We start from the raw sequence: 72,089 nt of genomic DNA on the forward strand, positions 1-72,089 counted from the left end.
GCATTTAGCATAACCTCCCTCTAAAGCCTAGAAAGTATTTCATTAAATACTAGCAAATAAAGCTCAGAAATGTATAAACACACACACACACACACACACACACACACAAAAAAAAACAACAAAAAAACCCAGTAGTATTCAAAGGCCAAGTAAGCTTTGTGTCAGAAACGTGAATACATGCAGACTGTGAAAATACTGTTACTTCAAAGCTGAAAATGGTTCTGTTCTAAGACAGGGAAGGAAACCACATTTGGGAAGGGTGATCTTTTCGATGGGGACACTGGTGTGGGCCATTTGGTTGCACAAATGTTGATCAGTTAGTTCCATGCCCATCCCATCTTGCCTTGGGAAAGCATTATCCTAAATGCAAAGATTTTAGCATTGTTCTGTCTGGTAATGTAGATTGTTTATTAGGGTTAAAAGACATGGAATACTCAATAAGGGAGCATTAAGACCCTTGATTAAGTAAGACCAAGAAATGGAAAAAATTCCAGTAGTTATAAATCATTTAAAAAAATACTCAATTCTGCCAGTCATTAAAAAAATCTGTATGTTGAGGGGCACCTGGGTGGCTCAGTGGGTTGAGTATCCAACTCTTGAACCCAGCTCAAGTCTTCTCTCAGGATTTTGAGTTCAAGCTCTGCATTGGGCTCTGTGCTGGGCATGGATCCCACTTAAAAAAAAAAAAACAAGGGGCGCCTGGGTGGCTCAGTGGGTTAAAGCCTCTGCCTTTGGCTCAAGTCGTGATCCCAGGGTCCTGGGATCGAGCCCCACATTGGGTTCTCTGCTCCGTGGGGAGCCTGCTTCCTCCTCTCTCTCTCTGCCTGCCATTCTGCCTACTTGTGATCTCTGTCGGTCAAATAAATAAAATCTTAAAAACAAAACAAAACAAAACGAAAAAAACCTCCGTTTAAACAATGAGGTACAGTATTTTCATCTGTCAATTTTGGAAAGATCTTGAAACTGGCCATTCTGGGTTCGAGCAAGGATACCGAAGAACGAGCAAACAGTTCTGTACGTTCTCTCGAACCCTGAACAAGTGTCAGAAGACTAGAGGGAAATTGTACATCTAACGGTGGTTTCAATATTCCCTTTGTTTTTTTTTAAAAATTCAGATATAGTTAACAGACCATAAAATTTGCCTTTTCAAGTATACAATTCAGGGTTTTTTGTATTTGTGCAACCATCACTGCTGTTTTATGGCAAAACATTTTCATCGTTTCAAATTCCTTTTAGACTCTTCCTCCCTGGGATTTACTCTCCAGTTAAACGTACTCTTCCCTCACAGACTCAGAGTGAAACAGGTCTGCAAATGCCTCCAGCTTTAGAGGAGCCTGGCCTGGACGGTGTATGGGACCACTTAGTCTATCTCCCATCTAGGTCTCCAGCCCGAGCCACTCCTTCCCTTTCCTTGGTTGGGCCTTTCCCAGCCACTGGAGTGGTAACATCTAAGAGGCCGAGTCAGGTTGTGAGCTAAGGCTGGGGGGTGGGCAAAAAGGGCCCATGGGTCTCTTCTCCAGGTTGGGCCAGTGCTTCTCAGGTCTGCCTGCTCAGAACAAGGACAGCTCAGGCCTCACCCCAGAATAATAACCAGAATCTCTGTGGGCGGGGCCCAGGCATCTGGTTTTTTGTTTTTTTAAAGTTCTCCAGGTGGTTTTAATGTGCAATCAATGTACAAAAGCCCCATGTTATGCCAAAGCATGACTGTAGCACAGGTAAAGAGGAAGATTTCAAAATTATCACTCGACAGAATTCTCCCAATAATTCTGATGTGAATGGTGGAAGGTGTTATTTGTGAAAATACCAAAAGAAGGAAAGACAGTAAACAACAATACATTATTGTTAATGTTTTGATTGTATTCAAATTTTTATTTTGAACAAAAAACTTAATACAATGATTTTAAATAATAAAACGTGGTATATTCTAGACACTTGTTGGTTTTTTTTTTAAACAGTTTATTAAATTTGGACTCCTACAGTTCTGTTGTGATGCTTTCTTCAACATTTATAGTATTTCTTACCGTATTATCGCCACTCTAAACTTGCTAAACAAAGAATCACTCTAAGTGAAGCTTCCTCTAAGTGAAGCCTGAAGCTTCACTTTATCACATTAACACACATACAGAACAGTCATTTTTTATATTTACAAAACACAAGAAGTCTGTCCAGCCATTTGGATTTGTTGTTACATTGCCCGTACTGAGATTAGCAAACAGCTAAGTAATAAGCAAGATTTCACTTAAGCAGTGCAAAAGATGGCCTCAACCAAACTTCATTAAACAAACCAACAAATTACAAACATATTCAGCAAAATTCAACTTGTGTAATAGAGATAAAAAACAAACAAAAAAAAACAAAACAAAACACAAAGTGGTTCACAACTAGACTGGTTTTCACTGTGCAACTTTCCTCAGGGAACAATACTACCCATTTCACAGAGAAAGGAGTATGCATCACAGCCTTTGTCATGAAGAAAATGCCCTCCAAACAAATTCGTCATAAGGCGCATAAAAAGAAAAAAACAATTTTTTTTAAATGAAGCAGTTTGGCCCAGAGAAAAGCTTATACATAATGTGTATACATAGTATATACACATTAATAGATACATTACAATGGAAACCATGTATGTTAGTCATTAGACAAATGAACTGGCTCAGTGTAGTGAAAATGTGTCCATTTTCTAGAAATACGTAATTATTGCTGATAGGCTACACATTATGCTCTGACACGGAAACTACAGAAACTTAGAATTTAAAGTGGCCGTATTGCCAGCGTCAGCCCTGCAGCAGGCGTTCATGAGGACAACATGCCATCCAATCCTAAGAAAAAGCAAAAATTCCACTACAGAAAAAAGGAAAAAAAAAGGCTTATGCACTGTCCCTTACAATTTTGCCTATTTAAAAAAAACAACAACAAAAAAAAACAAACCAAAAACTAGTCCAGTTCACCACAAGTTAAGCACAACCTGACAAGCAAGTTTAGCGGCAGGATGGGGAGAGGAGAGTAAAAGACAGCATGCATTGACAACTAGCGCTGATCTAGTCTATTCTGTCATACAAACTGGAATACAAAAATCCAATTTAATTAAGACTAGACTAACTGTAAGAGTTTAAAAAAAAAAACACACACACAGTAGACTTAGTTTGATACTGATTAATTTTAAGAGTAAAACTCATCCCGTCCCCACTTAATACTCTACTGCAATTTATTTGATGGCTAGAATATTCACTTACTTAAAAAAGATATTAAATACCTGTATCATGAAATTACAATCTTTTTAACAATAAGACATACTGTGTAAGAAAATAGCTCATGTGTGAAATGTGTCTGAAATGCATTTTTCCTCACAACTATCAAAACATCCACTCACACTAAAACAAAACCACCCCAGCCCTCCCCACCCCACCCCCCAGAAAAAAAAAAAAGTTCGGGAAAGATGGGGTGGGGCCGGGTGAGGAGCAGGGAAGGAAAGGTTTACCAGCACAGTGATTAACAATGGTTCAAGACAGAACCAACAAGAGTTGGTCAAAAGGATGCCTTCAATACATGGCTACAATTAAAAACCAAACTCAGCCACTTTTGGTTCATTGCAGTGAGACCAAAAAAATATCTCTCACAGATTCATATAAATACTAGACTCCAGCTCTTTTATTATTATTATTTTTTAAAGTCTTCCCATTTGTTTTTGCAAGGCCTAGCTACCTTATTACAATTTCTATTTGCTCTGCAACAACTACAAGAGGTAGGCATAGAGCATGAAAAAGTTTCTTAGTTAGTACCTCACTGTGGGCTGTTCACTGCACACCTTCCACTTTAGACGCGTAAAGGGATTGCTTTCCGGTCTTTCCTAAACCCCAAAGCAAAGCCGCTGCCGTCCTGTAAATGTTCTACCAGAGTGTACTCACAAATAAGAAACTTTCTCTACTGAAGGATACTGTCATAGTGTTTGTTGCAGAGCATTCATCTAGTCATATATATATATTTATTTATTTTTAAAAAATAAACAAACGACAAAAACCAAACCCAGGTTCCTAGAACCAGTTCTCTTGATTCACTACTTCCACAAAATAAAGTGTACCATTTGGCCAAGACTACAGATGTGGTTTTTTTTTTTTCTTCACAGATGCAATTGCCATGCAAAATAAATTAAAGAACAGATATCAAACATACATGTGATAAAACTACGGAAGGTAGATCTTTAAAAGCATTTATATAAACATAATTTATAATACTTCTCTTTTTTCCTTTATGTACAGTCACAAAGCTGTCGTTAGACATCGAGAATCTCCTCCGCTGTGCCCCCACAGCGCAATCTGTAGCGACCAGTTCTCCAGCTTATGGTAGGGTCCCATAATGCCGACAAAAAAATGTATATTGTCATGGATTCACGGATGAACCAGGCTACTGCATAATCAAGTTTTGAGAAACACAGTGTGCCACCCTGGGGATTGGAAAAAAAGAAAACACACAGAACTGACTGACCAACTGTCGAACTAGACACAGTTAAAAAAATGAAAATTCTTCAATTTCATTCTTAATATAGAGACTATATAAAATCAAGCCTGCTTCTTGATATAATTTAACTGCCAAGCTATATCCATTAAAAAGTGTTAACGATGAGTAGAAAAGGCATTAAAATCACGGCTAGACTGACATAGTTTAGTTTGAATACTCGATTTTGGGGAGAGACTTAATGAGAGTCATTTTATTAACATGATTTTGGGGGGAGGCTTAAAAAAAGTCATAGTGTAACTACCAACAGAAGGTGGAAAATTATGTTAAGTTCTGCATCCACATTCTACTAAGAAAAGTAATGTTTAAACCTGATTATTAACCTCTGGTAGGAAGCCAAAGAATGGCTCAGAAAGACTGCTTCAACCCTTTCTAAATGAAAATAGTTTTAGTTCTCCAAATGACTGCCAACCTTTTCATGCCTATCCACATACCTGGACACCCCTGAGTTGGATGTAGTCAAATATAAACCATGCCAGGCAATGACACATGAAAAATACCATAATATCCCATCTGAATACATGGTGGGCCGCCCATCCGATAATTAAACTGGCAACAAAGCATTCTGAAATTGGCTCACAAATTATTGTAGCAGGAAGCATGTTAATTCGCAATTTGGTCCACCTAAAAATTTAAAAAAAAAAAAAAAGGTTTTCCTTAAACAACAACAGCCTGGTTACAAGACTAATGAATTTTCCCCCCAAATGATCAGTTCTTTATCCTGTTATATAAAGGCCCTCCTCTTTAAAGAGTATTTAATGAAACTCTTTTCTGTTTGTATTTAGTATTATCAGAGAAAAAAGCCTATAAATTTATTTGTATGGCCTACACTCTAACGAATAAAAAAGTCAAAATACAGGGGTGCCTGGGTGGCTCAGAGGGTTAAGCCTCTGCCTTCAGCTCAGGTCACGATCTCGGGGTCCTGGAATCAAGACCCACATCGGGCTCTCTGCTGGGTGGGGAGCCTGCTTCCCCCCCACCCCTGTCTGCCTGCTTGTGATCTCTCTCTCTCTGTCAAATAAATAATAGAAAGTTAGAAAATAGAAATCAGCACATTAAAGAATCAAATTCTCAACATCTCTTTAATTCTTTATTTAAAATTCAATTTAGTTAACATGTACTGTATTACTGGTTTCAGAGGTAGAATTTAGTGATTCATCAGTTGCATATAATACCTGGTGCTCAGTACATCATGTGCCCCCGTTAAAGCCCATCACCCAGCTACCCCACCCCCACCCACCTCAACAGCTCTTCACGGAATGCTTTCAGGGTTACACAGCAAAGAAAATATATTTAGACAATACATTTAATAAAGATGCTAAACTCTCTTTTCTAGAACTAAGCAAAATTTGACTTTTAGATATTTTAAATACCGAGTTAGACCATGTAAAAATCACACCCTCCTCCACCCTTTTCTTTTAGCCAAAAAAGAAGAAAACCAGCTGATTTACCTGATCATTCTGGACTGAAACTGGGAAATGGAGTAAGAGCCGGAGTTCTGCATTGCAACCTGAGTGGACATCGCAAACCTCCAGCCTCTGAAAATTAAGGCAATTATAAAATGTACTAAGACGATGAACACATGCAGGCATGACTGACTATGCATTTACTGGTCACTATAAAGTGAAAGCAACTGCTGGTGTTCGGCCGGAGCCTAGTTCTTAGGATTAGCACCTGCTGGGGGGTATCATCCTTACGATGTTTTAGCAATTACACAGGTTCCGTGACGGCACTATCTACTGCTGGAAGAACTACCACCCCTCAGTCCACAGTTTGAGAAACTTAAAACACAGAAATTCTGGAAGTGGTAGGTGACGTGGGTTCTGTATTTCATAGCTTAGTCCCGGATCACTACTAAACAAAACCAAAACCAAAAGCCACCAACGCAATTGTGGGCTGGGGGTATGTGTGACACGTGGGCATCGACAAGGTTCTTCGGTAAGAAATGCAACAGAAAGCATTCTGCAGCTCGTGGGAAATACTAAGGAACTATGAGCCATGTTGAATAACATCATTTAAGAATTTTAAAAGCACACCTCAATTTTTAAAGTCTTATCTTTACTAAATTATCACACAAGGCAATGAACCCCTTTAAAAGCAAATGAGTATCTTGTAACAGAGAAATGTTGTAAGTCATTCTGTGAATTGTTAGGTGGCTTCTTAGCAAAGCACCACATAATCTACCGAGAAATGCCAAAATGTAAAATCATATTCTTTCAGTTTTCACCTGCTGGCTTATGACCGCACTAGTACTTTCAATTCATCTAAAACACATAGAAATTCACATCTATAATAATGTAAATTTATAATCACAGAGAAGCTTCCTTTTAATGTCAAGCCACATTAAAGAATGTGAAAGAATGAGAACACTTATTTTCCTCAGTTATTTCTTTCATAACGTATCTATGAATAATGGGAATTACTTCCTAAAAATATTTACCTATTCTGTACTCACTAGCAAGAAATGAAACAGGCCCTTAACCCACAGGTTTAACAAATACAATAAACCAACGTAAGTCAGATACTAAAAATACTATAGCCTGATGTAATTCAGTTTGCTTACCGGTCAGCTATGGCCTTGGCCATAAAGTAATCTTCAGCAATGTACTGGGCAAAAGCTATAAGCCCTCCTGCTTGATCTAACACATCCTTTCTCATTAAACAAGACATTCCCGTCACACATTTGAAGCCAGTTACATTGGCAGAGATATACGATCTTGGATGAGAAGTCCCAAAATATACCTGCCAAAACAAAAGCAAAAACATGTATGTATAATCAGAATGTTATGTTAAAAGTATGGTAGTTGGGACGCCTGGGTGGCTCAATTGGTTAAGCCACTGCCTTCGGCTTGGGTCATGATCCCAAGGTGTCGGGATTGAGTCCTGCATCGGGCTCCTTGCCAAGGAGCCTGTTTCTCTTGCTGCCTCTACCTGCCTCTCTGCCTGCTTGTGTGTACTCTCTCTCTCTATCTCTGGCAAATAAATAAAATCTTTAAAAAAAAAAAAAAAGTATGGTAGTTATAAACTTTTTTTTTTCCCTAACGATCTTCCTTTAAGTATGACTATCTTATTATTCTTATATAAACTACTGGAATAAAAGTTATTACAAAATAATATTTACATGTAGCAGACAATAGTAATTTCTTACTTGATGGACTATTCCTTTTGTTTGTTTGTTTTAGAGAGACCGAGCAAGAGAGCGAGCATGTGAGCAGGGGGCAGTGGCAGAGGGAGAGAGTATCTCAAGCGCACTTCGCACGGAGCAGGGAGCCCAATGGGAGGCTTGATCCCACCACCCTGAGATCATGACCTGAGCTGAAACCAAGAGTCAGACGCTCAACCGACTATGCCACCCAGGTGCCCCTTAGACTGACTATTCTTACTAGCACCATTACGAAGAAAAATATACTTCTGGGGAAAAAAAATTGTATTCTATTCTCAAATAAACACTGTGTTCTGTAAAGCTGCAAGATTCAAAGATTTATCCAAATAAAACTTAAATGGGATAAAAAGTTAAGTCAGAAGTATCACTCATTGACATGTCAAATGTTAACAAATATCTTATACAGATGTTAGTGTAACTACACACACACACCCCTACACATACAGGTGTATGTACGTGACTGTATGTCACGTGTACTCACACGTGCATACACACATACAAACACCACCTATAAATATATCGACCTACAGGACAATCCTATTTTAATCCCTTTCATAGCTAGCTTCTTTCTGCCCGAGTCACCGAGCTTTTTCCCAATTCCCCCAGTGTTACTTTTCAATGAATTTTCCATAAACAGGGTGGATACTAAAATTCTTTCTCCCATTTTACTCCCCCTTTCCCTAGATATGCTTTGAAGTCATGAACTACGCAAGTTGCTAAACCAGTGGTAGAATAAAATGATCATCACCCTGATTATGAGGCACAAAACCCTATTATTTACATCTGAGATATGCTGCCTTTTCCAGTTAGCTTGAAAGGAGAAGGGTGATTTCTCTCAATGGCAGCAGCTACGCACACAGTATGGAACAAGGGAATTATCAGGGGTAATGAAGAAGATGATTCTCGCTACCTACCCTATGTCCAGACTACAAGGAACCTCTGGTGTTTGTGGGACTGAACTGAACCAAGTAAGACAGACCAGAAGCCCACATCTTAATTCCTTAAACAGTATGTGGGGATTTAAGAATGAGGTGGAAAACAGGAACTATGTCAATGGCTCCCAGGATTTCTTTACAGACTGGAAAAATCCTTCCACTTCCCTTCACTCTGAGTAAGGCAAAAGGGCCCTTTAAGGATTAAATTTAAGGGGCGCCTGGGTGGCTCAGTGGGTTAAGCCGCTGCCTTCGGCTCAGGTCATGATCTCAGGGTCCTGGGATCGAGTCCCGCATCGGGCTCTCTGCTCAGCAGGGAGCCTGCTTCCCTCTCTCTCTCTCTGCCTGCCTCTCCATCTACTTGTGATCTCTGTCAAATAAATAAGTAAAATCTTTAAAAAAAAAAAAAAAGGATTAAATTTAACCTAAGGGACTAAACGTGATCTGGGAGAGGATTACCATGGCCACACACATCAACTTGGGATATTTCTAAAGCAAAAATACTATGTGGCATATAAGAATAGAAAGTATTTTATTTTGAAGTACCTACTCAGAGTTTCTCTCACTAAACAAAAATTCTGGTATTTAAAGACTTAACAATTTCTTACGACAGAACAAATATATTCATGGGCAATATTAAGAGCTCCTGACTCCAATTGCCAGAGGTTAAATTCCACTCACAATGTACTTTTACCCCCTCAGATCTGTGGTAATCACAAGATTCCAATATAAAATAATGTAAGTGCAGATATGCTTAAAACCAAGTTGATATGTTTAGAAGACTACAACAGTATATCCTTCCCTGATGACATTAAGGCAAGCTTTTCTTCCTAATGTGTAACAACCCAGGAATGGTTAAATGAGGCACAGAACATACGTATGATAGACTGTGATACAGTAAATAAAAAACACTTTTATAAGAAGTTACTAACGATATGGAGCAAAGCTAATGATGTGACAAAAGTCAGATACACACTGTTTTTAGAGTACTATCTCAAACTGTTTTTAAAAATGCACATGGGGAGGGGCGCCTGGGTGGCTCAGTGGGTTAAGCCGCTGCCTTCGGCTCAGGTCATGATCTCAGGGTCCTGGGATCCAGTCCCACATCGGACTCTCTGCTCAGCAGGGAGCCTGCTTCCCACCCCTCCCCGCCTGCCTCTCTGCCTACTTGTGATCTCTCTCTGTCAAATAAATAAATAAAATCTTTACAAAAAAAAAAAAAATGCACATGGGGGAAAAAAACAGAAACTTCTCTAACTGGTAGGGTTATGGGTTATTTTTATTTTTTGTTTCTTATATTTGTCCACAATCTATAGTTTCTATTTGTTATAGGGTAAAGAGGGGAAAAAACGGAAAATGCGAAGTAAGCTTTTCATGTAACTTTTATAAATCTTTTTTTTTTTTTTTAAGATTTTATTTATTTATTTATCAGAGAGAGAGGGAGAGAGAGCGAGCACAGGCGGACAGAATGGCAGGCAGAGGTAGAGGGAGAGCAGGCTCCCTGCCGAGCAAGGAGCCCGATGCGGGCGGGACTCGATCCCAGGACGCTGGGATCATGACCTGAGCTGAAGGGAGCTGCCCAACCAACTGAGCCACCCAGGCGTCCCTAGAAATCTCTTTAAAAGAAAATCAAATAAGGGTGTCTGGGTAGCTCAGTAGGTTAAGCACCTGTCTTTGGTTCAGATCATGACCTCAGGGTCCTGGGATCCAGGGCCACACCCATGTCAGGCTTTCTACATCAGCAGGGAGTCTGCTTCTCCCTCTTTCTCTCCTTCTGTGCCAACACCGCCCCTATCCCCTCACCCCCAAGTTCCAGCATGCTCTCTCTTCTCTCAAAAAAAAAAAAAAAAAAATAGGACATCAAATGGATTTTATAATGATTTGTACAAATAGTTTTCCCTTTTTTGTATATTTAAAATACTTTGGGGACGCCTTGGGTGGCTCAGTCGTTAAGCATCTGCCTTCAGCTCAGGTCATGATTCCAGGGTCCTGGGATCTAGTCCCACATCCGGTTCCCTGCTCAGCGGGGAGTCTGCTTCTCCCTCTGCCTGCTGTTTCCCCTGCCTGTGCTCTCTCTCTCTGACAACTCAATAAATAAAATCTTTAAAAACGAAAATATTCTGTGATATTTTAAAAAAGATTCTTTTCCTATTGGATTTCTGAAAGAACCACATGCCATGTGCTTTTATGTAAGTCAGTAGTCTAGAACCTGACTCTAGAACTGAGAGAGAGCCGTAAGGAGAAAGAATCTACTGTGTTCCGCTGGTGATGGGACCACAAGGATGCTTCCCGTGCACATCCACTCACTGCCAGAGGGCAGTAACTTCAGCTGTGATTCCAGGTGCCCGAAGAGGTCTTCACTAATAAAACAACTGCTCTCGGGGACGCCTTGGGTGGCTCAGTCGTTAAGCCTCTGCCTTCCGCTCAGGTCATGATCTCGGGGTCCTGGGATCAAGCCCCACATCAGGCTCTCTGCTCAGCAGGGAGCCTGCTTCCTCCTTTCTCTCTCTCTCTCTCTGCCTATTTGTGAATAAATAAAAATAAAATAAAATCTTTAAGAAAGAAAGAAAGAAAGAAAACTACTACTCCCATCTTGAGGATGCCAGCAGGTTAAAACAGACTTAATTACAGCTAACTTCGGGAAGCTCATCCCAACTCTCACACTTAAACTAGACTCAGGTTTCTGGTAGATGAGGGATGTGACAGTAAGAATATGACACATGACCACGATACTTACCTGTTCTAATGTGGCGGCAAAGCCCTGTCTGTCTGCCACATAAGGCAGACCATGAACCAGGCCTACTTTCTCCGTCATTTGGTTCACCATGTCAGTGAGTGTGTCTGGAATTACTATAAGACAAAAAGGTGACAAGGGAAAGAAAAAAGAAATTCCTTTTAGTAAAGCGTCCTCTAACATGAAATTTATTTGTGAGATATGACTAAAGTCTTTTTTTATATCTGGATATAATAGAACTATTGTCCATCACTTTCCTAATTGGAATACAAAATCTCAAAAAAGGCATTAATACATGATAACCTAATTTACATGATACATTTTCAGTCTAATATATACCTAACATGTCTCAGAAACAGGCTATACCCTGAAAACGTTACTCCCCCTATTTAAGAACCTCCAAACTGGACTAGAGATAATGTGTCCTAACAGAAAAGGAACAGGAGCAAAGGTCAAAGGACCTCAGTCCTTACGCTGGTTCCTGCATTCTCTAACCACAGGAAATGAGCCTCCACTTTTCCTAGACGGTACGAGATGTCCTATCTTGTCAAATTGCGAGCGGGAACTGAACGAGACGATACTCCACAGAGATGCATACATATGTTATGAAAACGTAATATACAATAAAAATAATTTAGGATAGCAAACACGAAGAATGAACACCATCTCTGGCCACAAACTGAGTGATCTGTAACGGTCCTGATGAATCAGGCAAGACACACTTCTATTAATTTTCAAATCTGCTTTTTAAAACTAATAAAAAGAAATTAAATCATGGTCCCCTCTTCAAACAGCAAACGTTTCCTGTCTTTTTAAATGACTTTACTTCCCTCAAGTCTTCACCAACGAAATCTACTCTATGAAAGTGTATCTGGACCTTCAATACACATCTTCTAGAGCCTTGGTTCTCCACGGCTGCCCTGCAGCGAACGTTAGCCATGCTCAGAGCCAGTGTCTGGCGCTCCCAGCATTCAGTGTGTGGAGGCCAGGGCCGCTGGCTCTCCATCCCACACGGCAGCCTCCACGGCGGAATTACCCGGCCCCGAATGCCAAGGTTGAGAAACTGGTGCTAAACGTTTAAAAATGCTAAGATGCAAATTATAATTTCAGTATGTAAACACCTTCCTACTAAAATAAGCCATGTACATATTCTGGTAATATATTCACCTATTAATTTTTGTCCCTTTGTGTGAGAGAGTATATTATTGGTGCCAAACATATTAAAGTAGAAGATAAGGGTAGCATGAATAAGGCAAAATTTACAACTATGAAAAATCTTGTAAAAGGGACTATAAAATGGATCATTAACTTTTTTTTTAAATAGCTGGAATTTTCTCTCCAAAGCAAAGATATTTTTATACATCTAACAGTCTAGGTTAACATTAAAAAGTTCCTAATCTTAGTAAGTATAACTTGACATTTTACCATGAATTAGATGAAATAAATTACTTCATGAGGCTGATAAATATATTTTCAGATTGCTTTTGGCATTTTATCATCAAAGAATAGTTTTATGAAATAAGTAAAAAGAGGCTCACCTCTTATTCCGCTATCACAAATCCATATCAGATCATACTTTGCAACTTCATATCCTGGCATTAAATTATTAATTTTAGGATTAATGCCAACTTTTTTGCCACCTAGAAATGTAAAGTGCAACAGTGAAAGATTCATGAAACACTGAGAGTATTTTCTAGAATACAAATACAGGGTAGAGAGAAGTGAAAAGTACTTTCACATAATAATTTAAACAAACATACTTTTAACATTATGCTGTACGTTCCTTATTCTTCACAATATGTTTAGAAATTGTTCATTCTCAAAGGGAATTAATTTCTTTGAAAATGTATTAGGTTCAGTTTTTTGATTCTTAAATTAACGCATCAGTAGTAGGAATCAATGTTTAATAGCAAATATCTCTCTACAAGTCTTCAGAATAAGCCTACAGGCTTTTGAAAAAATCCTTTATACAAAATATATATGTATATTCTTTTTGTCATATCATAAAAGCAAATTCTATCCTTCACTCTCAATTACAGTGAATAAGATATAGAAAAGCCCACAGGTTGGAAATATTAAAGAAACAACAGTAAGAAAAACCAGACTCTCGTATCTGACTGAGAAAAACGTAACACAGGGTAATGGTGGCGGGGGTGGGGGTAGGGGGTGAGGGAATAGGGTTTTTGTTGTTGTATTGTTAATTCCAGAAATGGAAAAAACTCTTTGTTTTTAGAACTTAAGCTTTCTCAAAAGGATATAAACACATCCTACTGCTACTTCAACATGCATAAAGCAAACATGCTAGTAACTTCACTCTAGTTGAATGCAAAGATTACTGATACTTAATACTATTAAAGCAAAAGGGTTGTTGCAGAATTAATTTTTACCTACCAATAAACAATCTAGCATCAACATTTGGATATTTTCCAAGAAGCTTCTTACATACATCAATGGCTGGATCATCATGATCTTGTACACAAAGGAGGACTTCATACTAGTCAAAGAACACATTTTATGTAAATTAATCTCTTACAAAAATAAGCACATTATTAGGATTTACTGACTGAAAAAAAGGCATGAGGAAAAACAAGCAATGGTACACACAGAGTTCAGAAGTTAAGAGAGTACTCATAATGGATGCAAACACTTAAGACGTCAAGTGCTGCTTTAACAGAGAGCAGCTTCTCCCTGAACAGGGGCCTATTTGCAAGCAGAAGAGATAAGGAAAGGCCCAGCAGCCCTGACAGCTGAAGTCTTGCCATTCCCAGATAGGCAGGACCTCGTAATTAAACTGCATCTCGAGCTTCTCCGCGGCCTCCATCACTGCAGCTTTACCAAATACTCACAGGGTGCCCAGGAGTGTAAAAGCAACATGGAAAGCAAACAAAATAAACACCCACTCTGTTCTCTAGAAGCTCGGTCTCTGAATTTATTATTTCGTGAAGGTGCTATAAATTACATATCAACTCCCATTTTGATTTAAAGGGTTTCCCCAAACTCTTCACATGAAAAGGACAAAGGGAGATTCGATTTTGGCTGTATAGTAAGTTCTGAAATAAAATAGAATTTGACTGAAAATCAATCATCCTGGGGCGTCTGGGTGGCTCGGTGGGTTAAAGCCTCTGCCTTCGGCTCCAGTCATGACCCCCAGAGTCCTGGGATGGAGCCCTGCATCAGGCTCTCTGCTCAGCGGGCAGTCTGCTTCCCCTTGCCCTGTCTCTGCCTGCCTCTCTGCCTACTTGTGATCAGTCCGTCAAATACATAAATAAAATCTTTAAAAAAAAAAAAAAAAAAAAGGGAAAGAAAATCTGTCATCCTGAAAAGTATGGTTAGCCTTCTAACAATGGAAAAGAAATACCCAGGGTTCTATTCCACTCAGTAGGTTAGGGAGTCATTTCTTTGCACTTGACTGGCTATGTCTGTTACCCTGGGGGTCTTTATTTAGAGTAGAGTATACTGGGCCCCACTCTAACTTTTGAATTAGAACTCGGGGATGATTCTGACACGTAGCCAGGTTTATCAAATCTTGAGTATTTAACCTTTAACCTACCATTTAGTAAACTACTAAGTTTTTAAAAAAGTATTTGCTTAGGGCACCTGGGTGGCTCAGTGGGTTAAAGCCTCTGCCTTCAGCTCAGGTCATAATGCCAGGGATTATGTGGATGGAGCTCCGCATCAGGCTCTCTGATCATCGGGGAGCCTACTTCCCCCTCTCTCTCTGCCTGTCTCTCTGCCTACTTGTGATCTGTCAAATAAATAAATAAAATCTTTTAAAAAAAATAAATAAATTTTTAAAAAAGTATTTGCTTTCACATACAAAGATGCTACTATAATATTTTATGGGCTAAGTATTCTAAGCAGTAATTTTTTTTTTCAAGAGTGCTGCTAAATTCATGCTGAGTCTGTGACAAATTTCCTACCAATCCTCTTTGTAATATGGGGTGGGCATTTTTAAGCAGAGGAGGGAGGTTAATTATGTCCATGAAAAAAAAATAATAATCTATGTGTCCTAAAAAATAAAAAGAGCTAAGAACATAACTTTTTAAGTGTCTAACATACAGGGACTAGCTCAGGTAAATGGGAAACCCAGCAAAAACTGGCAATATAGAAATTAGTGACTGAGTATGAAAATGGCCAGGACTAAAGTCAAAGAAGGTAACACGATTTTTTAAGTGAAAGAAAGAAAATGTTTTCTCAATAATTAAGTAGAGGGGAAAACAATTTATACTTCCCTCATACTTTCTACCTACTATTATTATACATTCTATCAACTACCTACCTATTGTCCAATGATGACGGACCAAAACTGCCACTGAGGAGGTACTGAAAACAACTTTACAACTACCCAGTCTCCAGGGACCAGATAAAAATCTGAGGATGGGAAGGACACCACTCTGGCCACACCCTTGAACTTCCCAAAGGGTTGACGCTTAAGTCCTATAAAGCATCAGTCATCCTCCCAGCCTGACTCTCAAAACAATGTCTGGCTGCAACAGCCAAAAGGCATTGACCTTAACAATGAAGATCAGAAAGATTAAGTGAACTTCCAAAGGGTAAACGTAACTATTGGCTTTCGTACTAGAGCAAGCTGTTCAGCCAGGCTCGCGGTAACGAATTCCTTGTTTTTCCAAACACCGCATGGTTTCTTTAATGCTTTTATAATTTATGCTGTTTTGCAGGTACGAGCTAATGCAGTGAAAGGAAATGTTCATTAAGTGATATAATTCCATAAAATATAATAAAAAAAGTCAGTCTTAGCTTTTTTTTCCCCTAGCAAAAGAAAACTTTGAAGAATATTAGTTCTAGAAATGATTTCAAAGGAGGCAGAGTTGACCTTTCTTCAAATGCAAGATTTAAAGTTTTTATTTTAGGGGCACCTGGGTGGCTCAGTCAGTTAGGTGTCAGCTCAGGTCATGACCTCAGGGTCCTGAGAGCCGGAGTTCTACACGGGGCTCCGTGCTCAGCGGGGAGTCCACTTGAGATTCTCTCTCTCTCCCTCTGTCCCTACATGCACTCTCTAAAATAAATATCTTTAAAAAATTGAAGTTTTTATTTTTACTGATTATACCTCTTAAAATGAAAATCAAAAACCACCTGATTAGCCAGAGTGCAAATAAAACTCAATTCACATTATCTAAGAAATGTTCAGATTCTTACTAAACATGTAACTTTTGCTTGTTTCTGATACTGAAAATCATACCAAATAAGAGGTAAGCATTTCAAATATTTTCTAAATTATTTGATTTTAACCTGGAGTTCATTTTTCAGCTATGATAATCACCTGTGCCTTCAGTCTGATCGAACATTTATTTGCTAGGAATCTCTGTAATTGAATAGTTAAGTCACTCCAACTACCCTGCAACTGGCCAGACCGAACATACCAAATTGGCTAAAGGCTTTTTTAAAGGATACAAAAAATTTCTTCTGAAATTATTTTTAAAAGACTGTCTATTTAATTTAGATAGAGAGAAGGGTGCATGAGATGGGGGGGAGGAACACAGGGAAAGGGACAAAGTAGACTCTGCATGAAGAGCCTGACGTGGGCTCGATCTCATGACCCCAAGATCATGACCTGAGTTGAAATTAAGAGGCAGAGGCTTAGCTGACTGAGCCACCCAGGCACCCCTGGATATTTCTGTATTATCTAAAGGATCGGGCAGAAGTATATATGTTCAAAAACATAAGTTTTATTAAAATATTATACTTTAGGGGTGCCTGGGTGGCTCAGTGGGTTAAGCCTCTGCCTTCGGCTCAGGTCATGATCTCAGGGTCCTGGGACTGAGCTCCACATTGGGCTCTCTGCTCAGTGGGAAGCCTGCCTCCCCCCCTCTCTCTGCCTGCCTCTCTACCTACTTGTGATCTCTCTCTGTCAAAATAAATAAATAAAAAATCTTAAAAATATTACTCTTTAAAAATATCTCAAGAAAACACTTACTTTATGGATTTGAAAGGGCTGTAAGATATAGTGAATTCCATTATAAATCAGTATAGTATAAATACATAAAGTCTAGTAATAAACCTCAGAGTAGTTTAAATGAGAAGGTTAGTGTTCGACAACCCTTTACTAAGGTTACTATACATATAACTAAGTGGCTAATTTTCTGTTTTCCTTTTCAAACAGTGCAACAAATAAAAGGCTGAGGACAAGAGAGGTGTAGTGTAGGAAATCCACAAATAGGGATTCAGTCCTTTGATATTTAAGAATTGAGTATCTGAAAACAGCAATAATCATGAATGCTATTTTTCAGCTTTTACGAATAAATTCATGAATAAATTATGCATGAATATATTACGATGCATATATAGTATTAGATTTAGGTATATAAATAACATTAGAAAAACCCCACTGATTCAGCCCTGTAGACATTAGGAATATAAACTGTGTACTACAGCAAACAAGATAAAACATCCTCTTAAAATAAAAAACCGTTTTAATGACATTAATTATATTGCGTATCAAGTAGGAATATCTTGAATTGTTCTACAAATAACTACACATCTTTTTTTTTCCCAAGATTTTATTTATTTATTTGACAGAGAGCACAAGTAGGCAGAGAGGCAGGCAGAGAGAGAGGAGGAAGCAGGCTCCCTGCTGAGCAGAGAGCCTGATGCGAGGCTCGATTCCAGGACCCTGAGACCATGACCTGAGCTGAAGGCAGAGGCTTAACCCACTGACTCACCCAGGTGCCCCACTACACATCATTTTTACAGAAAAATTTTATGATGCTATTTGGATGAAAGGAGAATATGAATTTTCCGACATAACATATTTAGAACCCCAAATGCCTAAACCTTTTCTGGCATGGAGTGATTAATACACTTATTAAGTTAATGCATTCATCCTTAGGATAACTTCTGAGTGAAAGACAGATGCCAGGAAGGAGATGTTTTGTAAGAACACAGCTCTGAATTCAAAGTCTAGAGAGGTAACGTTATATACGTCTTTATTTTCAAGAAATTGTCTATATAGTTTTCCAAATTTACTTGGCAAATTCCTATCTTGCAGATTTACTAGTTTCACCACGTATGTTGTGCTTGGTCTTCTGAAAATGGATTTGCTTTTCTGTCTTCTCTAATTCTTTGTTTAGAAGACCATTCAGTAAGAAATAATTCCTGTTAAGGATAACTACACCACCGGCAATAAAGAGTCCAAACATGGCACCAGACTTGTGACATTTTAAACCAATTCTGTATTTGCAAAAAAAAGGGGGAAAAAACCCACCACTATTACCATAGCCTCATTCTTGTAATAACTCTGATCATTTAATTTAAAAACTCTTCATAGGGCCAGAATTTACTAACATAAAGCTGACTGCTACTTCTTCCCTCTGTGGCTAAATCTCCCACCAAAATGCAGTCTATACTGAGCCAAGCAAAGTGCTCAGTTTTGCAGAAAATCAATTATATGACCTTTTCATTCTTTTTTTTTTTTTACCCCCCAAGGAATAAATATCCAAAAAAGTGGACTGGGGCTCCTGAGTGACAGATGGTTAAGTGTCCCAACTCTTGGTTTTGGCTCAGGTCATTCCCTCAGGTCATGGGGCCCCAAGTCAGGCTTCGCACTCAGTGCAGAGTCTGCTTAAGGTCCCTGCCCCCACCCCATTGATGCGTTCTCTCTCTTAAATAAATAAAATCTTAAAACAAAACAACCCGAAATAGTGGACTGACAAGATATGCCAAGTACAGAAATGTTTCAGGGCAATTAGTACAGTAACGATTCTCACCAAAATTTAAGCCCAGAAATTCAGGGCAAGTACCAGTAGTAAATCTTCTTACACGTACCCCAAATTAAATAAAAGTTATGAACTTCAACATGTTCTACATCTTTTTCTAGAGTGGTCTATCATGTTCTGAATCAAATTAGCAGGAAAATCGTATGTCCGCACTGAAACCAGACATACTTCTGTAAAACAAAGTTCGCCCTCGACAAAAAGCCAATAGTAAAGTATACTGGGCCTGGCAGTCACACAAACATTCGTTTCAGGACTACATGCCTCCTGGGTGACACAGCCACTTGCCTGTTCACACTCAGATTTGTGGGATTTCAGTGGTTTAACTTCAGTTTCCTGTGGAACATTTGCCACTGGGCTTGGTCTTTTTAAAAAGCCAATAAAAATGCCATGAGGTCCAAGTTTTCCTTTAGATTACAGGTCCTTAGCACTTTCCCTCCACCTTCTTTATTTTCTATTTACACAGCTAACAAACAGTACTTTTATAATTAGTAAAGTTCTGGAAAAAAGAATAAAAACGATCTCTTATATATGTGGTTCCTCATTTTATAGGACATATCAAAACCATTTTCTCCACGATCAATTTAAATACCTCAATGACAAAGATGGAAAAAGAAGCAAAAACTAGAGCTCTTGAGATAATATCAAATTGTAAAAAAAAAAAAAAACAAAAAACTTCATTCAGAAGAAGAAATCAACTATTGACTTATCCCAAATATTCAGGATTAATGGATACTATATTCCTGGGTTATTCTTAGACACTCTTTCTACAACTAAAGCCCACACTAACTTCCATGACCAATTCAATTCCATGACTATCATCTCCCAAGGATCCAAAATAAAAGGTCCATAATAAAATTCTCAATAAGAGTTGTATTAAGGCTACATCACATCTGTGTCTTCTCTATTCTTTTTCATTGATGCTACTGAGAAAAGTACAAGCTAAAAGGGAAGAAATGAGTGTGAAAACCTGTCACCATGAGAAATGTGGTGTGTATATTATTTTCCTTCTCACAATTTCAGATGTCCTAAAGAAATGCGGGGAAGAGCCTCCAAATGGCAAAAACTACGGACAAACTGAGACACTGAGGGTCAAAACAGACACAAGCAAATAGGGACCAAGGAGGAAAATTCACATGGACCGAAAAATCAAGCAACTACCTGCTTGAAATGTAAAGACACATTCAAAATCAGTGTTTCAAGCAATTTTAAAAGCTGCAATAAAGCTAGATACATAATCTCTTGATTTAGTAAGTTGTCTAAGAAACTACAGGTTGAATATTAGAGGGAAGAAATTAAAAAGAGGAGGCGCCTGGGTGGCTCAGTGGGTTAAGCCTCTGCCTTTGGCTCAGGTCATGATCTCAGGGTCCTGGGATGGAGCCCGGGCTCTCTGCTCAGCAGGGAGCCTGCTTCCCCGCCTCTCTCTGTCTCTGTCTGCCTCTCTGCCTACTTGTGACCTCTATCTGCCAAATAAATAAATAAAATCTTTTTTTTTTTTTTTTAAAGATGCCTCTCTAAGCATTTACCAGAAGAGAAAAGTCCCCCCCCCCCCAACTCAACCATACCTAATGAGTACAAGGTTGTACTTACTTTGGGGTAATCCAATTCGAAGAAGGTCTCCAAGTTGTTTATTAGGTTAGGATCTACTCCTTTCAGTGGCTTTAGAAGAGAGACGCCTGGGAGCTTGCTGTATGGCTGTTTGTCTGTTGCCTTCTTGTTGAGGTGTAATCGGCTAAAAAGCAAAGGATGTATACATCATTTCTGGAGAACACATTAGTGCTAAATCAGCCTAATGTGTTAAGCTATCAAGCAATTACTAAATTCGGGCGCCTGGGTCGCTCAGTGGGTTAAGCTGCTGCCTTCGGCTCAGGTCATGGTCTCAGGGTCCTGGGATCGAGTCCTACATTGGGCTCTGCTCAGCGGGGAGTCTGCTTCTCCCCCTCATCCAAACCCCGTGTCTCTGTGCCATCCTCTCTGCCTACTTGTGATCTCTGTCAAATAAATAAAATCTTTTTAAAAAAAAAAAAAAGGAAGAAGAAGAAATTATTAAATTCTCAGTTCTAAAAAGCTATCTGAAAATGAAGGAAAGTAACCAGATAAATGTCCAGTTTAGGAAAACCGGAACTAAGCAGAATGAATGTTCATATGAAGCCTGGAGCTTAAGACTGTGGTTTATGCTTCGAGAACAATGCCCAGCAGAGAGTACGCAGCCAATAAATAAATACATGGTGAAGAAATGAATTAGTTAGCCCACATATTAAGTGCCCTTCCTCCCAGCCTGCCATCTATGTGGACCAAGAACTGCAACAGTCGTGGTGATGGCTGGGCGGGGGGGGGGGGATCCCCATCTTCCCCAGAAAGAGGGAGAAATGTAACCAGAAAAACCTGAGAAATACTTGTAAGAAGCAGTCCACACAACACACAACTGAAAGAAGCAAGACGCTGCCAGCATGGCAAGCTGGGGTAACTAGCAGACCTCCTGATATTCACAAGATCAGAACGGCAGGAGTGGAACAGAGTGAATTTCAAAATTAAGGGGGAAAAAATCTCTACGATGAGCAAAATGTCTATTAATGACATTGGAAGATACACCAGTGCCACCAAAACACAAGTCAGTTGGCCAAGGTTCGCCGAGCTGGTCCATCCCAGGGTGTGACAGCACAGGGCTCCTAAGGAGGGAAGTCAAGCCATTTAATGAGAGAATGTGCCCTGGTTAATGTTCGTGGCGTGAAAACAAAGAGAAGAGATGCCTTTCGGCAGAGTGGTAATGTTTCTAAAGGAAGTCACTGAAGTCTTTCCTCTTTCTTATAAGCAAGTCTCCAAGCACTCAACAGTAATTAGAGGTTAGAACAATCACGGGACCATGCGCGAGATATTTTAAGACACACGTTCTTCCACATTTTAACATCTCTGAAATCGAAGGCATCTTAACAATTGGTGGCAGCCAGATGGCAGTCCTAAATTAGTAGCATGAAAACCAACCAACGAAACCTTCTAGAAGATCAAGAAAACGCCAGCATCAATGCATCTCTGATTTGATGAAATACACTATTAATCCATGAATGACTTCTGAAAGTACACCACTGACGTCAGGCAGAGCAGTGAGCCATGTGTTCATGCTCAGCTAATTGAAGGGCAGGGATGTGCCACAGAGAACATCTGATGTTTCAGATAAGGCCACAGGACATTTCACAGAAAGAAAACGGGTTACCTACAACGGAAAACATTTAAAACAGTAAGAGATTTTTTTAAAGAACAAGATGGTATCCGTATCAATCTATAGCCCCCCAAAGCTGGAAAATAATGGGGCGCCATTTCCAGTAGTGCTCCACAGTGCAGTTAGTGCACAAGTTGTTTTACTGGTCTGCCATGAGAAGAAATGGAAAGAAAGCGTTTAGAAACATTTACAGCAATCTGACATTTACATGCTACCCAAGCATGTGATCAGTATTTATTTTTATTGTAGTTTACCAAAGTATCAGTCCGTGCCAGACTGGAAACATTTTAAAGAGCTGATCCTCTGCCATAGATAGTTTGGAAAATACTCATCTAGCAAGTTCATCGAGAGGCTGGACAGAGGTAAAAACCACGATCTAAAATTTATATAACCACTGGGGCACCTGGGTGGCTCTGTTGGTTAAGCGTCCGAATCTTGATTTCAGCTCAGAAGTCATGATCTCAGGGTCATGGGATTGAGCCTGTGCTGAATATGGAGCCTGCTTAGGATTCTCTCTCTCCCTCCCTCAACCCCACACACATGCATGCACTCTCTTTCTCTCTCTAAAAAGATAAAATAAGGGGTGCCTAAGCAGCTCAGTTGGCTAAGCATCCAACTCTTGATTTTGGCTCAAGTCATGATCTCAGGTTGTAAGACTGAGTGTGAGATGGAGCCTGCTTCAGATTCTCTCTCTTCTTGTTCCCCAATGCTGCCACTCTCACATGCGTTCTCTCTCTAAAAAAAAAAAACAATAAAATAGGGGCACCTGGGTGGCTCAGTGGTTTAAGCCTCTGCCTTCAGCTCAGATCATGATCCCAGGGTCCTGGGATCAAGCCCCACGTGGGGCTCTCTGCTCAGCAGGGGGCCTGCTTCCCTCCTCCCCCTGCTTCTCTGCCTACTTGTGATCTCTCTCTATCAAATAAATAAATAAAAATCTTTTTAAAATAAATAAATAAATAAATAAAAATAAAATAAATTTTAAAAACAATAAAATAAACAAAAATTTATATAACCACAAAAATGACTATTCCATACCTAACAAAATGGCAGACTGGAGATATTTGGAGAAACCTATCCAATACAGAACATATAGACTGCTGGAGAAAAAAAAGTTTATATATTTAATTGACTGACAGTAATATTCACATGGTTCAAATCACTGAAGATATTATGACAGTCACATGAAAGAAGTCTCCCTGTCACCCCTGCCCCCCAGGCTCAGCATTATTAGTTTCTTACTCATCTTTCCAGAAACTTAAAAAAAAAAAAAATTGCATATACAAGCCAACACACACATACAAATTCTTACATAATATTTATAATGTTTAACATAGATACATTAAAAACATGTTTTAAAATACGTAACAGAACTGTTAGGAAAATAAAGGAACCTCCCAGGTTGGAAATGAGGAGAAATCTCTGAGTGAGGGAGAGCTGGCTGTTTGGCCCAGGGCCATCTGTTGGTCCGTGATGATTCAGAGATGAAGACAAGAATGAGGGAACTCTGTTCTGTCCACCTTATGGAAATATGGAATCTCTGAAAGGCAAAGTAGAAAAATGCTGGCCCACAGTAGGAAGATGGGGATGCTGCCTTCTTGGATTCACTCCTGAATAAAGTGGAATAAAAGGAAAAAGTCTTCCAAGAGAACACCCACCCACATGGGTTTGGAACCCATAAGGCAAACTACCTGCGCTGCTTGAACAAAACCCAAGAGAAATAAAAATTATAATCACTGACACTAGAAACTCAATAGACAGATAGGACAGAAGAATGCACAGACAGTTCAAAAGAGAACTGGAGAACTGGAATCTAGATTCAAAGAAATTATTCAGGATGGGCCACATCCTGAAGGCACAAAGAGAATGGGACACAAAGACACTGAAATCATGGAACAGTTTGAGACATGGAGGATAAAATAAAAAGGCCTGAAATCCCAGGAACTTTTCATCTCTTCCCACTACATGATCATTACGCGCTATTAAATTCATCAAAACTTGCATGGGTTCATGACCAACACAGAGAAACCCAGCCTACTAACCCACTGAATTTGGCAAGTCTTCAGATTAAAAACAACAAGGATAACTTAAACAGTGTTAAACAGTCTAGAATTGATTCCATTTCCCCTTTCCCTTCTTCTTTACTAAGACATTTTACTTTAAATGCTAATATAGATATACCTTCTATCCTTTGGAGATCTTTTCATATCAAGAATGCAATGTTTTATCAGACACATTCTGACTCACCCAACAGCAATGAAGCTGTCTCCAGGTTTATGATGAAGAGAACTGGTTAATACTGTATCTGAAATTTCTACTCAAAATAACGATAACCCAGACTGTATCATGGGACCTTTAAAAAAAATTCCCATTTGTGTTTCTCCCATATCTATCTCTCCTCTCCCACCCCCCAGTATTTCATACCCCAAGGAGTCATCTCATGGCATATACTCTAGGATACAGGACTCCTACTTTGGAGAATACTATTTCGATTTACGTAACACAACTGAGAAAGCCCCTTGTTACACACTAGTTGAAATATTTATCAGAAACAGTAAACTATCCATTAAGTCACACACAAAGTCACTCAGCACTGTGCTTACCACACAGGGGTGTTCCACGACTACTTAGCAATTCCCCCTCCTGAACAATCACTTCTGAACCCCAAATGTACACCAGCCATTATCCTGTGCACTGGTGAGAACGGCGAGGAACAGGGGAATTCTGACTGTCCGGGGGCTGCAGTCGCATGGGGGAGTCGCACGTGTACAGAAGCTCTTCCCCATATAAAACTGTTATAGTCAATCAAGCTATGTTCTAAAGCAAGAAATATATTAACTTGGCTTGCCACCTGGAGAACTAATGCTGGTGGGTGCCTTGCCCATAGCCAGTGTTTTGTAAACCAATCAGTATTTTTCAAAATATGATCAACAGCTTGTCTGACCAGAGTCTCAACAAGTGGCCCGAGTGGTGGAGTCCTCCAAGTGGGGTGGCTCTGACAGGATCTACAAGGGCTACTGGTTTCAAACCAGTGTTAACTTTGGTATCCCAGGGCAGGAGTTCTGGATCACTCAGAACTGAACTTGAGCCCAACGCATCCACACGCCGGCCATGGCTTTATCACGGGTGCCCATTACCACCACTGGCCTAAAGCAGGTGACGTGCTTTCTGTCAGGATCCTTCAGGTTCTACACTGGGAATCCAGTTCTTCCTCCCCATCATGCATTTGGCTTGTGGGCCTGTCCTTCTTTTAGAAGGTGGAGGACAGTATTTTTTATTGATGGGTAACACATATACAGCAAAGACCACATGTAAGTATACAGCACAATGAATCTCCTCAGAGTGAAACACACACGTAACCAGTGTATCCAGATCAAGAAGCAGAATTATTACCAGAACCCCAGAAGCCCTTGGCATGTCCCCAACTACCTACCCTCCTCCTCAAGGGTAACCACTATCCTGACTTCCAACACACTAATTCTATCAGCATTAAAATTTTATCTAAAGGGAATCCCACAGGATGTACTCATTTGTGTCTGGTTTCTTTGACTTCAATGTTTGTGAGACTCATCTTTGCTGTTACATTTAGTTATAGTTGATTCACTTTCTAAAAAACATTTATTTATTTTCAAGAGGGAGCGTGGGCACCGGGAGAGGGATAAAGAACCTCAAGCCGACTTAGCAGAGCATGGGGCCTGACACAGGGCTCGAGCTTATGACCCCGAGATCATGACTTGAACCCAAGTCAAGAGTCCGACGCTCAACCGACTGTCTCACTCAGGTGCCCCTAGTTCTTTCATTCTTATTACAGTACGTATTCTTTGTATTAATACACCACACTTTATTTAGTTACCTTCCGTTGATGGGCGTTTGGGTTATTTCCAATTTGGGGCTAATACACACATAGTCTGCAGCCTTGTCTCTGTCCTTACAAAAGTATCAAAAACCCTGGCCTAAACCCCACTCCACCCCTGGACTTAAAATTTTGGATAAGATGAAGAAATAGGGACTGGATTTGCTTGCCCACCTGAAGCAATTTTTTAAAAATCAGACAAAACATGGGAAACATTGGTTTGGTTTGGTTTTTTTTAAGATTTTTTATTTGACAGAAATCACAAGTAGGCAGAGAGGCGGGCAGAGAGAGAGGAGGAAGCAGGCCCCATGCGGAGCAGAGAGCCCAGTGTGGGGCTCAATCTCAGGACTCTTGAGATCAGGACCCGAGCCAGAGGCAGAGGCTTAACCCACTGAGCCACCCAGGCGCCCCTGGAAAACAATGGTTTTTTAAGATAACCGGACATAAGGTGAAGGAGGACATGGGCTCCTGCAACATGGAAAACAAATGAAGTAAGCTCTCCAATTGCCCCAGCTTACTGCCTAGAAACAATTTCCAGGCCAGGAGACGAGTGTTTTTCAAAATTTACATATATAATGCCTAGCGGAAAAAGCCGCAGTTTAATGAACCAGCTGCAGAAGTTCAGAATCTGTATTTTCACAAGCCAGTTATCAGTGTCGCCAGTTATCAGTTATTATCCCAAATGATTCTGATGCAGGCCAGCAGTGAGCCACATTACAGCAGACTACAAATTCTCCAGGCTCCAGCAAAATAATAATGAACAGTACATGTATCTCAATTAAGAAAAAAAAAAACACCTACTAAGTAAGAGTAAATAAGCATATACAGAGCTCAGAAGTTAAGGATAGTTTGGAGATAAAAATATGGAGCCCTCCAGAGTCTGTTAAATACATGAGCTCTCGTGGGCAAAGTGTGCCATCAGCAGTTAGCCACAGATCAACGGAACAGAGAGAGGGCCGATCATGCATGAAGTGGACTATAAGTGAGTAACCCAAGAAGCAGAAAGGCAGGAAAAAAGTATTTAGTAAAGAAGGCTTTATTTGGCTAAGCTGTTTCTCTTTTTGAAAGTGTTCAGGAGGGGGCACCTGGGTGGCTCAGTGGGTTTAGCCTCTGCCTTTGGCAGGTCATGATCTCAGGGTCCTGGGATGGAGCCCTGCATGGGGGGGGGTCCTCTGCTCAGCAGGGAGCCTGCTTTCCCCTCTCTCTCTGCCTGCCTCTCTGTCTACTTGCCTGCCTCTCTACTTGTGATCACTCTCTCTCTCTCTGTCAAATAAATAAATAAAATCTTAAAAAAAAAGTGCTCAAGGAAGAGCAACAGTGAATGCAGCTGAGAGGTCAAGAGAAGAACTAGAATTTTCCCCACTGTGTGGACTGGGGGCCCTTGGAGCACTGTGGGCAGGGGCAGGTCAATGAAAACAGGCTGAGAAGCAAATGAATGAGAAGTGCAATGTGGTAACAGTTTCTCCTGAGATCTGATCTGAGTAAGTTACTCTGGCCAAAGGAATTAGATGGAGAAAGGTTTTTCAGTTTAATTTTGGAAAAATAATTAATTTTCTTCTTTAATACCTGAGCACACAGAGTAAGGGGAATAAGCCAGTCAAAGGTAAAGAGAGAGCATTTAAAATAATTCATGGCATGCTGGGACCCATGGTGTGCAGCAGGAGTTAGGAAAATCTGACAAGAGTGAGGTAGAAGGGTGAGGAGTTCGAGGAGGTTCTGCCAGTAATGGGTGATAGGGGCTAAAGAAAGCACTGCCAGACAGCGCTGAAGGCTCGGCAGAGATCTGAGACCATGAATGTGTCACAGAACGAACCCAAGTGGCTGTGTGCTTGCCCTCTGCAGGATTCTGAAAGTTGAAAAGCTATAAATTGTAAGATGGGCTCAGGATAACAAGGCAGACTGACAGGAGGGAAGGCGAGGGGCAAGCTGATGGAGTGATGAACTCTTTTGAGTTCTGGCGAGAGGGAGAATCCGACAAAACCAAGAGATAACAGGTGGAGGCCACAACTGTGCACAGACAGCCTAGGGCAGTTGTTATCAGCCTTGACTGCACAAGAAAATCACCTGAGGCTTTATTTAAAAAAAAAAAAAAAAAAAAGCCTGCTGCTCAGACCGTTAAATCAGAATGTCTAGGGCCAAGACCCAGGTAAGCAGGTTTTTTTTTGTTGGTTTTTTTTTTTTTTTAAGGCCTCCCCTGGGGACTCCAAAGGGAAGGCCGAGCTGAGACCATGGACCTGGGAAGACTAGGTAACCGTGAGAAGAGAAGGACGCAAGAAGGGCTGGAAGCAAAGGAAGGATCAGCAGTTCCGGGACGGTGGAGAACAAGGCGGCGGGGAAGCAGTTCAAGCGGCGTGAGAATGGGAAAAGCTACAGAAAAGGAGTAGGGGGTCCCTCCACAGAACCTTCGGTGTCACCAGTTATCAGAACCTCAAGACAAAGTCCCACGTAGATACTCTATCCTTGTGGATTACTTCCCGGGTTATTTTTAGGTTATCACTGGCCATCCAGAGCAGCACGCTGGTTTCAGAGCCCGGGCTGGAGCGGATCGCCTGGATTTTTATGCCAGTTTCACAGCAAAGTAACTGAATACCCTTGGTAAAATACTTTATCTCATTTTTTTTTTTTTTAAGTGTGGACAATTAGTCGTGAGAAATAGAGGAGACTGAGCCACACAGTAAGCATTCAATGATAGCTAGTACTGCCAATTTTTCTTAAAACTGCTAATTTCAAGGATACCTCCCACTTCTCTGAGTTACCATAGTTCTAGTAAGAGATTTAGAATTGTCAAACATTGATGAGGCTTATACACCAGAATGGAAGAACTGGAAACTCATATATATATATTTAAAGATTCTTTCATAGATATTTAAATATTAAGCCATTATGTTGCAGTTTTTAAATATATTTTTATTTTTTAAAGATTTTGTTTTTAATTCAACTCTATACCCAACATGGGGATCAAACTCACAGCCCCAAGATCAAGACTGTCAGGCTCCCGGGACTGAGCCAGCCAGGTGCCCCCATGTTGGTGTCTGTTGTTTTTTTTTTTTCCTTTGAAAGAAAGCGAGAGAGCATGAGCACTTGAGGGGTGTGGGGCAGGTGGAGAGAGACACTCTTTTTTTTTAAGATTTTATTTATTTATTTGACAGAGAGATCACAAGTAGGCAGAGAGGCAGGCAGAGAGAGAGGAGGAAGCAGTTCCCTGCTGAGCAGAGAGCTCTATGCGGGGCTGGATCCCATGACCCTGAGATCATGACCTGAGCCGAAAGCAGAGGCTTTAACCCACTGAGCCACCCAGGCGTCCGGAGAGAGACACTCTTAAGCAGGCTCCATGTAGCACTCAGTCTTGTGACCCTGAGATCATGACCTCATGAGCTGAAATCAAGTTGGACGCTTAGCTGACTGAGCCCCCCCCAAGCTCTCGGGGTGGGGGTGGGGGGGTTAAAACATAAAACAATCCTTGTGTATTAAGAAAGATAAAAGGGGAAAGGAGAATCATCAAAAGTCCCAAATCATGGTTAAAGCAAAGTAGAAAGAGGGCATAAGACAGATTTAATGCAAAGTTTAAATTATATGCAGCATTTAGGCTAAAATTATATTCAAAGTTAAAATTGTGCCCAATATTTAGGAACCAATTTAAAGTTCTACAGATGATCCAAAAGCATAGAGACAACGGAAGTACAACAGAGAGGAACATAAATATCACCAATGAGCCACTGAGAGCGGCCTGAGCTCTCCTTTCAAACCGCTGGAAACGTTCTCCACTGGGCAGAGGTGCTGCACAATCCTGGCTTCTCTGAATTCCTCTACCCTCAGAGCCTCACTGAAAATGTGGGATTCCAGTGCTACAAGAACCCTTCCCTTGGCTCTGCGAGAGGGAGAGCTTGCCACAGAGTGGAGAGAAGGCCAGACACAATGAGCAGAGTAACTCCCAGTTACTATGTAATCCGAGCACACTGCCTTCTAGGACGGAGGCGTTCTGAGGGATTCCAGATGACAGTGTTTTGTTGACCATAAAATCACCATGCCCAGGGCGGTACCCAGAGCAAACGCTACAAGGCACCTTTCTCCTGCTAGTCCAGGTCAGGGGGAGGCCCCTCCACACCACCCCTATCACCTGGAAAGCCCTCAATCCAATTGTAGCATGTCCCAGGCCTCGGGCCCAGCAGAACCGTGAATTTGGGACTTTATTATCTTAGTTCTTTATGAAACAGAATCTCCCCTAACACCTATGTCCATTTGGTTTTCAGAAATTTGATTGGATCATATTTTCAGGAACACACTGGATATAAAAGGAATGCACCTCCTCTACATCCAGTCAATGTTTTTGATTTGTTTCATTTTTAAAGACTAAAATGATCCTGAAATGTGACTGAGCAATGCTGGGGAGACAGAAAGCACAGGAAAAGTTCCGTATGTCACTCCCGAGGAATGATTTGAATTAAAGTCTCAATCAGAAGGTAGTCACTCTGTCACAAAACTCACATTCCTGTAATTAAGACCCATCACCATGGGGGGGGGGCGGTTTGCTGACAGCAGGCACGGGCACTGCAGGGGTGTCCCTGGCAGCAGGGTGACGGGAGCAGGGGTGCTTCCTCAGAGTAAGTGAAGTCCAAAAGGTTGTGAGGGATGAATCGCAAAAAAGAGAGAGGCCTTAAGGGCCCTGCTTTCCACTGTGAGCTAGAAGGACATCTATTCGGGGAACACTTACTTCAAAGAACTCCAAGCGCCTGTTAAGAAATATTCAAATATTCGGAGGTTCTGCTGGATTTTATAGCAGCTTTAGCTTGATGAGATCTAATCGCCTCTTGGCACTAGGGTTTTCAACTTCTGAGCTGCTGGAATGGCCTTCTTTTATCTTAGGTGATTTTTATTTCCTAAGAGCTCAGTCTCTAAAATTGTTACTCTTTCTATGGCTTACTGTTTCATCCTTCTAAGCTTGTAGTTCCCCCTCCCTGCTTCCTCTCAAGTTTTTGATTTGATAGGGCGTACCACTTCAAATGATTTATTCTACCGGCTCCTATCCTAATTTCATTCAGGAGGCACGCCTGGTGTGAAGGGAAAGTCCCGGGAGGGAGGGCAGGCTGTGCCCTTTCCGTGGGCGGGCAGCAGCATCTACAGCAAAGAGACACCTCCGGGAGAGGCAGCCCAAGATCCTCCTGCAAGGCTTCCAAGGAAAACGTGGATTCCTTGACAGCCAAGTTCACCTTGCTTACCAGCCCCAGACCGTGCTTTTTTTTACAGTTCTGCTCGGTGGCTCCTATGAACCACTTTATCTGATTCTCGGAATTTATCTTCTCTGCTCCAAGCTTGCTAATATGTGAAATGAGGCTCACTGCTGTATCAGCAGGTCCCCTACTTCAGAGTCCTTGCCTGCGATTTCCCATGATTAAAGGCTTCTGTTGTTGTTACTTGTGACTGTGCCCTGCAAGGCTGTTACCGTGTGTTTATGATGAGTATGTGTCATGACTCATGGTACTTCCGTAATGCACCGATCTTTTCAACAACAGCACTGCATCAAAATGGGATTCTTCAGCAACACAAAGCACACCTTCTGGTACAACCTGAACTCGGCAGACACAAGCTTCCCCACGGAACACATCACAACCAACAGTGAGTGAGTGTTACGGGAAAACACAAACTATTTCCACTGGACCGTAGACTTACATAACACAGAATACAAAAGATTCCATTACCATTGAAAACAAGTCACAGATCTTTATTAATTTTTACCCAAAACACCCCAACTCACTAATTCTTTCTTTTTTTTTTAAAGATTTTATTTATTTATTTTAAAGACAGAGATCACAAGTAGGCAGAGAGGCAGGCAGAGAGAGCCGTGGGGAAGCAGGCTCACCGCTCAGCAGAGAGCCCAACGCAGGGTTTGATCCCAGGATCCTGGGATCATGACCTGAGCCGAAGGCAGAGGTTTTAACCCACTGAGCCACCCAGGTGCCCCCCAACTCACTAATTCTTTGGGGACAAAAGAGCTGGCCCTAGTGTAGGGGAAATAGATAAGAGCACAGAGCTTCACTAATAGTAACTAAGCAAGCCAGGCGCCTAGCAGAAGCTATGTGTCCCAGTACACAGTGCTCAGAAACATAGGAGACCCTCAAACATACCATATGCTTACACTCTTTTCAAATAAAAGGAAACTAATGGGACTATCCCAATGCTCTTCTACAAAATTTCCTAAAGTAGAATATGATGTTTAAATTATTCTGTATATAAAATAAATTCTGTGGATGGAGGAAAAGCGGGGGCACGTATGATCTGCACACCAACTGAGGAGGGCACTGGGTTCTGCACCCTCTCAAAGTCAGATCTTAGTGTAAAGATTATTTATCACCAGACAGGCATTCCCATAGGAAAACCCTGGGGAGGGGGAGGGATTCAGATTTCTAAGTAAACATTAACAGAACCCTGTTTCCTATTTTAACTTGCTATTCATTAGAAATAGTGAAATAAAGATTCCATTTGGTCCAATAAATTTCACTGAAGCCCATCACTGCTGAAAATATCCCCAAATCTGACCACCTACCTCAGATCACAAGGACCAAATGACACTAAATTAATGACACTGAAAAATCCATCATTATTACTGGGAAAAAATTCAGAGTTCCTTCATTCAACCAGCAGTAACTGAGTGCCTAATACACACTGGACATAGAACAGTAAATAAGACACTGCCCCTACCCTCAAGAGCTTACAATCTAATTGGGAAAAAGAGACAACTGAGCACACATTTACAATTTAGATGCATAAATTCAAAGCACTAAAATATAAGAAGAGGTGCCTGGGACACCTGAGTGGCTCAGTCGGTTGAGTATCTGCCTTTGGCTCCAGTCATGATCCGGGGGTCCTGGGATGGAGTCCCACATCAGGCGCCCTGCTCAGCAGGGAGTCTGCTTCTTCCTCTCCCTCTGCCTGCTGCTCACCCTGCTTGCCCTCACTTCCCCTATCAGTCTCTGATAAATAAAATCTTTTTTTTTTTTAAGATTTTGTTTATTTATTTGACAGAGATCACAAGTAGGCAGAGGCAGGCAGAGAGAGGGGAGGAAGCAGGCTCCCTGCCGAGCAGAGAGCCCGATGTGGGACTCGATCCCAGGACCCTGAGATTATGACCTGAGCCGAAGGCAGCGGCTCAACCCACTGAGCCACCCAGGCGCCCCTGATAAATAAAATCTTAAAAAAGAAGAGGAGGAGGAGGAGGCGGAGGAGGAGGAAGAGCCACTTAACATAGTAAAAAGCTAAAGCCTAAGGGCACCTGGGTGGCTCAGTGGGTTAAAGCCTCTGCCTTCGGCTCAGGTCAAGATCCCAGGGTCCCAGGGATGGAGCCCCGAATCAGGCTCTCTGCTCATCAGGGAGCCTGTTTCCTCCTCTCTCTCTCTCTCTCTCTGCCTGTGATCTCTGTCAAAAAAAAAAAAAAAATTTAAATTTAAAAAAAAAAAATAAAAGCTAAAGTGTAAACAAACTTGAATGAGTAGAAGTTAAACCAAAAAAGGGGGGGGGCAGAGGAAAGGACAGAAAAAGAATTCTAAAGAAAACACACAGCATATTCAGGGGAATTTCAGTAATTCAATATTGCTGAAGAATTGGGGAACCTGTATGGCTCAGTGGGTTAAGCCTCTACCTTTGGCTCAGGTCATGATCTCAGGATCCTGGGATAGAGCCCAGCACTGGGCTCTAAGCTCAGCAGGAAGCCTGCTTTCCTCTCTCTCTCCCCGCCAGCCTCTCTGCCTACTTGTGATCTCTCTCTGTCAAATAAATAAATAAAATCTTAAAAAAAATACACACACACACACACACACACACACAGCTGAAGACCTAGGTACAAGGGCTCAGTTCTCAAAGAACTATGCACGTCTCTTGTTAAGGAGCCTGAATGTTAACCTGAAGGCAGTGGGGGAACCATAGTAAAATTTTAAGCACATGGTCTAGTATCAGTGCTCCAGGAGGATAAGGCTACATTAAGAAAAATAAAGTAGAAACCCAGCATGGCTGTGGGTAAAGATACCAGTGAACAGAGACAGTTTCACTTATCTAGAGTAGAGATAAAGGGTACTGCCCTCCTGATGTAGGAAAAGGGTGGGATGATGGAGTTAACAGAACCATCACGGAGTATTAATCACCAAATTACAACTGTCATTTTGCTTTTTAAAGCAATCACACTATCGTCTAAATTCGGTATCTTCCCAGGCTCAGGTTAAAGGGGTTCTAGCGCCAACGTGGATGGACCTAGAGGATATTATGCTTAGCGAAATAAGTCAATTATAGAAAGACAACTATCATATGATCTCCCTGATATGAGGAAGTGGAGATGCAACGTGGGGGGTTTGAGGGGTAGGAAAAGAAAAAATGAAACAAGATGGGATCAAGAGGGAGACAAACCATAAGAGGCTCTTAATGTCACAAATCAAACTGAGGGTGGACCGCGGTGGGGGGGTAGGGGGGTAATGGACATGGGGGAGGGTATGTGCTATGGTGAGTGCTGTGAAGTGTGTAAACCTGGTGATTCACAGACCTGTACCCCTGGGGCTAATAATACATTATATGTTTATAAAATAATTTTAAAAAAGGGGGGGGCTCTATCGCTTCATTCATTCTCCTGGAAGTTGTCCTGGCAGCAATGACCCTGACAGAGCAACACGTGACCAAAGTCCAAAAGCATCCTCAGAACTGAACCTAGAAAAGAAACTCTCAACTCAGGTTCCACTATTGCTCAGAACACCAAGGCATTAATAAATTTAAGGCAAAGATCAAACTATCTAAAAATAACATTTGAAATGCTAAAATTTACATTAAAAACAATTCATTTCTGATAGGATGTTCACAGACATCTGATACAATAACTATTTAAATTCCACTAAAAAGCTAGGCAGCAAATATAAAAGCTGCTGTGCCAAGGTTTGAAAAGGTAGTATGAACTTGAAAGGAAACTCGAGGGAAAGACCTCTGCTCTATTAGAGGGCAGTTAATATTTACAGATACAAGAAGTATTTCCACACTAGCCTGGCACCTCCTGTCACTTAAAAGATAAAACCTAGCACTGAACATTAGAACTTTACAAACAGAGGACAAAAAACTATAATCCAATGAGAAGGAGAAATGGAAAGAGAGGGAGAAAAGAAAAAATAGGGAGATGGAGGGAAAAAGGCAAGGTGCCTCGCTCAGATACTCTTATCATGAAGCAATATGGCTCCCAAGGGCTAAAAAGAGAAGAAAATTACTGGTTCCAGACTTCTGTAGGGCTTCACTGCTGCTCCCAAGCTATCAAACCACACTAGCTTTCAAAAAGGAAAAAACTCCAAGATCACTTAACCAATTCTGCCTGAGGTTAGAATCATTAGTTATTTTTAGGGGAAAAAAAAATCTTGGGAATAAGAGCCCTGAATTTTAGGCTCTAATCTATTATCATGAATGCTATAGGCAGTAATCCCACAAAAGTCTGTCATCTAGAATATATTACAAAATGACTAAGCATCAGTTCAGTATGAAAACTGGAAAGGAAGGCTGCCTCAATGGGCTGGGCAACCCACTCCTGATTTTGGCTCAGGTCATGATTTCAGGGTAATGGGATGGAACCCCACATCGGGCTCCCTGATCAGCAAGAAGTTTGCTTCTTTCTCTCCCTCTGCCCTACCCCCGCCACTCATGGTTGCATTTCTCAAATAAATAAAATCTTTTTTAAAAAAGAAAAGAGGGTTTTCTAGTTTATAAATTATGTCAATTTTTTAAATATTTTTTTAAGATTTTACTTATACAACAAAGACAGAGAGGACAAGGAGGCAAAATGGCAGGCAAGCAGAGAGGGAGAAACAGGCTTCCTGTGGAGAAGGAGCCCCAAGTAAGGCTTGATCCCAGAAGTCCTAGGATCATAACCTGAACCAAAGGCAGAGGCTTAACCAACTGAGCCACCGGGGCACCCCTCATTTTTTTTTTTTTTTTAATTGCAGGCTTACAGGAATTGTGAGACATTTGTAAAATCTGAGTAACTTGAGCAAGAACTATTTATTGTATTAATCATATTGAGCTTCTTTTTTTTTTTTAAGTTTCTTTTTTTTTTTTAGTAATCTGTACACTCAATATGGGGCTCAAATTCTCAACTCTGACATCAAGAGTTGCATGCTCTACCAACTGAGCCAGCCAGGTGCCCCTGAACTCCATTTTTTAACACAGGCCAATACTTAGCTAAGTCTCTTTCTAAGGGGACACAATTCAATAGAACATTGAATCTAAATTAACTAGATACTATTAAACACTGTATTTAATTTTTTTTTTTTAAAGATTTTATTTATTTATTTGACAGAGAGAAATCACAAGTAGATGGAGAGGCAGGCAGAGAGAGAGAGGGAAGCAGGCTCCCTGCTGAGCAGAGAGCCCGATGCGGGACTCGATCCCAGGACCCTGAGATCATGACCTGAGCCGAAGGCAGCGGCTTAACCACTGAGCCACCCAGGCGCCCCACTGTATTTAATTTTATTAATCAATTCATTTTTTAAAGTTTTTAGCTTTCCTTAGCCATCTACTATAATATTTTCATGACTTAATAGCTTTTAACAATTAGGGATCCGTGATTCATCTCTTTAATGTGACAACCAGATAATGTTGCAATGTAAATTTTTGAAATAGGTTCCATTTCCACCAGTTACAAGCACAAAGTAGGAGTTTCAATATTTGCTTATTTTATGTACACTTTACCTTATTTCAAAAAAGATTTGAGAGACAAGGAACATGTGTTCAGAAAATTTATTTTTCAATAAAATACAGAATGTCAGCACACTGTTTTAACCAAAATATTGTTGCCAGTGTTCTTTAGCTTTCCTCATCAAAATGTTAAGCTAACTAGTTTGCAATTTCCTAAAGACATTTTGGGGGGGTGGGCCACAAACCATACTCCTCTGCCGAAAATAACTCATTAAACTGGGATGTATTTTTATTTCAGTAAGAAAGTAATCAGACCAAACACCTAAGTAATTTTGAAGGTGGTACCAAAAGAAAGGAACTTATCCAAAAAAAGGGGGGAGGGAGAGATCAGGATTTAATTTATACATAAATTAAGCTGCTGACTATTTGCTCTATGTTGAATTACCCATTTCAGAAAGGTATTCACAAGATTCCTTTAATTAGCTGTTCATCATAATCTCTTATAAACTAACTGCATTTTCTTCTTCTATTTTCAGGATCCTGTTACTATCAGTCACAAAGGTAACTACATGAGGTATTGGAAAATAAATACAAAGCCTCTCTATAGTATTTTAACTAACCTAGGTGTTTGCACTATTCTCAAACAAAAAATATTTAAAGAAAACTCTGCTGTGCATCATTAGGCACAAAATAAATAAAACAACTATGGAGTTGTCTCGGTCTAACAGCACAGGTTACTTGGAATATTAGGCTACATCACTAGCGTTCATTTTAATTAAAGAAGTATGACTTTATCATTATGTATATATAATTGAGGAAGGGATATACCATAGTCCTATGTTGAAGGAAGTCAAATTTTCCCAGATTGAACTGTAAATTTAACAATTCCGATTCAAAAATTGCACTTAAAAAACAAGATTACTTTGGGTCTTGAAAAAAATTTTAAACTACACCTTTAAGTAAAAATGTGTAAAAGCCAATAAAGTTTGGAAAAGAATGAGAGGTTTGCCTCACCAGTAGTAAGGTAATAAACTTCATTAATTAAAACAGTGGATACTAGTACAGGAACAGATCAATGAAATACCACTGGGAGCCTTGAGACATATGTAAGTATACAGAACAATTTAGTCTATAATAAAAACAGTATTTCAAAACCATGGAACAATCAAATAATAATCCACTAAGTGATTCAAGGACAAGTGCTAAATATTTAGGTGAACCTAAATTTAAGGGTCTGGCTCTCATCATACCATGAAGTAAAATGAGTACATCACATGATAAAATGTAAAAACAATACAAAACAAAGAAAATTCAAATTACTAAAGAAAAACAGATGTTAACTATATAACAATTGGAGAAATACATATAAAATTACACAAATCAGAAACTTTTTAGAAGCCCTGCAAACCCAAAACATAGGCACACATATTTTTCTCCATGTTAAATATATGAACATAGTTGAAAGACCAAAAAAAAAAAAAAAAAAAAAAAAAAAAGGGCTAGGGGAAAACCTGCAACCTATCACAGAAAAACAATCTTCATATCAAGATTAATGGGGCAATGGATTGCAGCACAAAGGATTATGAGTATATAATTTACAACTAAATGTAACTAGCATGTCAATATATGAAAAACATTCAATGGAACCAGTAATTAAAGGAATGAAAATAAAAGACAGGAAACAGCAAAGAGCCTGATATTTTAGTAAGGGGAAATGGGTACCATCATACTTTGTTACCAGGACTATGAACAGATACAATTTTGTACAGGGCAGTATGTATCAAAGTTTAAAATGCACAGGCCTCTGGCCCAGTAATTCCTCTTTCAGGGACATAAACTAAGGACATCCTCTCTCAAAATATACACAAATGAATCCACCACAGTGTTGTTTGTAATCTCTATGAATTGACAACCTAAATGCCATCTAATAACAACAAATACATATTAGTACCTCATAAACAAAAATGTCACCATCTATTTAAAATGATGCAGACCATCATACATTTACTGACATGGAAAAAAAATGGTCCTAACACTTTACATGGAAACTCCATGTGAACAGGTTGGGCAAACCCTGGATGTCTTGTTCTGCAACCTTACTTCAAGTACCTAGAATAGTGCCTTGTACAAAAGAGCTTCCCAAAAAGCATTTACTAAATAGATTAATTTTAAAAAGCAAGCTACAGAGCAATAATCATGTCGACTCCTCTTTCCTCTCTCTTCCTCCCTTCTCACTCTCACTACAGGCGTGCGCACATACACACACACACACACACACACACACGGAAAAGCAATCACAGAAGGTTAACAAGGTAATGGAGTTTTGATGCGTGTGTTTAACTTTCTTCTTTATTCCCCTCTGTATTGTCTAAATTCCTTACATAGTAAGCATTTTTTTTTAATTTTTATGATTGAAAAAAGTAACAAAATTGATTTTTAAGAACTCATACATTAAAAAAGAACTCCACAAAGTGTCCAGCGACAACAGCTCACAAACTATAAAAACTAGTATCAGCAATATCCAAATTGGTGTCTTCTACAATGTAGCATGTTTCCATGTTTCTCTAATACCAGGAAATGCCACTCCATACTAACAAAATGCAGAATTTCCAAAAGAAAAAGCACATTTTTTCTGTAGTAAGAAAGGGGGGTAAAGCAACAAATTTCTTAAACGTCCTTCCATCTCCTCTATTAACACATACCCTCTTCTAGTTGGTGATAAAGATTACTACGTATAGTCATTTTTTTTTCTTTTTCAGGCTAAAATGCCAGTGAGTCCACATCAAAAAAGTGCTCTATGCAATTCTTCCATTTCTTCAGAAAAACAGATTTTATTTTAAAGACACTTAAAAAACTGAAATGTCAAACCAGCTACATATCCTCTGTCATTGTTCATCCAACCACCCTGCTTTATATTATTCAGACTTTATCACGATATGAAATAACCTTTTTCGAATTTTTATTATCTGTCTCTCCCTTCTAGAATGTAAGCTCTATGAGGCCAAGAATTCTCTCCTCCTCACCACTGTGTCCCCAGTGAATGGCATCTAGTAGGCCTCAAGGAGTTATCTGTTGAGTAACGAAAAAGGGGTGTGAGTGCGGAGGGGACAAATCTAAACACCACTCTAAATAAGAATTGGACGAAAGGAAAGAAAACCACAATGAAATGTACAAGCTGACATGACTACTCAAGGCTGTAACATCAGCCCGGAGGTTTGGTGGACATTTTTTAAGCTGGACAGGTGCTCCACACCTTATCTAAAAGCATAGCGCTCTTCCAGGAAGAAGAAAATCCACAGGGAGGTCTCCGGGTAGCTGTGTGCAGCTCCCAGTAGAGTGGGAACGATCATCATCATAATAGAAATGTCGTCCAGGTCGAAAAAAACAGCAACAGCAACAACATACTATACATCTTGGCCCAGATGAAAAATCAAACGAATTCCCAACACAATGAAACCAAGCAAGCAACCTTCCGCCCGACACGTAGAAAGAGCACAGTATTCTCCCCCCCCCCCCCGGCGTGCAGTCTCCCGCAGCCCAGCAAAACGTTGCCCTCACTCATCACTTTTCCCCCTCAAGGACCCCCGCCCCAGCTGGTCCAAGGGGAAAGGCAATGGGGGGAACCGTATGAGCATTAGCTTTCTCCACCCCCACCCGAACCCAAACCTCTCCAAAGCGCAATGCTTCCCACCTTCCCACCCTCTCACCCCGTGGCCCTGGCCCCGGCCCCCAGGCCAACAGCTCCTCCAGCAGCCCCTCACTCACGTGTAGATGATGGCCATGAAATGCATCAGCCACAGCACCAAGAAGAGGATGAACCCGAAGACGGCCATTCCCTCCAAGGCCAGGTCCAGCAGCGCCATCCCCCGGCCCGGCCCGGCCCGCTCCGGCGGCCGCCGCGGACCGCGCTCCCGCAGGAAGACAGGGTGGGCGCCCGGCGCGGGGGCGCAGGAGGGGAGAGGAAGGTGGGGAAAGGAAGGGGCGGAGGGGGGTGGGGACGGAAGGGGCGGGCAGGGCCTGCGCGCCCCGCCCGCGCGCACTCGTTCGCGCTCGGTCCTGGGCGCGCTCGCGGCTGCGGGCGCTGCGGTGGCCGGGCTCCGTGGTCAGAGCGGCCGCGGCCCGCGCTCAGGCTCGCCTCTCCACACCCTCGCGGTCGCCGGCCGAACCCGGCGCGCCTGCGTCCCCGATGCCAATGCCCCGCCGCCTCGCCGTCTGGCCCCGAGCCGCACAACTCCGCACCCAGCTCCGCCGCCGCAGCTCCGCGCACTAATCGAAACCGGCGGCCAGCGCTCCGACTCCCCGGCCCGCCCCGCCCCGCCTCCGCCCACCGGAACGGCGGCGCCCGTCCCTCTAAGGGGCGGTGCGCGCCGCGGCTCCCCGCCCACCCCGGCTGCCCGCGCGCCCGCTGCGTCACCGTCCCTGTCGGGAGCGCGCCCCCGGGAGGCTTCTGCTGGACGCGAGCCTGCTTTCCCCGCGGGCTCCAGTCTCCGGCCGCGCCTCACCCTCGGCGTCGGGCGGCGGCGCCCCGGGGCGGCCAGCACTGCGGCGCCGCGCCGGCCTCCCTCGGCGGTGGCGGCACGTGACCCTGTGTCCGGTCCGAAGGCTGCTTGCCCTCTGACGGGCTCCAGTGTTTCCGGGCGCCCCGCAGAAAGACACGGAGTTCTAGGCGGCCGCCCCAGTTGTCTCGAAATCCAGCTTCCAAAGCTGTGTCTGCCGCTTCTCCGGCCCGCTCTGCTCGGAGAGGCTTCGGCCCTCCTCCAAGCCACGTTCCTGGGCGCTTGGCTGTCCCATTGCCTTCCTCCCTCACTGCTTTTCATGCTGTGTTGTCTTGGATCGCAACCGACCCGAGAGCAAAATAATCTTATTCCTCACAGATCTGTAAGCACCATGGAGACAGTGTGTGGTGTAAGAGAAATTCTCAACTCGGAATGTAAGGAATCAGTTAGTATCAAAGTCCCCTAAGGCTACTGTCCTATACGGTTGCCCTACGGGGCTATTGAGCCCTTAAAGTGTGGCCGGTAGGTATTGAGGCGCCCTGTGCGTCTAAACCGTACACAGGATGTCAAAGACCACCTCCTGAATAAATTTTGTTTTGATGACATGTCGAAACAATATTTTTGATATATTGGGTTAAATTAAAAAGTACTAATTTCAGCCTTTGTTGTTTTACTTCTTAAATGTGGCTAGTTACCAGAAAATTTTAAATTACGCATGTGGACAGCTCTGCTCTAAAATGTAAAGAAGCGGTGGCGCTTTGGATAGTAAGTTAATTTAGCCTTTATCTTAATTTTAAATCAGTTCAGGGAGATGTTTTAATCTCGTACTAAATGTTTCTGTTTGTTTCTTTAGCCTGGATGAGTTTATATTGTTTCTTGATTGTTTTATGTTTAGACGGTGTTTATTATTTCAAGTGATTTCCTTTAAATAATCCATGACCTCCCTTGAGAGATTTCAGATTGAATTCAATTTTGAAAAGAAGTTGGTTACTTTATCCTTGCTATTTATTATGTTTGATATTGGTTAAATGAACTACCTTAATTTACAGTTGAACAGTAAGCTAGAATCAGAGAAGAGTTTAAATTAATGTCTGTACTGAGAAACAGTACTGCATTCACTAGACTCTGTTTTACTGGGGTAAAGTCAGTAAGAAAGAACAATGTTTACAAATGAAACTTCTGTTGTTCAGAGTTACCGGTTAATGAACTAAAGTTATAGCGGGATAGAATACTACCAGCAAATTAACTACAAATGGAAATTTTCAAAACACCAGCATTGTAGTTCATTAATTCTAGGATTCACTTTAAAAAGAAAAAGATGTGGGGGGGTGGGAGGTTGGGGTACCAGGTGGTGGGTATTATAGAGGGCACAGCTTGCATGGAGCACTGGGTGTGGTGAAAAAATAATGAATACTGTTTTTCTGAAAATAAATAAATTGGGGGAAAAATAAATAAATAAATAAAAAAGAAAAAGAAAAAGATGTTATCTATCTATCTATTTATTTATTTATGAGAGAGAGAGAGAGAGAGAGAGAGAGAGATAGCGCGCCCGTGTAGGGGGAGGGATAGAAGGGGAATAGAGAATCTCAAGCACACCCCACAATGAGTGCAGACTCCTACCCCCAATGCAGGGCCTTGATCCCACAACCCTAAAATCTGAAGCTTAATCTGAATCTGAAGCTTAACCACTGAGCAACCCACATATCCCTAGGGCTCACTTTAAAAAATACTTTAGCATTAGGGCACCTGAATGGCTCAATTGATTATGTCCCACTTTTGGTTTCAGCTCAGGTCAGGATCTCAGGGTTGTGAGATTGAGTACCACCTCCTTAAGATTCTCTCCCCTTCCTCCCCTCTCCCTTCTTTAAAAAAAAAAAAAAAAAAAGGCAAAAAACACCACTTTAGGGGCACCTGGGTGGCTCAGTTGGTTAAGAGTCTGCCTTTGGCTCAGGTCATGATCTCAGGGTCCTGGGATCAAGCCCAGCATCGGGCTTCTCCCTCTGTCCATTACCCCCCCACCCCCGCTCATTCACTCTCTCTCAAAGAAATAAATAATTTCTGAAAAAAGAAAGAGAAAACCCAATTTAACACATTTTAATATTTCGTTTTTCTTTTTTTTTTTTTAAGATTTTATTTATTTGACAGAGATCACAAGTAGGCAGAGAGGCAGGTTGAGAGAGGGGGGAAAGCAGGCTCCCCACTCAGCAGAGAACCCGATGCGGGGCTCAATCCCAGGACGCTGAGACCATGACCTGAGTCTAAGGCAGAGGGTTAACCCACTGAGCCACCCAGGTGCCCCTATTTTAACATTTCTGAAAGGGAAGTGTATCTCATAATAACACTAACTGGTGGATGTTTTTTTCTTGATCATATGTAAATAACAATGCCTCTTACAAAGAATGCCCTCTTAGATTCAGTGAACTGTATCAATTTGGTCAATTAAAGCATTGTGTTATATTCTGCTTTTCTCCAAAATGTTTCTTTTGGAAACTTACAACAAAAGATTTTATACAGTATGAATAACATGGAAAATGAGGCCAAGAAAGGCGAAAGAAGCACATATTCTTATGACTTAACACAACTGATATGCTTGAGTATAATCAGTAGATTGAAGATCAGCTATATTGTACTTAGGCCTAGTTAAACTCTGTCTTGTTCAAATCATTCTATAGTATCTATAGAATATTAGTATTATGTATTCTAAAATGAATATGCATGAATATGTAATCCTAACAGTCCACAGATACTGTAAAGGTGTACATTTCTTCCACATAGCTCAGCAGCATAGGAATCTAACAAAGTCCCTGTCCAATGGTCTTACTTTTTGGCAGTTAACTTTTTTTTTTTTTTTTTTGGTCATCTGAAGAGCCCTCCTCTCTTTTAGTAAACTAATTTCACCAAGGTCAGGGCTTCTGATTCTCTCCAGGGACAAACCAGTAGCATTAGCCTATATTAGAATTCACGTACTTTGAGGAGCAATATTTTCAGAGACAAAATTCAAATCTGTCATTTAATGGCCCTAGATATTTTAGTTTATAAAACCTTAACAAGGGCACCTGGGTGGCTCAGTGGGTTAAGCCGCTGCCTTTGGCTCAGGTCATGATCTCAGGGTCCTGGGATCGAGTCCTGCATCGGGCTCTCTGCTCGGCAGGGAGCCTGCTTCCCTCTCTATCTCTCTGCCTGCGTCTCCATCTACTTGTGATTTCTCTCTGTCAAATAAATAAATGAAATCTTTAAAAAAAAAAAAACAAACCTTAACAAGAAAAGAATTCAAAATAGCTCGCTCAATACCAAGTAGTTAGAACACATTTTTGGCTTGAACCAAACCCAAACCAAAATATTTAGCGAATTAGAAACTGAAACTGAAATGAAATTGTATTGGTTCTAGCTCCATGTCCCAGAAGAGATAGAGCAGGAGGCTGGGAGAACACAGGGACACAAGTTACTCCAGGGAAACAAAACAGTTTATCTTTGGCAAGTTGACGCTTAGTTACATTTTATCCCGTCAGCCTGTGTTGAAAAGTTGGTGTTACATTTTTTTTAAAGTTACATTTTCTCCAGCTCTTTGAAGAATGCCGGTGGAATTTTGATCGGAATGGCATTAAAAGTATAGATTGCTCTAGGCAGTATAGACATTTTAACGATGTTTATTCTTCCGATCCAAGAGCATGGAATGGTCTTCCATCTTTTTGTGTCTTCTTCAATTTCTTTCATGAGTGTTCTATAGTTCCTCAAGTATAGATCCTTTACCTCTTTAGTTAGGTTTATTCCCAGGTATCTTATGGTTCTTGGTGCTATAGTAAATGGAATCGATTCTCTAATTTCCCTTTCTGTATTTTCATTGTTAGTGTATAAGAAAGCCACTGATTTCTGCACATTGACTTTGTATCCTGCCACGCTGCTGAATTGCTGTATGAGTTCTAGTAGTTTGGGGGTGGAGTCTTTTGGGTTTTCCATATAAAGAATCATGTCATCTGCGAAGAGAGAGAGTTTGACTTCTTCATTACCAATTTGGATACCTTTTATTTCTCTCTGTTGTCTGATTGCTGTTGCTAGGACTTCTAATACTATGTTGAACAAGAGTGGTGAAAGTGGGCATCCTTGTCTTGTTCCTGATCTCAACGGGAAGGCTGCAAGCTTTTTCCCATTGAGGATGATATTTGCTGTGGGTCTTTCATAGATAGATTTGATGAGGTTCAGGAATGTTCCCTCTATCCCTATACTTTGAAGCGTTTTAATCAGGAACGGATGTTGGATTTTGTCAAATGCTTTTTCTGCATCAATTGAGAGGACCATGTGGTTCTTCTCTCTTCTCATATTAATTTGTTGTATCACATTGATTGATTTACGAATGTTGAACCATCCTTGTAGCCCAGGGATGAATCCCACCTGATCATGGTGGATAATCTTTTTAATGTGTTGTTGGATCCTGTTGGCTAGGATCTTGTTGAGAATCTTAGCATCCATATTCATCAGTGATATTGGTCTGAAATTCTCCTTTTTGGTATGGTCCTTGCCTGGTTTGGGGATCAGGGTAATGCTGGCTTCATAGAAAGAGTCTGGAAGTTTTCCTTCTGCTTCAATTTTTTGAAACAGCTTCAGGAGAATAGGGGTTATTTCTTCTTGGAAGGTTTGGTAGAATTCCCCAGGGAATCCGTCAGGTCCTGGGCTCTTGTTTTTTGGGAGATTTTTGATCACTGCTTCAATCTCGTTATTAGATATTGGTCTATTCAGGTTGTCGATTTCTTCCTGGTTCAATTTTGGTAGTTTATATTTTTCCAGGAATGCATCCATTTCATCTAGGTTGCTAAGCTTATTGGCATATAACTGTTCGTAGTAACTTCTGATGATTGTTTCTACTTCCTTGGCGTTAGTTGTGATCTCTCCCTTTTCATTCATAATTTTATGAATTTGGGATTTCTCTCTTTTCTTTTGGATTAGTGTAGCCAGTGGCTTATCGATCTTATTGATTCTTTCAAAAAACCAGCTTCTAGTTTCATTGATCCTAAAATTTGTATGGAATCAGAAGAGACCCCGAATCGCTAAGGAAACGTTGAAAAACAAAAATAAAGCTGGCGGCATCACCTTACCTGATTTCAAGCTTTATTACAAAGCTGTGATCACCAAGACAGCATGGTATTGGCATAAAAACAGACACATAGACCAGTGGAACAGAGTAGAGAGCCCTGATATGGACCCTCAACTCTATGGTCAATTAATCTTCGACAAAACAGGAAAAAATATACAGTGGAAAAAAGACAGTCTCTTCAATAAATGGTGCTGGGAAAACTGGACAGCTATATGTAGAAGAATGAAACTCGACCATTCTCTTACACCGTACACAAAGATCAACTCAAAATGGATAAAAGACCTCAACGTGAGACAGGAATCTATCAGAATCTTAGAGGAGAATATAGGCAGTAATCTCTTCGATATCGGCCACAGCAACTTCTTTCAAGATACGTCTCCAAAGGCAAAGGAAACAAAAGCGAAAATAAACTTCTGGGACTTCATCAAAATCAAAAGCTTCTGCACAGCAAAGGAAACAGTCAAAAAAACAAAGAGGCAACCCACGGAATGGGAGAAGATATTTGCAAATGACAGTACAGACAAAAGGTTGATATCCAGGATCTATAATGAACTCCTCAAACTCAACCCACACGAAACAGACAAACACATCAAAAAATGGGCAGAAGATATGAACAGACACTTCTCCAATCAAGACATACAAATGGCTATCAGACACATGAAAAAATGCTCATCATCATTAGCCCTCAGGGAGATTCAAATTAAAACCACATTGAGATATCACCTTACACCAGTTAGAATGGCCAAAATTAACAAAACAGGAAACAACATGTGTTGGAGAGGATGTGGAGAAAGGGGAACCCTCTTCCACTGTTGGTGGGAATGCAAGTTGGTGCAGCCTCTTTGGAGAACAGTGTGGAGATTCCTCAAGAAATTAAAAATAGAGCTTCCCTACGACCCTGCAATTGCACTCCTGGGTATTTACCCCAAAGATACAGATGTCGTGAAAAGAAGGGCCATCTGTACCCCAATGTTTATAGCAGCAATGGCCACAGTCGCCAAACTATGGAAAGAACCAAGATGCCCTTCAACGGATGAATGGATAAGGAAGATGTGGTCCATATACACTATGGAGTATTATGCCTCCATCAGAAAGGACGAATATCCAACTTTTGTAGCAACATGGACGGGACTGGAAGAGATTATGCTGAGTGAAATCAGTCAAGCAGAGAGAGTCAATTATCATATGGTTTCACTCATTTGTGGAGCATAACCAATAGCATGGAGGACAAGGGGCATTAGAGAGTAGTAGGGAATTTGGGTAAATTGGAAGGGGAGGTGAACCATGAGAGACTATGGACTCTGAAAAACAGTCTGAGGGGTTTGAAGTGGCGGGGGGTGGGAGGTTGGGGTACCAGGTGGTGGGTATTATAGAGGGCACAGCTTGCATGGAGCACTGGGTGTGGTGAAAAAATAATGAATACTGTTTTTCTGAAAATAAATAAATTGGGAAAAAAAAAATAAATAAAGTTACATTTTCAACAATCGGGATTCCTGGTTTGGGTTGTATCTAAGAAAAACACCATCTTTGGTGAGACTCTAGATAAATCAAGTGTGAAATGTGGCACTGAAAGGCTATGCACAGAAAAAAAAAAAGACAAATTACACCAGACGATTATAAGTATTTGTCTTTGAAGAATGAAATGTGTTAATACTTTTTACCTGTCTTTTTATGTTGTCGATCTCCTATAATGAGCATTATTGATTTTATGGTGAAAAATGGCCGGTTTTCTGTTTTACAAAGGAGTTGATAAAAACCAAGTAGAAATTTCTCCCTCCCTCTCTCTCTCTCTCTCTCTTTTCAAATTATGAGTGGCACAGTCACTTTGGAAGATAGTTTGGCAGTTACTTACAAAACTAAACATACTCTTACCCTGTGATCCAGCAATCACATCCTTTGTGTTTACACAAATGAGTCGAAAACATAACCACACAAAAACCTGCACACAAATGTTTATAACAGCTTTAGTCATAATGGACAAAATGTGGCAGGAGCCATGTCCTTTGGTAGATGAATGGATAAACTGTGGTATGTCCAAACAATGGAATATCACTCAGCACCAAGAAGAAATGAGCTATCAAGCCATGAAAGACATGAAGAAAGCTTAACTGTTTATCACTAAGTGAAAGAATCTTTCTGATTATATGACATTTGGGGAAAGGCAAAACTATGAAGACAGTAAAAAGATCAGTGGTTGTCCAGGGAGGAGGCTAGGGATAAAGAGGCAGATCACAGAAGATTTTTAAAGCAGTGAAACTATTCTGTACAATACTGTAATGGTAGATACACGTATTATATACATTTGTCAAAACCCACAGAATTTACAACACCAGGAGTGAATTCTAATATAAACTGGGGACTTTGGGTAATAATGATGTGTCAGTGGAGGTTCATCAGCTGTAACAAATGCCCCATTCTGGTGGAGCTGTAGATAGTGGCGGAGATGGTGCATGTGTTCGGGCAGGGGTATATGAGAACTGTCTGTAATTTCTGCTCAATTTTGTTGTAACCTTAAAACTCCAGAAAATAAAGTCTATCTTCTAAAAAATCAGTAAGTACTCCACTCAAAAATATACTGAAAATGTTGTAAGCTAGTTTGTCATCAAACACTAGGGCTTTGCACCTTCTAGTCCCTCAAAAATTTGTTGAATGAATGAGTAAAAAATCTACATTGAGACAAGTCACTAGAAAAATTGCTCACCTTTTTCCCGTGTTCGCCAATACTTTAAAAATATTTTGGGGCACCTGGGTGGCTCAGTTGATTAAGCAATTGCCTTCAGCTCAGGTCATGATCCTGGAGTCCTGGGATCGAGTCCCACATCAGGCTCCCTGCTTGGCAGGGAGTCTGCTTCTCCCGTTGACCTCTCTCCTCTCTCTCAAATAAATGAATAAAATCTTTAAAAAAAAATTCTTTGTGGAAAAAATACACATGTACACATTAACTACGGTAATCCCTCCTTCATATTATACAATTAGATCACAGAGTGAGAGTAACTACCCATTAATTTGCCTAATCACAACCTGAAGACCTATTCCAACACCCATGCTCTCCTTGACAGTCAACAGCATGATTTTTATGTCAGCATTGGACATATTTTCCATCTTTGTCATTATTACAAAGAATCTTTCATAGACACATTTTTAAAATCACAATTTGTTTCCCTATGGTTAATGTGTTATTATAAAAAGACAGATATACTGTAAATTTTCAGCCTTGTTAAAAAAATTTTTTTAAATAAGATTAATTGAAACAAACAAAAAAAGGTGATCCTCCAGAAGCTGAGTAAATCTGAAGTTTCAAAAACAAAGTTAGAATCAATTGGTTTGAAATTTGTGGTGTTAGTAACAAAAGAAACTATTTAATTCTTGTTCCTTTTTCCCCCCTTAGCATGTTTGCAGTTAGTTAGAAAAATGCCTTATCTACTTATTAGCTCAGGTGCTAAACTTACGCCGGTTTTGTTACCCATGAAATGGGTAGCAACAAATCCTGAGATACTATACATTACTGTGAATAGCCTTCAAACGCACAAAGGTTCTGGACAAACTCTCAGTTCGCGGAGCCTGATCCTGCCAGTCTGCAGGTTGAGTATGTTTGTTCGTATGGGTGTGGTCTAGGGGAGTGCCCAGAGGGTACTAGAGTTCATTTCATTCACTGGTGTTTTGCTAACTTCTATCCAAACGGCTAATTAAAAACATGTGTCTCATACTCATTTTTCTTTTCAAATTTTGTATCTGATTTTATTTTAATCCATAGTGTGCTAGTGTGCTAGGTTGCAGAGTTAATGTTTATTCTTAAAGGAGGCTAAATTTAAGATATTTGCAAATATGTCTCATATAAATGTCAACAAATTTCTTTTTCACAATGTTTTAAAAATTGCTTTAAATTTGGTTTAACTTTTAAAGAATTTTGATTGATTGATTTACTTTCTTTAGGCTACTTTTGGTTTGTTTGTTTTTTTAAAGATTTTATTTATTTATCTGACAGAGAGAACACAAGTAGGCAGAGCAGCAAGCAGAGGGAGAGGGAGAAGCAGGCTCTCCACCAAGCAGGGAGCCCGATGTGGGGCTTGATCCCAGGACCCTGGGACCATGACCTGAGCCAAAGGCAGCTGCTTAACTGACTAAGCTACCCAGGCGCCCCAGGCTATTTTTGTTTTTAAAGTAATCTCCAAGGGGCGCCTGGGTGGCTCAGTGGGTTGAGCCGCTGCCTTCGGCTCAGGTCATGATCTCAGGGTCCTGGGATCGAGTCCCGCATCAGGCTCTCTGCTCAGCAGGGAGCCTGCTTCCTCCTCTCTCTCTCTCTCTGCCTGCCTCTCTGCCTCTCTCTGTCAAATAAAAAATAAAATCTTTAAAAAAAAAATAAATAAATAAAGTAATCTCCAACCCCAGCTTGGGACTTGAGCCCATGACCCTGAGATCAAGAATCACATGCTCCATTGGCTAAGCCAGCCAGGTACCCCTAAAATTGCTTTCTTTTTAGATAGACTCAATTCAATTTGTTAAAGTTTATAATGTTAAAAACTTCACCTAAGCTGTGTGTGTGCGTGTGTGTGTGTGTGTGTGTGTGTGTAAACAAACTTGGTAGTTTATTGAAAGAGACACTAATATTTATTGAACTGAGGATGAGACTCCAATGCTTTCTGAACACAAGAACATAACAAACACCTGGTAAGTGAGGGAGGTGGAGTTTGGACCAACCTCTATCAGACTTCAAAACCAATAGTCTTTGTATAAGCAAGAAAATATTAAGCTATTTTAAACAATATATAGTAGATGATCAATCCTCAGTTCAGGTTGCAAAGGAGATTTTTGTTTAGCATTATTTAGTTTGGAAACCAATGTTCTGTAAGGGTCATTTTCACCATCAGAGATACAAAAAATATATTAAGAATAGATCATATACTTTTGCTGATACACTGGCCATTTAAACACCTTGCTCTTTTCTTTTTACATTTTTTGTTTCAGTTAAGAGGAATTTCATAAAATATGCCGTCCTTTCAGAACAATTCATCTAAGAGAGTACAACAAGTAGAAGAATTAAAAAGAATAGTCTTGGGGCGCCTGGGTGGCTCAGTCTGTTAAGCGACTGCCTTCGGCTTGGGTCATGATCCCAGGGTCCTGGGATCGAGCCCCACATCGGACTCCCTGCTCAGCGGGGAGTCTGCTTCTCCCTCTGCCTACTTGTACTCTCTATCTGTCAAATAAATAAATAAATCTTAATAAATAAATAAATAAATAAATAAATAAATAAAAAGAATAGTCTTGGGTGCCTGGTGGCTCAGTCATTAGGCGTCTGCCTTCAGCTCTGGTCATGATCCCAGTGTCCTGGGATGGAGCCCCACATTGAGCCCCACATCGGGCTCTCTGCTCGGCAGGGAGCCTGCTTCTCCCTCTCTCTCTGCCTACCTGTGGTCTCTTTCTTGCTTTGTCAAATAAATTTTAAAATCTTAAAAAAAAAAATGCTTTGTTTTAGAATTTAGTGTAGGCTATGATTTAAACACATCCACTGTGAAGGTCAAGGTGACTGGGTTTGAATCCCAGTTCTACCATTTACTAGCTATATGTTACGAGGCGTAAAGTTAACATATTTTAAATATTCAAAACAGTTTCAAAAACATGTAAATTCTATGAAAGTTTTACTATCCCTTAATAGAGTTCATTCATTCCAATTTCATCTAGATCACTTGTTTCCTCCACTTCTCCCTCTACTGTTCTTACCTATAAAAAATAAAATTATAAGGATTTTTTTAGCAAATCAGTCTATCTGTAATAGAAGCATGTAACATTCCCTAAGTCTTGCATTTTACACAAATAAGAATATCCTATAGATATCATTTTCTTGCCAACATAACTGTTTTAGTCAATCAGAAACAAGTGCAATTCAAGGACAATTGTATGGAATAGGAACAATATAATTAAATAGTAAAGAACAAACAAAGATACTTTTATTCCATGTATAAATTCCTTTGATTTCAGGCCTTGAAATATATATTATACCAAGCAAAGAGTAAGATTAAGAAGGTATTTAGATATACAGGGGGTTTTCTGACATGTAAGAAACAGTGATATTAAATAAGTGTTCATATTAGTTGGTGTAATAATACCTTAAAATACTCAGAATAAAATGCATCAGGCTATCAGGATTAATAGAAGGCAAAGCTTCCAGAGTCTGGTTTAAATGACAATATATATACACTTTTTTTGTTTTTTTTTAAAGCTCAGACTTGGTTTAAAAAAAAAAAAAAAAAAAAGATTACAACGGAAGACCTGGGTGGCTCAGTCAGTTAAGCATCTGCCTTTGGCCCAGGTCATGTTCCCATGGTCCTGGGATGGAGTGCCACTTCAGGCTCCCTACTCAGCGGGGAACCTGCTTCTCCCTCTTCCTGTGCCTCGCCCCCCTGCTTGTGCTCTACCCTCCACCCCACCCCACCCCCCGGCCTGCTCCCCCAAATAAATAAATAAATCTTAAAAAAGAAAAAATTCCAACATTTGCATAGCACCAAACTAAGAATGAATGTGTGAAGATGAGCCCTCCATCCAGCCTAGCAATTTTGTGGTTCAAAAATCCTATGAGATTATTTTTAAACCTTTATTTTATTGTGGGCATAAATTCGAAGTGTTATCTCAAGTGTGAAGAAGCATGAAACAGTCCATTGTTCAATTCCAGGAAATAGAAACAACTATTGGGGCCTTTTTTATACTAAGCTGATCCCTAAACTCAATAGCCCATTGTAATTATTTTGTAATCATTTGGGTTTGGGAGACATCATTAAGAGCCAGTCACTGTACAATGGAAAATACTGAGCAGAATTATAGGAACAAGACTGTTCAGATAACAAGGTAAATAAATGGCTTTCCTATTCAGTTATTCCTTTTCCTTTACTCCTCAACAAATTTCAAAAAAAACCCCACTATGCTGCAGGAGAACTTTGTTCTCATGCTTTGGATATAAAGTTAAAGTTGATATAATCATTTTTCCCCCAGAAGTTTGCAGGGGACTATGGAAGATAAAACATGAAAACAGATCACTGTATGAAATTTATAAGTGTTGATAAAGAGGCACAAGGGAAACTGTTTGGGATTGGGAATTATTATTTTTGTTTAGGAAAGTCTAAAAAGACTTCATTGAGAAGTCCTGGGTCTTGAAGAAAGAGTAAAATGAGGGGAAAGCAAGATGTCTCATGTGGTTCCTTTGTGACTCCCAGTATTTTAAACAACTGAATAATCTGAGGGAGCACACCAGGAGTCAGCCAAAAACAGTCTAAATGGACGCAACCTGAGAAACAGTTGGCCTTGGTTAACTAAGAATTGAATTGATAGGTAATTGAAAATCCAGTTATAGGGAATTTGTGTAAGTGATTTGTCTGTCTAAATCGGTACCCTTTCGAGAAAGAAAGTGGGCACAATTACCAATCAGGCCAGGAGAATTGGTGTAAACTGAGACTACCTTAGGCAAATTAGTCATGTGGCCACACACAATTTAAAAAACACAGGAGGGGGCACCTGGGTGGCTCAGTGGGTTAAAGCCTCTACCTCCCAGCGTCCTGGGATCAAGCCCTGCATTGGGCTCTCTGCTCAGCAGGGAGCCTGCTTCTCCCTCTCCCCTCTCTCTGCCTGCCTCTCTGCCTACTTTGAACTGTCTGTCAAATAAATAAATAAATAAACGCTTTAAAAAATAAAAATAAAAGACACAGGAGTTAGCCAAAGCTCCATTAGGGCTCTTGCTCCATTTTTTCTGTAATAATCTTGGCTTTTTCCTTCTCAATGTGTCAGTTTTATCTTCCAGCTGACTTCTCTCATGGTTGTAAGATGGCAGCTAACAGTTACCTGTACCTTATAGTTTTCCCTTCAAGAAAAAAGTTTTCCCTGCAAGAAGAAGGAAAATGTGTTAGTTATTCAAACCCACCTAACAAAAACCGTTGATGTCACTTGTTAACTGGGTTAGGCTATGGCAAGAGACTAGAATGGTCAAATCAGGACCCACTGAAGCTGGTAGTAGAGGAAATCACACTCAAACTGCACAGAAGTTTTGTAATGAATGGAGGAAAAATAGAACTGGAGAGATAACCACAATGTTCACTACAGAGTTTTTCTCAAACAATGGAAAATTTCTAGAAAGTCTTAAATATTAAATCCCATTTAACCTATTTCAACTTTTATTATTTTTATTACACCTTTATTGAGTTATAGTCACATACCATAAAACTCACTCTTTCAAAGATCACACCATTATTCAAAATAGCCAAAAAAATGAAAACAATCTAAATCCAACTCAATTAATAAGAGGATAAGTAAAATGTTGTATATCCATATAGTGAAATATTATGTAGCTAGAAAAAGGAATAAAGTAGTGATAAATGCTACAATGTGGATAAACCTTGAAAACATGCTATGAAAGACGGTAGTTATGAACTATAATTCATAAATTCATAATTATAAAGCATAATTCTATTTTAATGAAATAACCAGAATAGAAAAATCTATAGAGACAGATATTAAATTAGTATTCTTTTTCAAAGATTTTATTTATTTATTTATTTGACAGACAGAGATCACAAGCAGGCAGAGAGGCAGGCAGAGAGAGAGAGGGGGAAGCAGACTCCCCGCTGAGCAGAGAGGCCGATGCAGAGCTCGATCCCAGGACCCCGAGATCACGACCCGAGCCAAAGGCAGAGACTCAACCCACTGAGTCACCCAGGTGCCCCTCCCTTGTTGATTCTTAATTGGTTTTTTATCTTTTTATTATTGGGTTGTACAAGTTCTTTATATATTCTAGATACAAATCCCTTATCACATATATGATTTGTAAACATTTATGCCATTTAGTGGGTTGTCTTTTTTCCTTTTTTGATGGTGCCCTTTGAAACACAAAGTTTTTCATTTTAAGGTCCAATTTATCTACTTTTAATTTTGTCACTTGTGCTTTAGTATCATATGAAAGACATTTATTTCCTAATTCAAGGTCACAAGACTCCCTCCTCTGCTTTTATCTCTTATAGTTCTAGCTCTTGTATTTAGGTCTTTGATCCAATTTGATTTAATTTTTTAAATTAATTTTTTATATGATGTGACATAGAAGTCCAATCTCATTCTTTTGTACATGACATCCAGTTGCTCCTGGCGCCATTTCTTTAAAAGACAATTTCCCCCCTTGAAAGGTCTTGGCATGCTCATTGAAAATCAGTTGACCATCAATGTATGGATTTATTTTTAGACTCTCAATTCTATTGCTAGTACCATGTGGTCTTCATCTCTATAGATTAGCGGTAACTTTGAAATTGGGATATGTGAGCTCTCCAGATTTGTTCTTTTTCAAGATTGCTTTGGCTCCTGAGTTCATTATGAATTTTAGGATCAGCCTGTCAATTTCTGCAAAAAAAGACAGCTGACATATCAATAGAGGTTGCACTGGATCTATAGATCAATTTGGGTAGTACTACCATCTTAATGTAAGTCTTCTGATCCATGAATATGGGATAACTTTCCATTTAGTTAGGTCTTCTTTAATTTCATTCAACAATGTTTTCTACTTTTTAGTGCACAAGTCTTACATTTCCTTTCTTAAATTTATTCCCAAGTATTTTATTTCTTGTGAAATTTATTTCCAAAGTATTTTGTTCTCATTGATGCTATTGTAAGTGGAATTCTTTTCATTTGTGGATTGTTCATTGCTAATATATAGAAATATAACTGATTTTTATATATTGATCTTATATCATAAAGCCCTACTGAACTTATTTGTTCTACTGGCTTCTTTGTTGTTTCATTAAGATTTTTATATGTGAGATCATGATCTTCCAATAGAAATAGTTTTAGTTAGGAAAAAAAAAATAGTTTTACTTCATTCACTTCAATCTGAGTGCACTTATTTCCTTTCCTTGCCTAAGCAGAACCTCTAGTATAATACATAATGTGAATAGAAATGGCAAAATCAGAAATCCTTGTCTTGTTCCTGATTATGGGGTGGAGGGGGGAACTTTCGGTCCTTCGCCACTAGTTACGATCTTAGCTGTGAGTTTTATTAGGGTGAGGAAGTTCCTTTATATTCCCAGACTTGAATATTTTTGTCATAAAAGGGTACTGAATTTTGTCACATACATTTTCTGCATCTACTAAAAGGATCATACCATTTCTGATCTTTATTCTATCAATACAGAGTATTACATTGATTGATTTTCAGATATTAAACCAACCTTGTGTTCCTGGAATAAATCCCACTTGGTCATGTTGTATAAACCTCTTTAGATATTGCTGGATTCAGTTTGCTAGTATTTTGTTGAAGATTTTTATGCCTACATTCATAAGGAATATTAGTCTGTAGTTTTCTTTTCTTTTTTTTTTTCAAGATTTTATTTATTTTATTTGACAGAGAGAGAAATCACAAGTAGGCAGAGAGGCAGGCAGAGACAGAGGGGGAAGCAGGCTCCCTGCTGAGCAGAGGGCCGGATGCGGGGCTGGATCCCAGGACACTGAGATCATGACCTGAGCCAAAGGCAGTGGCTTAATCCACTGAGCCACCCAGGCGCCCTGTAGTTTTATTTTCTTACAACATCTTTGGTTTTGGTATTGACAATACTGGCCTCATAGAACAACTGGTTAGCATTACCTCCTCTATCTAATTTTTAGAAAGTTTTTGAGGGATTTGTGTTAGTTCTTCCTTCAATGTTTGGTAGAATTCACTAGCAAAGCCATCTGGGCTTGAGTTTTTCTTTGTTTTTGTCTTTTTAAAAAAAATTATCATTTTGATGTCTTTACTTGTTATAGGTCTATTCAGATATTCTATTTCTTCCTGAATCAGTTTCAATAATTTATGTCTTTCTAGGAATTTTTTCTATTTTATCTAGGTTATCTTCTTTGTTGACAAACCATTATTCATAATACTCCCTGGTAATCCTTGTTTACTTCTGTAAGCTCAGTAGTGAAGTCCCCTCTTTCACAGTCGACTTTAGTAATTGAGTCCTCTCTTTTCTCTTGGTCAGTCTAGATAAATATTGTCAATTCTGTTGATCTTTTCCAAGTACCCACTTCTCATTTCGCAGGTTTTCTCTATTTTTTAAATCTCTGTTTCATTTATTTCCACATTCATGTGGATTAGTTTCCTATTTCTGCTTACACTGAGTTTAGCTTGCTCTTTCTTTTTTTCTAGTTTCCTTTTTTTAAAAGATTTTATTCATTTATTTGAGAGAGAGAGAGAATGAGAGAGAGCCAGCATGAGAGGGGAAGGGTCAGAGGGAGAAGCAGACCCCCTGGTGAGCAGGGATCCCGATGAGGGAATGGATCTCTGGACTCCAGGATCATGACCTGAGCTGAAGGCAGTCTTTCAACCAACTGAGCCACTCAGGCACCCCTTTCTTTCTAGTTTCTTAAGGTGGAAGTTTATATTATTGATTTGAGATCTTTCTTCTTTTTTAATATAGATGTTTACAGCTGTAAATTTCTCTCTGCAGTGCCTTAGTATTCCTCATAAGTTCTGGGATATTGTAGTTTTGCTTCCACTCACCTCAAAGTATGCAAATAGGGCAAATAAATATATCATAAAACAAACTGTTCTTACTCAGATTCAGCCATCTTTCTTAAATAATGTCTCCTCAGATGGTTGTTGGTTTTGGTAAACTTACAGAGTTCTGAAAAAAAACTAATTTTGACAGTTTCTGCTAGTGTTCACAATGCTTTTAGTGTTTCAAAAGATAGAATTTAATATTTTTAGGTTGTGATATTTAACCACTTAGCATACATAGTAAAATGGGAGCTAAGTTATATCTTAAGACTGCTTAGGAAAGGGAAATTTTTACCAGCATTTATAACTTCCTATGTTAAAGTCAGTTTCCCAAACTTTTCTTATGTCTATGCCCTCCTAACACGTTAATCAGCTCATCTTGCACATGGGCCTTAATGATGTATTCCATGGTTTATATTACCAAGTAATTTTGCCTAGGGATACATACATTTATCAGTAGAACTGGAATCCTGTCAGAGGACTATAAAATATATATGCAGGAAAGAGGAAATAATCCAATATTCTGGGGCTCCTGGGTGGCTCAGTTGGTTAAGCAACTGCCTTTAGCTCAAGTCATGATCCTGGAGTCCTGGGATCGAGTTCCATATATCGGGTTCCCTGCTCAGCAGAGAATCTTCTTCTCCCTCTGACCCCTCCCCTCTCATGCTCTCTCTCTTTCTCTCTCTCTCTCAAATAAGTAAATAAAACCTTCAAAAAAAAAGGGGGAGGGAATAATCCGGTATTCTGAAGAAGGAATAAAAGGAAAATCGTTGTGTTAATGTTGGCAATTCATAATTCTTCCAAGAAAGACTATTGGTTAGATCCCTAGAAGAGAATGAATGAGAGGCAGAATCACAAATTTTATACCTTTCTTGGATTTGCAATGGAATCTCCTCATTATTAATATTAGGGAAAGTGGCTGCTCTACATTGAGCCAAATTACTCCCAAAATTTTATTGAAATCCTCTTCTGGCTCCAAAGCAGACTAAGCACTTTTATCTATTCACTCATTTAACAAATACTTGTTGAGTATCTATTATGTAATAGACACAGTTTTGAGTAATGGGGAAATAGCAGTGAGCAGAGTTCCTTTCTCATGGAGCCTGTATTCTAATAGAGAATGCAGGCAATAAAAATGTATACGTAGTATAGTTTGGTAGAGGGGGCAAAGAGTAAATATCTCTGCAGTTGTCGAGAGGGCTTCTCTGAAGAGTTGACATTTGAGTAAAGATCTGAACAAAGAGAGGGAGTAAACCATGTAAATATATAAATAGGGAGAGTTCCATTTAGTGCAAAGTGCAAGGAAAAGGCCTTGCAGAAGAGCACCTTTGGCTTCTTGGAGGAAGAGCACATAAGCCAGTGGGGGTGGAGTATAGTAAGTGAAGGGAAGAAAGGTAGGAAACTGGTCACAGTAAGGGTCAGGGTCTAGATAGTATAAAGCTCTGACAGTCATAGTAAGGATTTGGGATTTTACTTTCAGATTTGATGCCACTGGAACATTTTGAGCACATGGTTGACATAATTTTGATTAGTCTCTGACTGTTGATTAGTGAAGAAGAGTCCATCAGAATAAGAGTGGAAGCTAATAATTCAGCTGGAGACTATTAAAGCAGTCCAGGAAAGGGATGATGTGGATTGTATTAGGGTACATATTTTTTTTTATGGTTTGCCTTCTTCATTAAAATATAGATTCTGTGAGAACAGGAACAGTGGAGAAGTGAGCAAGCAGTTAGACTTAGGATGTATTTTGAAGGTGGTGCCAACAGGATTTGCTAATAAACAGGATAGAGTATGAGAGGAAGAGGACATTCATGAATGGCTCTAAGATGCAGAGCCTAAAAAACTGGGTGAACAGTGGTTCAATTCACTGGGATGATGATCACCACAAGGAACAGATTTGGAGAGGAAATTAAGAGTCTTGTTTGGATGTGTTACAAGTGAGATACCTATTAGGCATCTGTGATAGATTAAAGATGGCCATGGATTCTCTGCTTCTCTTCCCTTTGAGAGACAGAGTCTAATTCCTCCCTTCTTGAATGTGGACCGTAATTGAGACAAGTGACATTTTGGAACACCCTAGCTTAGGCCTTGAGAAGCCTTGCTATTTCTACAGAGGCCTACTGGAACATACTCTAGGGTGCCCTTATCCTCCACATAAAAGATCTCACCCTTTCAGACCATCATGCTGGAGAGGCTCCAGTAGGCATTTCAGTCAATGATCCCTGATAAGCTCAGCTTTCCAACTGTTACTTCCAAAGTGAAGCTGCCCTAGACTCTCCAGATCTGGCCATCTGCCAAGTGAATGCTAATCTTTGTTAATGCCAAGTTCTTCACCTACAAAATTGTGAAAGAGAACAGTTGTTGTTTTATGCCACTGTGATTTTTGGCAATTTGTTACACCGCAATAAATAACTGGGATAAGATCCAAGTATTGAAAATATAAACCTGAGGGTCATCTACATGTAAATAAACTTTAAGAGCATAAATGAAATTATGAAGTACGTGTTCTTAGCCTTTTGTATGACACAGAACCCCTTGGTAATCTAGAGATGTTTATGGATCCCTTTTTTAGATGTAAAATATTAAATATATAGTATTAGAAAGGAAGCCAATTATACTGAAATATTCTATCCACTTACCTCAAGACTGAAAAGTCATCAGCATTGATCAAACAGATTGATAAAATCATCAGCATTGACAAAGAAGAGGCCTACGGACTAAACTCGAAGACACTCAGACTCAGATGTTTATAAGTTAGCAAACTGAATTAACCCACACAGAAAACTGAGACAGAATAACCTGTGAAGTGGGAGGAAAATTAGAAGACTTCAGTGTCATAGAAGCCAAATAAAGAAAGGGATGAAAGGGAAGAACATGATTAATTAGTAAGTAAGCTGAGAAAATCAAGTGTGAGGTCCTGAATATGCAAGGGTGTGGCACATGGAAGTGGTGAGTTTGAGTCCAAGTTCCAAAAAGGGCTTGGCGTTAGCCTTGGAGGTTGTAGAATATGTGGATGGCCTCATCTAAAGTCATGTCCTCTTCCCAGGAACCCATAAACAATGGATGATCACTGTGGGTTATAAAGACCCAGCCCTCTCGCTCCAATTTAGGACAATTCTGACAGGTCATCCAGCTTCAGATGGAGACATATTGGTATCTGAGGCCTCCAATGTGATCACATCACAGTTTAACTTCCTACTCTGTCCAATCTTACTTCTCCCCTTCTCCTTCGTAGATACAGCACAGTACCCAAGAGGGCTCCCTAAGAAATTTCCTGCATGCTAATCTCTGAGTCAGCTTCCTGGGAGAACCCATCCTACAACAGTCTTTCACCCTGCTTCGGGATTTAAAGACTTTGTAAGTCAGGTTAAGAGTGTGGACATTATTCATTATTTGCTACATTTTTTTTTTAAGATTTTATTTTATTTATTTATTTGACAGACAGAGATCACAAGTAGGCAGAGAGGCAGGCAGAGAGAGAGGAAGGGAAGCAGGCTCCCTGCCGAGCAGAGAGCCCGAGACGTGGGGCTCGATCCCAGGATCCCGGGATCATGACCCGAGCCAAAGGCAGAGGCTTAACCCACTGAGCCACCCAAGCGCCCCATATTTGCTACATTTTTAAATAAAGATATTGAGGCTTATAGATTTTTAACTGGCTTGCCCTCAGTCATAATGTAAGTAAGTAGTGGAGGTGGGGTTTGAACCTATGTCTGTTGGGCCCCAGAGCCCTAGTGCCTCCCCTCACCCCTCATTCCACACAACCAACCACATAAACTCATTCTCAAAGGCCCAAGATCTGCGTTCCTTACCACATGTGTGAAAATGGTCTGCATATTTATTTCCTTTGACAAAACCTGCCTTACTTTTTCATTTTCTGACATTTTGGAAACTTGCTCTAAATCAATCTTTATTTTTCACAGGCCTGTTTTCAAACCACAGATACCTATTCACAAGGTGATAGAGGCTCCTAACACCTCCCTCAACCACTCTGACTGGCTGGAGCCTGTCCTTCCAGTGCTAACCAAATGCAGGTGACTCAAATCGAGATTATGACCCTCTCATCAGACCAGTCGGAGAGAGTGGATGGCCTGCCTTGGTCACACCCAGTTCTCCTTACCAGACCTTTTCTCATTTACTGAATATGACCTCAAGTTTGCTCCACCTCTGTGCTCTTTCTCTCAGAAATGTCATCATCATCTGTCCTGTTGCCTAAGCCAGAACCTTCTGAACCATTCTTAACACTTCCTTCTCTCTCATTGACCACATACAAGAAATACCAAGCTGCTTCTTCCTTACCTTTAAAAAAAAAAAGAAAAGATTTTATTTATTTATTTGATAGACAGAGATCACAAGCAGGCAGAGAGACAGGCAGAGAGAGGGAGGGAAGCAGGCTCCCTGCTGAGCAGAGAGCCCAATGTGGGGCTCAATCCCAGGACCCTGGGATCACGACCCGAGCTGAAGGCAGAGGCTTTAACCCACTGAGCCACCCGGGCGCCCCTCTTCCTTACCTTTTACATGTAAAATTCATCCATCCCCTATTTCAGGCCACCACTCTCTTACTGATATTTTTGCTCATTTTTCTTCTTGCTTCCAGTCCATTCTACAACTAGAGTAGACACTTCAAAATGCAAATCTTGTTATGGCACTCTCCTTTTTAATTTTTATTGAGTTATAACTTAATAAAGATGTTAACTTTGTGAAGTGCCCAAAGTGTAACCTAGTAGAGTGCCCAAATCTTAAATATGACTTGATATATCTTCAGTTATGATTACCAGATCAAGATGCAAAACACTCTGGCATGCCAGAAGGCTGACTCATGCCCCCACTTGACTCGTGTTCCACCTCCAAGGTAACTAGTATTCTGACTGCTATCGCAGCAGTTGAGTTTTGCCTAGTTTAAAAATTCATATAAATGGAATCATACAGTAGGTTCTTTTCTGTGTGCAATACTTTTACTCAATGTCTGTGATATTCATCCAGTTTGTAGCATATATAAGTAGTTCATTCTTCTTTATTGCTATGTAGTCATTCATTCTATGAATATACCTCAATTTATTTACCCTTTTTCCTGTTGATAGCTATTTGGGCCATCTGTAGGTTTTAGATAATATGAACAAAACTGTTTCCACATTTTGTGTATATCAGTTGTTTAACACATGCACTCATTTCCTTTCATATGTAACCTAGGGTGGAACTACTGGGTTGTAGAGCATTATATGAGAACCCCAGTTACTGCATATCAAGTTATCAATTCTTGGTGTTGTCAATATTTTCAATTTTAGTCATTCCAACTTTCAAAAAATCTTTGTGACACCCCACCTAGATAGAGTGTAAACTCCAAAATGTGATGGATAGAGTCTTTCATCATCTGACTTTTGCTTATGTGCTCAGCCTCATTTTAAGCTATAATCCTGCCCAACTACTTGCGGATCTTTGAGAGCTCTTTGGTTGGGTTCATTTTGTTCATTCTACTGGTCTTTGCACTATTCATCTCTTGTGTCTTTACATTCAGACTGAGTTCTTCTCATCCACTGAGTTTCAGTTTAGGCAATACTTTCTAAACTTTTCACCTTTAAACTTCATTAAAATGCCCTTCAATGAGCACCCAGGGTTCTAGGCATTTACTCTTTTATTAATAGGCATCACACTATATTGTAATTGCCTATCAACTTGTCAATTTTTCCTGAAGGTAGGGAGTGTATCTTGTTCACTTTTATATCACCAGTTCTTAGAAGAGTATGGGCACATAAAAGGTGCTTAAGAATGCATGAGTTGGGGCGCCTGGGTGGCTCAGTGGGTTAAAGCCTCCGCCTTCAGCTCAGGTCATGATCCCAGGGTCCTGGGATCGAGCCCCACGTCAGGCTCTCTGCTCCGCAGGGAGCCTGCTTCCTCCCCTCTCTCTCTCTGCCTGCCTCTCTGCCTACTTGTGATTTCTCTCTCTCTGTCAAATAAATAAAATCTTTAAAAAAAAAAAAGAATGCATGAGTTAATGGACAAATTAATGAATTAATCAATTATCAGTGGAGTATTTCAAATTATTATTAGGAACTAAACAATCAGGCTATTTCGGGATTAATACTTTGGTTTCTAAATTCTCATTCCTTAGGTTGTGCTTTTGACAAGTGATAGTGAGGGGAAAAACACAGTAAGTCTTAAATAATTAGTTATTCAATCCATAGAACTAAATAAGTCTCAACTGATAGGAGGGCATGAGAATTTTTCAAAATACACATGCCTCTGAAGATTCAGTCCCTGTAATTTTCAACGAAGGCAAAACACTGGAAAAATCTTGGAAGCTTTCAAAAAGTACTGATGCCTGGAAACCTAATACTAGAATTTCTGATTTGGGTTAGAGTGAGTCTTTTTGAGGCTTGTCCACTGTAAAACAGAATAGGGCTATAGTCAGAAAGTTCTGGGCCGGGGTGTGTGTGTGTGTGTGTGTGACTTATTAACAAGAAATGACTAAAGAAAAGCCAATAGATAGTTATCTTCATGCCTCTTAAGTGCTATGAAACTACAGGGTCTGTCATGGTTCATATTAAACTATCGTTTTCAATGGGAAACCTTTTTTTTTTTTTTAAGATTTTATTTATTTGACAGGGAGAAACACAGCGAGAGAGGGAACACAAGCAGAGGGAATGGGAGAAGGAGAAGTAGGCCTTCCACTGAGCAGGAAGCCCAATGTGGGGCTCGAACCCAGGACCCTGGGATCATGACCTGAACCAAAGGCAGATTCTTAATGGCTGAGCTACCCAGGTGCCCCAATGGGAAACCTTTTTTAATGTGGAAAGAAAAGAATCATATATATAAGGTAAATATGTATATATTTATGTGTGTATATATATGTATATATATTTATGTATATATATGTATATATTGCAAATATCTGCCCTTAAGTTGGAACATTTATTAGGAAAATAAGAAATTTTTTATCTATCTGGGATCTTGAGCTTAATATAGATTCTAATATCTTGACTGTGAAAAACCCCATGAAATGTGTCAAGTAATAATGTAAGGACAAACCTTAGAGAATTGGGCCCCAAATATGTAAACTGAATCTGTTGAGGCAATATTGGTGTCACTTCTTCTTCTGCACAGTGCAGGGGGCTCACATTTCACAGTCTTTGCTGCATGCCGGGCTTTGGCTATTTCTGCCCCATTTTCCATTCTGAGCAGGTCACTCTGTCCACGAAATTCAGTTTCTTCATTGGTTCCCACACAAACCCCACTCAACCACATAGATTTTATTTAAGAGCAGGGGCTTGTAGAGGGGAGAGTTTACAACACAGAGAACACATTAAACAACTTTTAAAAGCCACTTTACGTATTGTTTTAAAAAGTCCTGATTTAGGGGACCTTTCTCCTGATCAATCAGCCTGTGCTGAACCCAGTCTCATACATTCCCCAGGGTTCCCCTTTTTCCTCCGCTGTCGCAACCAACTGTTCTGTCCCGGCTCGCTGCTACCCATCCTCTCCAGATAAACAAATCCTTCTCTTTGACTTGGTAGCAAGGCTGGTCTCCTTAGCTTGCCAATCAGGCTGACCTACATGCTCTTAAGACCCCATCTTCTACCCCAAACAGTTCTGAGGCATTTCTCCCTCCTTACATTTCCTCCCTTAGAAACTGTTAATTGAGGGGGCGCCTTGGTGGCTCAGTGGGTTAAAGCCTCTGCCTTCAGCTCAGGTCATGATCTCTGGGATCGAGCCCCACATCGGGCTCTCTGCTCTCTCTCTGCCCGCCTCTCTGCCTACTTGTGATCTCTATCAAATAAATAAATAAAATCTTTTTAAAGAAACCTGTTAATTGAGTACTTTCCTCCGTTTGTTAATTGAATACTTTCCTCACTTTATTACAAACATTTTTGCCAGAGTTAGAGGTGGTCCTGAAATAAACCGGATAGCCTTGATTTTCTCAATCCATCCAAACTTTGCTCCTGGCCTGCTTCTCTCCCCATCTCCCCTGCGCTCCACTGTAGGCTATGGAGCAGAGAAAGGAAAGGGAAGGAACAAACGTGGAGAGGACTGTTCAAAGAAGAATTCAGGGAAAGTTAGTGTTTGTGGCTTAGGAAAGAAAAATTGAAACTACATAAAGACAGAAAGTATTTGTTCCTCCTTGCTGTATGCAGCCCCTTTTCTTTCCTTCTTCCACCTTTTTCAGGCAATACTGGTGGTCCTGAGATCTAGAAACCAGTGCTCTTGGGGTTTGGGTGGGTTCCAGCCTGATCCTTACTTTCATTAAAATTTTGGTATTTTGTTCATCATGAAGTTGTATGGGGGTTTTTTTGTATTAATTTTTTAATAACAGCTTTATTGAGATATAATTCACATACCATAACATTCATCCTTTTAAAGTGTACAATTCAGTGGTTTTCAGTATATTCATAGAGTTATACCACCATCGCTGTTATCTAATTTAATTTAATTTTTTAAAGATTTTATTTGTTTTTATTTTGGAGAGAGAGTGTGAGACAGAGAGCACATGGGCAGGGGAGGAGCAGAGGGAGAGAATTTCTAGTGGACTCTGCGCTGAGCACAGAGCCTAATGAGGGGCTCAATCCCAGGACCCTGAGATGATGACCGAAGCAGAAACCAAGACTCAGCCACTCAACTGACTGTGTCACCCAGCACCCTACCATTCTCTAATTTTAAAACATGTTCATCATCCAAAGCATTAATTTTTATTTAAAGAAATATTACATTAAATATTATTGAGTGTATAATCACATACCCTGCCTCTACTCAGCTTTCACATCTGACACACACATCTGGAGCTGTCACACACTCTCCATCCCAGCCCCAGGGATATCACTCACTTATTTATTTATTTATTTATTTATTTATTTTAGGAAGGGAGAGAGAGAGAGAGAGCACATGTGGTGGGGTCGGGGCAGAGGGAAAGGGAGAGAGAATCTCAAGCAGACTCCATGCTCAGTGCACAGCCTGATGCTGGGTTTGGTGGAAGGTGGGATTGGGAGGACTCAATCTCATGACCCTAAGATCATGATCTGAGCCAAAACCAACAGTGCAATGCTTAACTGACTAAACCACCCAGAAGCCCCATCACTCATCTTGCCTCCACTCTCCTATACCTCTTTATCTCCCTGCTGCCCCCTGCCCCCTGCCAACATCATGCATTGCTCAACTACAACTCTACCACAGATAACTCATTCTTTCCCTCACACTACAACATGAAGAGAGGAAGGACATGTAAGGATGCCAGGGTTGCTGGGGGGAACAGTCACAATCTCTGTTGCAAAATTTAGTAGCCATACTTGGAAATGGAAATGAAGGAGATCTTCTGTAAATGGGAAGAATTGGTAACATGATTTGGGAAAGATAAGTGGTTGCTTAATAAACTCGGGATGTATCTCTTAGTTTAAATTTCTGCATTTCTGCTCTCTGCTGACATGGGAATTAGAGAGGAGGCAGAAAACGCAGGAGCGAGGATTTGGCATTAAACAAGACCAGGGGACAAAAAAACTGAAGTCATGCCAATGGATTTCAAGGAAATTAGATGGTAGGCATATCACAGATATTTGGGGCAGCCCAAAGGTCCACAGGTGTCAATGATGCTAGGGTTCCAAGATAAAACACAGGATGTTCAAATAAATTTGAATTTTAGCAAGACAACAATTTTTTTACTGTAAGTATATGTCATGCAATATTTGGAACACATACTAAAAATTATCCATTTTTTAATTAAAAATTCTAATTCACCTGGGCATCCTGTACTTTTATTTGCTAAATCTGGTAACTTTACATGATGCTAATAATTGGTGAGGAAGACAAGATTCTCCAATTTGTGTAAATGGCCATTTTAATTGACTAGTAAACAGAAAGTAAAGGGAGTCAAACTTAAGAAGCCAGAGTTCTAAGTGTGCCTGGTGGCTCAGTTTGTTAAGTGGCTGCCTTTGGCTCAGGTCATGATCCTAGGGTCCTGGGATTGAGCCCCATATCGGGTTCCCTGGTTAATGGTGAGCCTGCTTCTCCCTCTCCCTCTGCCTGCCATTCTGGATGCTTGTGCTCTCTATCTCTCTGTCAAATAAATAAATAAAACCTGAAAAAGAAGAAGAAGAAGAAGAAGAAGAAGCAGCCGCCAGAGTTCCAATCTCCAATGGGTATAAAGAGGCAGAAGGAAGAGGTAAGAAACAGGGCAGTAATAAGTGGTAATGAAGCTCAAGGCAGTGACCTAGGGTCCATTACTGGCATAAATCCTGTATTATAGATCCTACAGCTTGGTTTTATTGCCAAACCAAAATCCATTTCAGATCATGTACATATCTTAATTTAACATTCAGGGCCACTAAAAATGAGGTGGAAGGGAGCCAGAAGCTATAGACCCCCTTAATGATGCTATCATTCATATATATATATATATATATATATATTTTTTTTTTGTCTGAGTTCTAGTTCACTTTGGGATTAACCTGTAATCTGCAATTTTATTCTTTTCTAGCTATTAGTATAGCTGACATTATTTGTTAACTCATTTTCACAGCAAATCTTCCTTCTAGAAAACTCCAATCGGTCTAAGAAGAAAAGGGTGTTTTCTACACCCAGGATGGGCTAATGGAAAATGAAAACGCCAGGCCCCTCATTTGAAACTTGTTATGAATTTCAAGGAAACATTAAACCAAGCACAGGGCCCATCTGAGTGCAGAGCCTTGTGCAAGAGCACAAATCATATATGCATGAAGTCAGCCCCTCCCATACCTTAGTCATGATAGATAAAATCTGTGCTCTAGAGCTAGGGCCAGGGATGGAAGAAGTCTGAACTCATTTTAGAACTCAAAGGGATAAAAGGAACTGGGCAGAGACAGGGAGCACAGGGAGGACAGAGGTGGGGATCAACTTTAGCTATTACTACATTCCTCTTCTGTTGTTGTCTGGCTCACATGGACCTTGGGATAGCAAGTCTCCTCCTACTCATTATTTCCCAAGTTTTTTCCTCCACTTTCATCTGACATAGTATATAGACCCTCTTCTAGTTTTCTGACCTCTCACTGTCCTTCCCCCTGCATCTACCTTACCTGTTTTGCCTCACCATAGAAAATCAAGTTTCAGATATGACAACCCAGAGTACAATACGACAACCCCTTCCTTTGATCTGGACCCTACTTTTAATTCAGTCTAATAATATGTTAGGCTTTTCAACAGCTGCTTCATGCTTTGGGTTTATATTAAGCTAATATTCAATTAAAACCCTCCAATCTAGCCCAATGAATTAATCCCAGTCAGGACTTGAGTTTCTGCTGGTTCTCTTTAAATTTAACACATTGGACTTAACATTGGCCTGATTTAAATTTCAGCTAGCTGATTTCATACCAGCATTCCAGCCAATTGAGATCATTTAGGAAACTGATTCTGTCATCTATGTCTTCATACACATCCTTATTAAAAGTGCCGAACAGGGCAGGGCCGAGGATGACAGGATCCTCTACAAAAGACTTGCTCCTGAGTGACACAGAAACAATAATAATCCCATTCTTCTAGGTGTGGTTCTGTCAGGTGTGGGAATATGTGAGGAATCATAAGAGGAATTTATTGGACATTCCTTGACAAGTGAGCAGTCTAAAGAGTTATGTGAAATCTTTTTTTTAGGTAAAATGTTAGAAACCCAAATCACTAGCAGAAAAATTTAAATGCCCAAAGAGGCACTGGTAGGCATAAGACATAAATTAAGAAGAAATTTAGACAGACAGACAGACAGACAAAAAAAGAAAGAAAGAAAGAGCGAGCAGAGAGGAAGGATGAGGGTCAAAAGGAAAGGCTAGAGATCAAGAGGGAGAAATGAAGCGAGACCTCAGTGACATTAGCTCTAAAAATCATGTGACCCTGTTTTAAGGCTTATCACTTCCATCACTTTGAATGCAAAATGAAGCTAATAGTCAGCCCTTAAAGAACTTCTCTTATGAATATAATAATTGAGTTTATGGGCCACATTGGATAAAAATCAGGATTTCCTGAGGCTAATCCAACTGACTCTTTGAGGCTGGGATTCTGCTTGCTACAACTGGTCATACTCCTCTAACTTATGAAAAATAGAATTAACATCCTTCTGATTTGAATGAAATACTGTCAGGAAGATTGGCTGAGAATAACTGAGACATTGCTCCTTGCCTATTCCCATTAATAACCATTGCCCTCAGCAATTAGTAAGAGTAACTCTTAAAAGTTGAAGAGATGAAAAATTTCCTTTGAGTTTTTTCTTCCTACATCTGATATTAAGGCCCATCTAATTAAATAATATGGAATCAGATTTTATTCTTGCCAGTTTTTTAAAGGATTCTGCCAAAGAAGAGGGTTAAAATTAAGGCCTAATTTTATTTTCACTGGAGTATCATCAGAATAGGTGACCAGACACTCCTTTATCCACATTCACACAATATGCTCACTTAACATGTTACCATTTATAATTTCACCATGTGTTCTCACTCTTCCATGGTGTTGTTCATCATATCTCTTCTGTTCCCCCTTGCTTGTTTGGCTACTTACTACTCATCCTTTAAAGGGTGAATTTAAGCATAACCCCCATAGAATTTTTTCCTGGTCGTTCAGTTGAGTTAAGGAATATAGATGTCCTGCCTAGTCTCCTGGATGTAGTTGTTCTCTCTTTTTCCTACTAGATAGTATTAAAGATAGGAACTGATTATTGTTCATCACTAAAATAATACTAAATACTAAGTAATACTTAACATAGGACCCGGCATGTTGTAAGTGCTCAGTAAATGTTTGTGTAAAGAGGAGGACAAGGAAGAAGAGAGGAAACGAAGGAAGAAAGGGAAGGAAATAAGATATTATGTACAGATGGCCAACAGACACATGAAGAGATTCTTAATATCATTCAGCATCAGGGAAATACAAACCAAAACTACAGTGAGATATCACTTCATGCCTGTCAGAATGGTTAAAATCATTATTTTCACTGAAATATCATCAGAATAGGTGACCAGACACTCTTTTATCCACATTCACACAATATGCTCACTTACATTTTACCATTTATAATTTCACCATGTGTTCTCACTCTTCCATGATGTTGTTCATCATATCTCTTCATATGATTGGAGAGGATGTGGAGAAAAAGAAACCCTTGTACACTGTTGGTAGAAGTGCAAACTGGCACAGTTACTGTGGAAAAGAGTATGGAGGTTCCTCAAAAAAGTTAAAAATGGGGGCGCCTGGGTGGCTCAGTGGGTTAAGCCGCTGCCTTCAGCTCAGGTCATGATCTTGGGGTCCTGGGATCGAGTCCCGCATCGGGCTCTCTGCTCAGCAGGGAGCCCGCTTCCCTCTCTGCCTGCCTCTCCGTCTACTTGTGATCTCTCTCTCTCAAATAAATAAATAAAATCTTTAAAAAAAAAAGTTAAAAATGAAACTACCCTATGATCCAGCAATCTCACAACTGCGTATGTACCCAGAGAATGCAAGAACACCAATTCAAAGGGATTTATGCACCCCTGTTTATAGCAACATTATTTACAATAGCTAAGATATGGAAGGAACCCAAGTGTTCATCAAGTGATGAATGGATAAAGGAGATGTGGGGTGTGTGTGTGTGTGTGTGTGTGTAAAATATATATATATTCCATTTTAATTATATAGTGAAATATTTGGTGATAAAAAAAGAATGAAATCTTGCCATTTATAACAACATAGATGGAGCTAGAGAGTATAATGCTAAGTGAAATAAGTCAGAGAAAGACAAATACATGATTTCACTGATATGCGGAATTTAAGAAACAAAACAAAAACATGAGCAAAGGGGGAAAAAAGGAGAGAGAGAATAAACCAAGAAACATGCTTTTTTTTTTTAAGATTTTATTTATTTATTTGACAGAGAGAGATCACAAGTAGGCAGAGAGGCAGGCAGAGAGAGAGGAGGAAGCAGGCTCCCCGCTGAGCAGAGAGCCCGATGCGGGACTCCATCCCAGGACCCTGAGATCATGACCTGAGCCGAAGGCAGAGGCTTAACCCACTGAGCCACCCATGCTCTTAACCATAGAGAACAAACTGATGGTTTACCAGAGGGGAGGTGGGTTGGGGATGGGTGAAATAATGTGATAGGGATTAAAGAGTGCACTCATCACGATGAGCACTGAGTAATGTAATGACTAATTGCTGAATCACCTATATTGTACACTTCAAACTAAGATAACACTGTATGTTAATTATACTGGAATTTAAGAATTTTACTAAAATTTTTTTAACTAAAAAAAGAACAT

The 72,089-nt window shown here is 40.2% G+C and overlaps 1 protein-coding gene across 1 annotated transcript; it reads right to left on the reverse strand.

The window, feature by feature from the left end:
- Positions 1–2,082: 2,082 nt before the first annotated feature.
- On the reverse strand, positions 2,083–40,749 carry UGCG (UDP-glucose ceramide glucosyltransferase). The gene is made up of 9 exons (XM_044265138.1): positions 40,551–40,749; positions 20,662–20,803; positions 13,733–13,835; positions 12,880–12,981; positions 11,345–11,457; positions 7,076–7,254; positions 5,964–6,050; positions 4,947–5,136; positions 2,083–4,441 (listed from the first exon to the last, which is right to left on the reverse strand). Exons 1-9 carry the CDS (start codon positions 40,646–40,648, stop codon positions 4,271–4,273), a joined length of 1,185 nt encoding a protein of 394 aa, XP_044121073.1. The 5' UTR covers positions 40,649–40,749; the 3' UTR covers positions 2,083–4,270.
- Positions 40,750–72,089: the final 31,340 nt, after the last annotated feature.

This window comes from Neovison vison, chromosome 9, assembly GCF_020171115.1.
Source record: "Neovison vison isolate M4711 chromosome 9, ASM_NN_V1, whole genome shotgun sequence".
Classification (NCBI taxonomy): domain Eukaryota; kingdom Metazoa; phylum Chordata; class Mammalia; order Carnivora; family Mustelidae; genus Neogale; species Neogale vison.

Bases quoted from the DNA above. Each gene is read 5' to 3' on its own strand.
- UGCG (XM_044265138.1), bottom strand. From the start codon at position 40,648: ATGGCGCTGCTGGACCTGGCCTTGGAGGGAATGGCCGTCTTCGGGTTC. The intron at 12,982-13,732 runs GTAGGTAAAAAT...TTACATTTCTAG, and splicing joins TGATGCTAGATTGTTTATTG to GTGGCAAAAAAGTTGGCATT. The intron at 11,458-12,879 runs GTGAGCCTCTTT...TTTGTCTTATAG, and splicing joins TTGTGATAGCGGAATAAGAG to TAATTCCAGACACACTCACT.